This window comes from Haliotis rubra, unplaced genomic scaffold (assembly GCF_003918875.1).
Source record: "Haliotis rubra isolate DU_JTF1 unplaced genomic scaffold, ASM391887v1 Scf37, whole genome shotgun sequence".
NCBI classification, from domain to species: Eukaryota; Metazoa; Mollusca; class Gastropoda; order Lepetellida; family Haliotidae; genus Haliotis; species Haliotis rubra.
This window is the reverse complement of record NW_025767046.1, coordinates 2,635,543-2,707,631: the sequence shown is the minus strand read 5'-3', so window position 1 is coordinate 2,707,631 and position 72,089 is coordinate 2,635,543. Positions and strand designations below refer to the sequence as shown.

The 72,089-nt window shown below is 39.8% G+C and overlaps 4 protein-coding genes and 1 long non-coding RNA gene across 5 annotated transcripts; 4 read left to right on the top strand and 1 right to left on the bottom strand.

Moving 5' to 3' along the window:
* The first annotated feature begins 4,442 nt into the window (after positions 1–4,442).
* Positions 4,443–11,269, top strand: LOC124285887. Its single transcript, XR_006900898.1, has 3 exons — positions 4,443–4,519; positions 6,645–6,787; positions 11,168–11,269. It is a non-coding gene; the product is annotated as an uncharacterized LOC124285887 (long non-coding RNA).
* Positions 11,270–30,416: 19,147 nt separating this feature from the next.
* Positions 30,417–41,916, top strand: LOC124285819. The gene is made up of 5 exons (XM_046722085.1): positions 30,417–30,505; positions 34,789–34,921; positions 40,667–40,806; positions 41,184–41,340; positions 41,658–41,916. Exons 1-5 carry the CDS (start codon positions 30,417–30,419, stop codon positions 41,772–41,774), a joined length of 636 nt encoding a protein of 211 aa, XP_046578041.1. The 3' UTR covers positions 41,775–41,916.
* An 8,931-nt stretch (positions 41,917–50,847) lies between these two features.
* On the bottom strand, positions 50,848–54,459 carry LOC124285818 (shematrin-like protein 2). Its single transcript, XM_046722084.1, has 5 exons — positions 54,162–54,459; positions 53,677–53,762; positions 52,899–53,041; positions 51,682–51,895; positions 50,848–50,964 (listed from the first exon to the last, which is right to left on the bottom strand). Exons 1-5 carry the CDS (start codon positions 54,457–54,459, stop codon positions 50,848–50,850), a joined length of 858 nt encoding a protein of 285 aa, XP_046578040.1.
* Positions 54,460–60,745: 6,286 nt separating this feature from the next.
* On the top strand, positions 60,746–62,959 carry LOC124285817 (ATP-dependent RNA helicase A-like). The gene is made up of 5 exons (XM_046722083.1): positions 60,746–61,148; positions 61,370–61,458; positions 61,845–61,987; positions 62,309–62,552; positions 62,843–62,959. The coding sequence occupies exons 1-5, from the start codon at positions 60,746–60,748 to the stop codon at positions 62,957–62,959; spliced, it is 996 nt and encodes a 331-aa protein (XP_046578039.1).
* A 4,823-nt stretch (positions 62,960–67,782) lies between these two features.
* On the top strand, positions 67,783–68,250 carry LOC124285815 (glycine-rich cell wall structural protein-like). Its single transcript, XM_046722082.1, has one exon. The coding sequence runs from the start codon at positions 67,783–67,785 to the stop codon at positions 68,248–68,250; it is 468 nt and encodes a 155-aa protein (XP_046578038.1).
* The last annotated feature ends 3,839 nt before the right edge of the window (positions 68,251–72,089 follow it).

The following is a 72,089-nucleotide window of genomic DNA, read 5'->3' as shown; positions in this document are numbered from 1 at the left end:
CTTTTGATATCAGTATGAGTGTGTCTCATTAGGATCTCACACTCCCACATGACAATTTAGTTCACAACTACACACACGAACTCGAGTACGGTTGGTCTGTCTCACCAGAACCACATTATTTTCCCTACTGCTTAGCCCTCTTTGCAGCGCTAGAGCCATAAATGAGGCAAGTGTAGATTTCCCCAGGTTCAGGATCTCCCCAATCACTGGAATACTATTCCAATTAAATGTTTTGGGTTGTTTTTGTTACTATCAAAATTATATATATTCAGGGACTAACAGTTGGTTTTGACGTACAGTGTGCTAGGTACAATGTAATCACCAATCTTGACACATATGGGAGCGGTCACCACCATCCTTAATAAATTCAAAGCATTTATGAGCACCAAAGCACATGTCATTTAATACTTTTGAAAAAAGACTTTAATGTCCGACTCCGCCTTCCCGACGTAAGACGATGTTCCGTTTACGAATCATGTCACGCAAGCAACGCGATCTTGTTCCGCCATGGGCTATTCTCACATCTGGGCACCTACACGATTGACCGGGGGCGTGCTCGCATTCTAAGTGATTGGGAGCGGCGAGGACCCGGAACAGGGCTCCAGGCCAACAGTTCCCCACGGTCAAAATCGAGAACTATAGGTTGATTGATGGTCAAGTGATAGATGATTTAAGAATAATTAAAGAGATGACCTCATCAAAGATCTGAAACAAACTGAGACGTGACCTTAAACAATATTTCAAACATGGTACTTTTATGTAACGTTAGGTATTAAACTATCGTCTCGCTTTTTAACTGCAGCAGGGTCTGGAGTCATCCCATTGATGACATCCTTACCATGTCAGCTTGATGACGGGGTGAGCCTGTGGACAAGACGTCCGTTGTTGTCCGTTTTAGGTAATTGGATGATGACTGCACTTACATGATGTTTCTGCAGATGTTTGCAATGTACCTCCGATGCTTTGAACATAATACCATGGTTTGTTTTGAATGTTTGCATCCGAGTTATATTTTGGTTATAACATTTATCCGCTTCCTGTGACATGTTATTGAACTGAGTCGAGTTGAACCAACTAAGCATTGTAACAAGAAGCTAAAACATCCTGCGTTATGATGGCGCCTGAGATTGATATGGAAAAAATGAAATAACTCTGGTCAAAAATTGTTACCACCGATGATACCAGCGAGCTAAAATGCCGACATAATCAGACCGAATCAGGCATCCACGACGATATGGCTCTTGAAAACCGGAAGGAGGTGCATCTTAGACTACACCGTTTCTTCGTTCAACTGACAAATCTGGAATGTTTGAAAATATTCGCTGCAACCACAATACCAATGAACATATCAATGCGAATCTGGAATGATTGTAAATATTCGCTGCATACACAGTACCCAGCTATATGGTGGCAGTCTGTAAACAATCGAATCTGGACCATACGATCCAGTGTTCAACAGCATGAGCATCGATCTACGCAACTGGGACACAATGACATGTGTAAACCAAGTCAGCGAGTCTGACCACCCGATCCCGTTCGTCACCTCTTGCGTCAAACATGGGCTACTGAAGATCAATTCTAACCCGGGCCTTCACGGGTGTCAAAAGGGACACGCACAGTACAATAGTGTGTTTCACTCACAAACTCACTCACACTCACCCTTATGGCACACACAGCTGTGGATAGGGAAAACACAACGATTTTCGTTAAACATACAATCACCTCTCGTCTACGTTCCTTATCATATATAATCAAACTGTTATATTTAGATCAACTCAGATAAAAACCCTTTACATATCACACCAGTACACAACCTCAATGTGAAATTCCAACACAAGCAATGCGCAATAAATCACATGTTGTAATTATAGATGTTTTAACAGTTCAATAATATAATCCTAAGAAATAACAATACAGGTAGTATATGATAGTACGATGCAATGGGATACATAGATATAATCAGTTGATTAATATTCCTATCAGATAGACAAGTTCAACGATAGGTAAATAAATGAGAAAACATGCAAGTGGACAGTACAAAGCAAATTATGATAAATATGTAATGTACAAGTATCAGCCCACTTCCGGTGAAATGCATAATATTTGATTGATGTCTGAGAAATGTTTTTTTGACATCCCTTGAAGCTACATAAAAATCATGCGACGTTCGTGACGTCTCTTACAACGGCGGCAAGTCATCTCAGAAGAAGGTAAGCTGTTACCGGTCTGTGAACATAGCCGTTTGACTGGAATTAATTTTTGATGTTTTCAAATGTCGGTTTTACTTCGCACGGTTTGAGACACTGATGCATATATTCTAATCAAAAGAAGTTAAAGGTCAACTCGACTGAATTCATATTTCTATGGTTAATCTGGCACAGCAGTTCGATTCTTTTATATTACTGCAATTAGTCGGCATATTAACTAATATTGTAATATGAGTGAGTGAGTTTGGTTTTTCGCCGCTTTTAGCAAGATTCCATCAATGTCACGGCGGGGGACACCAGAAATGTGCTTCACACATTGTACCTATGTTGGGAATCGAACCCGGGCCTTCGGCGTGAAGAGCAAACGCTTTAACTACTAGGCTCTCCCACCTCCCCATGTAAATATGAAAGAATCCGATGGATCTTACTCGCTTTTAAGTAGAATATTTTATCGTTTGTAAATTTGAGAAGTATTATTTTATACTTAGCTCATGTTTTTTCGACGGGTGCTACCCATGGGACAGGATAAAAAAAACAGGTGTTGTCCCTGATCGACAGCCATTAATGAACACATGGGGTGTGTGTGTGTGTGTGTGTGTGTGTGTGTGTGTGTGTTGGGTTGGGGTAAGCCTAGTGTTTCAAAAGTCCGCTCGTCACGCCGAAGACCCGGGTTTGACCCCACATGGGTTCAAAGTGTGAAGCCTATTTCTGGTGTACCCCGCCGTGATATTGCTGGAATAGTGCTGAAAGCGGCGTAAAACCATACTCACTCACTCATATTACAATAGTAACACATGCTTATGACATCATGATAGTTGGTGTCATGCAGTGATCGCTGCTGTTGTCGAGGGATGTGTTTGCCAGGGGTTTTGCTGTCGTGTCACATTTATCGCATATTCTTCATCGATTCAAGAAAATGACTTTGGCAATTCGTTCTCTGATTCTTATAGGTGAAAAATGTCAGGGCTTAAACTGGCATTGGTTGTCTCTTTGGGGCTTTTGGTCACTTTGCAACAGACATCGGGACAATTCCAAAGACCTTTCCAACCTGGTTCAAGCGGAGGATCCGGTCCTACAGGTTGGGGAGCCAATAATGCACAAGGAGGATGGGGAGGTAACTCTGGACAACCTGGATCTGGCAATTGGGCAGACAACTCTCGACAATCTGGCCCGGTTTGGGGACGCCAAGGACCAGCTTCATTATCAGCACGAGCACTTGGCGCGGCCCGAGCTTCTGGAATAGCTGGGTTGGGGATCCGCGTCCCTAGCTTACCACCACGTTTCAACCCAGGTTTCACCCCAGGTTTTAGCCCAGGTTTTACACCTGGTTTCACCCCAGGATTGACCCCTGGTTTGACGCCTGGTTTGACGCCTGGTTTGACCCCTGGCTTGAACCGTGGTATCGGTGGAATCGGTGGAATCGGTGGAATCGGTGGAAATACTCAGTCAGGTACGTTCTTTGTGAAAAGGTCAGTGTATATTTCAAAAGGAACCATCGATATTATGTGACTGATCCAGTTTGTAAATAACTGAAAATGCATATGTTTAATATCTAGTGACACTGACAATAAATGTCAAATAGTATTTAAAATACCGTACGTGTAAGCCTCACATGTGGGTACAGACAGGCAGGTTGTCTGTGGCGCCACAGTTCGCTACAAAGAAACATCACTTGGAACTGAAAGGATCTGCGCATCCTAATTAGTATGATCCATATGTTCACCCTATCGGTTTCTCCAGAGCATCAAACATGAGTGGCTGCGGGCTCTCACCCTATCTTATACTGTCACAACATGATAGAACTTAAATAACGTTGAAAGAGTCAGATTGTTAAGACCTTTGGTAGTTGTCCAGAGTGGAGAGTACCAGAAAAGGACGTCACAGAATGTTTTCATGTACGAGCCTTCGGTGTGGTTATCGAACGCTTTAACCTCTTGCCTAAACCAAAGCCTCCAAACACTTGTCGAAATCATCAATTGTAACTTTTTAAAACTTAAATAACGTTGAATGTGCACTTACTTAATAAACTCTAAAAGAGTCAGATTGTTAAGGCCTTTGGTAGTTGTCCAGAGTGGAGAGTATCTGAAATGGACTTCACAGAATATTTTCATGTACGAGCCTTCGGTGTGATTAGCGAAGGCTTTAACCTCTTGTCTAATCCAGCGCCTCTAAACACTTGTCGAAGTCATCAATTTTAACTTTCTAAATTATATTTTGTTTCAGCATCAACTGCTGTGTGTACATCAGTCGACACTGCAGGAACGGGCGTCACATTCACTGCTACTCTTCGAAGGTCACTCACTAATGTTTTCGTAAGTTTTGAATGATACTTGACTTTTTACATTTCCCGTATTGGCATTGCCGTTAACATATTACTGATACTTAAGTTATAGCATTGCCCGTATGGCCATTGCTGTAAATATATCACAGATACTTAATTATAACATTGCCCGTATGGACATTGCCGTGAACATATTACTGATGCTTAAATTATTGCATTGCCCGTATGGACATTGCTGTAAATATATCACAGATACTTAAATTATAGCATTGTCCGTATGGACATTGCTGTAAATATATCACAGATACTTAAATTATAACATTGCCCGTATGGACATTGCCGTGAACATATTACTGATGCTTAAATTATTGCATTGCCCGTATGGACATTGCTGTAAATATATCACATATACTTAAATTATAGCACTGCCCGTATTGTCATTGCTGTAAATATATCACAGATACTTAAATTATAGCATTGCCCGTATGGACATTGCTGTAAATATATCACAGATACCTAAATTATAGCACTGCCCGTATGGACATTGCTGTAAATATATCACAGATACTTAAATTATAGCACTGCCCGTATGGACGTTGCTGTAAATATATCACAGATACTTAAATTAGAACATTGTCCGTATGGGCATTGCGGTGAATATATTACAGATACTTAAATTATAGCATTGCCCGTATGGGCATTGCGGTGAATATTTTACTGATACTTAAATTAGAACATTGTCCGTATGGGCATTGCGGTGAATATATTACTGATACTTAAATTATAACATTGCCCATATGGACATTGCCGTGAACCTATTACTGATACTTAAATTATAACATTGCCCTCATTGACAAACTGCCGTGATCATATTATTCATACTTTAGTTATTACATTGCCCGTATGGACATTGCCGTGAACATATTACTGATACTTAAATTATATCATTGCCCGTATGGACATTGCCTGTAATTATATTATGGAAGAGAGTTTCATGGATGTCAGCTTCTTTATTATGAGGAACACAACGTTTCGGAATATATCCTTACTCCATCATCGGATGAATGAATGCTTTGAGACACAAAACATATATATGTACATGTAAGAATAATAGACAAAAAAAGATGGAGTCTAAACAAGGGAAGCCAACAGTTAACTGGCGTTCATGGGTGATTGTTAAAGGACAAATGGAAACCAACACTTAACAGTTAATTAGCGCTGATGTGCATCACTTCTAAATGGCATTTAAAGACTCGTTATGACATTGCCGTGATCATATTACTGATACTTCACGTATTACATTGCCAGAATTGACATTGGTGATAGACACCCGTTGATGACCTTGTGATGTTTTTTCAAGAGACGGAAAATATCCTATTTCAGTGTTTCAAAACGTACATATTCATTGATTCATAGACGATACTAAAGACACCCAACAGGTCCGGCAAACATTTGTTTGGGGAGAAACGATCATCTTGTTACACTGTGCGCAAGAATTTCTTCTTGGTATATACCCTGGTACTCTCTTGTTTAAAAATATATTCCAAAGATCTATCCCAGCCCATAACTTGACTACCGTCTTCATCAATTCTCAAATGTATAGATAGTTCATCTCTCATTGTACAGCGGAAATTTTCATAGAGTCCCCTGTCAGAGTTAATGAGTCATGATGAGGGCTATAATTACTTGTGTTCGTAAAGATCTTCACAATCCACTCTTGTCGTATCGTATTCAAATTGCGTATATCAATGGTGTCAGTCATTCGTTTATCTGGTCCAGACTCGATAGTTACAGACAGTCGTTAGATGACTGGAATAATGCTGTGTGTGGCACTAAAGAACACAAACATTCATTTGCTTGATTGGTTGGTTGGCTGGTGGATTTATTTTTATGCTGCCCTCAACACTATTCCATCTCTATGGCGGCGGTCTGTAAATAATCGAGTCTGGACCAGACAATCCAGCGATCAACACCATGAGCATCGATTTATGCAACTAGGGATACAATGACATGTGCCAACCATGTCCGTGAGGCTGACCGCCCGATCCCGTTAGTCGCCTGCTACGACAAGCATGGGTTACTGAAAACAAGATCTTCACAGGTAAGAATGCATATAAACAATTTTTATGATTTCTAAACTGCCGTTTGCTTTTTAGCTTGGAGTCCAAACCGAACTGGTTGTGGATGTCACGACTGGCGCTGGTGCTTCTGGAACGGCCAACATCGTTCTGACAGCACTCGGGGGAGGATCTAACACGGGTGGATGCACTGCTGCTAATCTTGGGGATATTCTCATAAGGTACCGATGTCTATAAAGACGAATCGTTGTCGCATTATAATTGGAATACCTGTATGGATTCCCAGTTACAGCTTAGCCTGACACAGTTATAGCATTGCTTATGTGCAATAATGACGAAACATTGAAGGCTGACATGGGAGATATTTGAGTGCGAAAGCACAAGCAAACTGTGGTGAATGACATGACTCAAACTGTACCATTTGTTTTGTGCCACGTTATTTTCAAAACATGTCATTCACTGTTTCAGTATCTATGTTATAAATTATTATATATCACGAAGAGTACAGCGTTAAAGGTTTATGGATAACTATACAGCGGATAGCTTTGTTGGTGCCAAATTCGACTCCAGGGCCTAGATTTTCTAAGCTCTCTTAGCGCTAAGATAGTCGTAAGTGCCAACATTAACATTAACTTACGACCATCTTAGCGCTAAGAGAGCTTCGAAAATCTAGGCCCAGATTACCGTCCTTGTAATAGGTGTATCACATTCTAATGTTCAAGGTGCGGTGGGGTAACCTAGTGGTTAAAGCGTTGGCTCGTCATTCCGAAAACCCGGGTTCGAATCCCAACATGGGTACAATGTGTGAAGCCCATTTCTGGTGTCCCCCGTCGTGATGTTGCTGGAATAATGCTAAAAGCGGCGTAAAACCAAACTCAGTCAGTCAGTCTTATGTTCAACTTTTCATGATGTAGTCATACAGCATGATCTTAAACTCCTGTATCAAATATGTTTTGCCATCAATGCCATGTAGTATATAGTGTAAAAATTGTTTGACTTCACACGCATTATGACATATTTACCACCTCTCATCCTCGATAAGGGGCGGTGATGTAGCCTATAGTCCGTCAACCTAACTTTTGGAACACGGATTTTTGCAAGTTACGTTTAAACAACAAAAGGTATCCAACTTTTATTCGCTCAGTTAATAATGATATCTGACGACCTAATTGGGTCTTGAATTGCTAAAATTTTACCTCAACTATTAAAGATTTTACATAGGAAATTGTATTACTTAATAATTATCAAACATCATAATATTACAAAGGCGAGAAGGTGAAGAATTGCCATATTATGAGAACATATCAATGTTCAGATTCGGATTCAGATGTGCCAGAAGCCCCGACTTCTATGTCAGAGTCTGATTCTGAGTCCAAATCTTTGATCAATGGTGTGGCCGTTTCTGTTTGCAAACCATCATTTTGCCAATATTGTTTTTCTACTTGCAAAACGTGATCTACACAAGTTTTCCACAAATCTGCTGGGACGTTAGAAATTTCGTCAATCACAATACGTTATACGTCGGCTAACTTTAACGATTTGTTCTTCTGTGTAACTTGTTTTCTAAGGTGGCCCCATACAAGTTCTATCGGATTTAAGTCACAGTGTTAGGGTGGGAGACGTACAACTTCATGACCATGTTGTTTAAGGAGATTGTCAATTTGATAAATAGGTGATTGCTTTTTGGTAAGAATAATCTTACAACTCTACTTTCGTTGATTTTGATGGATGTTCGATGCCATGTTTGTCAAACCAAGCAATCATATCTCCCTTTCTCGAAGCCGAGGTTGGACACTTATCCTGGGGGTCAACCCAGCTGTGATAAGGTGCATTGTCCATTCCGATCACAGAATGGTCAACCAGTGATGGTGTAAAAAAGATTTGGTTCCCCCATAGTAAAAGTTCCGTTGGAACTTTTTATTCCAATATTTGTTCCTGTAATAGTGCATGCGGAACAATTATTTCGTTCCGCATACACAGAATTATTCCGGGTAAATAGGAACTTTCACACACATCCTAAAGTGTCTTAAAGAGGGTATTGTTTGTTGGGGTGGGCTTACAAATTGCGGCGTGTTTTTTAGTGGGGAGCGAAAGGAAGAAAGGATTCTCCCCTATGGTATTTGTTCCATATGGTTCCATATGGAACAAATCCTGTGGCTATCAAGAAGCAATTATCATGTGTGAAAGTTCCTTAATAAAAGACTCAATACAGTATTGTCATCAGTGGCATCATTTGTCTTTATTGTGGGCATTGGTTTCATCTTTTGTTATGGCTATACAAAATAGCGCTAAATAATGTCTATTTTAAAAAATCCAAATAAACACCATCACAATATTTGATAACATGCATTCACTTAGTGGCAGTTAGGCCCGACCTAATCACAAGCTAAACCTTAAATTTGTTTAACATCATAAATCGGTGGTTGTGTAATAGGACAACCTAAACTGGCATTAGATATGGTTCACCTTTCTTTAAAAATCTGAGCATCTATTTCAAATTATTATTTCAATGATGTATGTAAAATATCTACATGTCTGTTGATAGGGTCCTGTTCGAAATCCGGACAATACTGAAGAATTGTTCAAATATCGTTGTATTTTAATTTGATCTACAGTTTTGGTAAACCTACAGTGATCAATATGGCACATTCTGATAGTTGCTAATTTCTGGTCACTAATTATCACAAGCTTCCCTCTTTTTTGTTTTCTGTGGCATATTCCTTGCATTTGTTTTCACAAATATACTCTACTGGAGCAGTGTATTCCTCTGCCTCCATAATCGGTCTGTTGCACCTTCCTGCAGTGTGTGGCAAATGGCCACTTGTTAATTTGATTTTCACCTAGATCTAACATGATTCACGTGTATTTCGGGCTACAGAAATCATGGATGTTGACAAGTTGGACGAGTCCATTTTGCATTCAATAATGACTGGAATAGGTTAGGCCTACATTATTTGTTCCTGTTCGATGGAATATTTGCCGTATGTGCGGAATTTTTATTCGTGTCATCCATTCTCTATTTCACGGCATTTATTCCGAACCGGAACATTTACTACTCGGAACTAAATCATGTTTACACTGGAATCAGTTGTTCAGTCACATATTCAGTGAACACTGCAGAGTTCATTTCACTGTGGTAATCCCTTCCATCCTTGGATTTGGCCCTGAAAACAACATCACATCCAGGAAGAAAATCCCAAGCGAGAGCCAGCATGAAGGATTATGAGTCTGCTTTTCCAAGAGGTATTCTTATGTTGCTCTCTGCATCTGGATGCTGCCATTGGTAAGAAGAAGTATGGTTAGCATTTACCACCGTTTCATCAAGCCACACGATTTCCTTCTTCCCTCATCTGATGTATCTTCCTCAGATACCGAGCTCTAATTGCTATGATATCGCCCCTTTCACAGAATGCCAACTTTGGGTTGCTCGGTCTTTTGAAGCGGTATCCATATTTAATCAATAACTTCCATGTTGTGTACTTGGAGACGTGAATATCTTGGTCATCTTGAAGTATCTTCTTCAACTTTCTGGAAGATATAGCCGCTCGTCACGCCGAAGGCCCGGGTTCGATTCCCCACATGGGCACAATGTGTTAAGCCCATTTCTGGTGTCCCCCCGCCGTGATATTGCTTGAATATTGCTAAAAGCGGCGTAAAACTAAACTCAGTCAGTCAGTCAGTGGAAGATATAGCCTCATTCAACTTGTGTAAACGCCGAATTACATCCTCACTACTCGTCTATCAAAATCATCCAGTTTCCCTTTCTTAGGCTGTTTTGAGATGCTCCCCGACCCACTCGGGGTTTCAGTGTCAGACTCTGCATCATTGTCAAGGGATAGAATGCGATGAACCGTTGTTCTTGAAACTTGGTAGCATGAAGTGTACGTTTCGTGAAGCAATTCAGAGAAATAAATGGTTTTTTGAAAAACGCATGCACTCTCTTAACTATATCCTGTGCATCTTGAGAGAACATCTTGCCGACACCCGAAAAATAGCTGTGACGTCACAAACACTCCCCTTGAAATGCTCGTGCATGCATGTACATAACATGTTGACACACATTGCGACATTGTTGATAGCTATTCCAGTACCTGCCAGTTCTCCCTTGTGAAAATGTTGTTGTTGTCAGAAACTTTATGTGATAGTTATATTTATATGAAAGTAAAATCTTTAATAGTTGAGGTAAAGTTTAGCAATTCAACACCCGATTAGGTCTACAGATATCATTATTAACTGATTGAATAAAAGTTGGATACCTTTTGTTGTTTAAATGCAACTTGTAAAACACCGTGTTCCAAAAGTTAGGTTGACGGACTATAGTGGTTTAGGCGTTTAACTCGTCACGCCGAAAACCCGGGTTCGATTCCCAACATGGGTACAATGTGTGAAGCTCATTTCTGGTGTTCCCCGCCGTGATATTGCTGGAATATTGCTAAAAGCGGCGTAAAACTCACTCACTCTCTCACTCATCCTCGATAATCTCCAGGATATACGTTCCACTAGTACTAGTGGAGATTTATCGGACGTATACCCTGGAGATTATCGAGGATGACCACCTCTATGGTACAATGTAAACATTACCATTTATTTACCTTACACAGTAGGAACCCGTTCAGCGTTGGAAACAACAATGGTGTTTTGGAAACATTCACCATTCAACCCAGCCAAACTGTGCCGACGAAAACATTCCGAAATCTCCCCATCAGTTCCTTACAAGAGGGTTTTGGAATCTCCGTTGCCGTAAGTTTGCTACCGACATTGCTTGATTCCTTTTCGTGTCAATCGGGATAAAAATGGTACGCGTCCATTCAGGTATCTATCCATAGAGTTCCGTCCCTTAGTCACGGCTGGTTATAGGGATTTGTTTGTCATCCGTGATATAATTGAAATGCTTTTTAAAATGACGTTAGGCCCACTCACTGACCTATCCACTCCTTCGCCATTCAATTCAAAAATGAAAAAAATCTCGTCCATCCTAAATATTGTCTTTACACTCACTCACTCACTTACTGATGTTAAACCCTATTCCCTGACAACATGACTATTCATTGTTGTTCAGGGGTGATGGGGTAGCCTACTGGTTTCAGTGTTTCGTCATGCCGAAAACCCCGGTTGGATTCCCCACATGGGTACATGTGAGGTTTGCTTCTGCAGATAGATGTACTTTAATGATTGGTAGTTTAGATTAGTAACTTAGATTGTTAGTGGCTGTACCCTCAAAGGGAGTTGAAGTATTGTAAAATTATTGTCCTCTTGAGAGGGTACGTAAGTAAATTTCAACTTACCAAATTCTTTAAACGTAGTATTTTGTGATTTTAAATTATGGCTAAGTTCGACTACAATCGCCAGCGGCTGAAGGATGATATAAATCCAGCTAGGATCCATACAGGTTGCAAAAGTAATGTAACTCCCAAAGGTCCCTGGTATGGTGATCTCCGTTCAGTTGATGGCGATCAATAGCCCATTTTTACATTGTATTGTCAAAAAATAACTCTCTACCTTTAAAGATATATGCTAGCTAGTTTTGACTTATTTTGTGATAATCTAGTAATTTTACTGTCCTTCGTTGACAGGGTTTTATATATTATATGTATGTATTACGAATTTAGAACTAGTTTTAGTCACGATATGGCTGAAATATTGCCGATGTGACTTTAAATCTTAACTCACTCACATGTCGGGTTTGGCTTCTGTCACCGTTGTTGAAAGGACAAGACTCTCTGCATGCCTCGATCGGTAATTTGCTTGTTGATCCTTTTCAGCTGTGTACCGGTGTGGAACCAGACTCCTCCTCCACAAATTCTATCTGGTTAGGACTGGGTTCCTTGATGTCACAAAGCTATCGCTGCACAGGGACAGCCCAGGCCTGTTGCACCTTTGGCCGATTCAACGGTGACGCACAATAAAAGAAGACGTTAAGACAATGGATATGTGATCCCTTGCTAACATCAAATGTCACTTCGTGTAACGTCATTTCCATACAGTTCTATTCACAATTTCCAAGTTTTGTTATTTGTGTTTTGTTCGAGCCATAATTTCAAGAACTATGATCTTGAAAAATAAGAGTTTAAGTGAATCATGTTTACTAGAAGTTACCTAGGGTACCTCTTTTCCACTGAGCATATCATAAAAAGTATACATCCTTTTAGTTACGTAAATACTTTTCACAATTAGCAAATTTATAATTGTATACTTCATCCACGCATGCCTTTCAAGGTTTTGGAAACATACATGTAAATAATGTGCAAAGAAAGTCTGCTTTTCTTGACGATGTATCAAGAGTGTCAACCTCATGACTATTCAATGCAGGATTCATTGTGGGGTTTTCCATTATGTGTGCCAAAAAAGAACGATTAAATATGAGTGAGTGAGTTGAGTTTTACGCCACACGCAGCAATATTCCAGCTATATGGCGGCGGTCTGTAAATAATCGAGTCTGGACCAGACAATCCAGTGATAAACAGCATGAGCATCGATCTACGCAAATGGAAACCGATGACATGTGTCAACCAAGCCAGCGAGCCTGACCAATTGATCCCGTTAGTCGCCTCTAACGCCTCATGGGTTACTGAAGGCACATTCTAACCCGGACCTTCACGGGTATATTAAATATGAAAGAACGTAATTTATGATAGCGATTGTATCTTTTTTGTTTCATATCCTATGATATTTCATATTTGTATATTTTAAGTGTCAATCTGCCAATAATTTAACGCGAGACCCTATCACTTGTCAGCCTTTATCAAAGTTTTAAAATGAACATATGTTCTTAAAATCTAGTCGAAATTATTTACTTAACGCTATGTCACCGGTACAAATGCAATGTTAAGATCTTTATTATTTTCTGACCATCACATATGGTGAGAATACCTTTCATGAAGGACAAGGCACGATTTAGTTTGTTCATCATGAGAGGTGAGAAGTGACATGAACTAAAACAAACAAGAGATCACAGAGACGCTAACCAAAATAAACAAGAGACAAGAGAGACGTGAACAAAAATAAACAAGATATCACACAGACGTTAACTAAAATTAGTAGTAGAGCAGAGAGAGGTGAATTAAAATAAACAGGAGACCACAGATACGTGAAGTAAAATAAACGAGAGATCACAGAGACGTTAACATAAACAGGAGACCAGAGACGTTAACAAAAATACACAGGAGACAAGAGAGACGTGAACAAAAATAAACAAGAGATCACAGAGACGTTCACTAAAATTAACAGGAGACCAGAGAGAGGTGAACTAAAATAAACAGGAGACCACAGATACGTGAAGTAAAATAAACAGGAGACCACAGATACGTGAACTAAAATAAACAGGAGACCACAGATACGTGAAGTAAAATAAACAGGAGACCACAGATACGCGTTCACTAAAATAAACAGGAGACCAGGGAGACCACAGATACGTGAACTAAAATAAACAGGAGACCACAGATATGTGAAGTAAAATAAACAGGAGACCACAGATACGTGAACTAAAATAAACAGAACTAATAAAGTAAACAGGAGACCACAGATACGTGAACTAAAATTAACAGGAGACACAGATACGTGAAGAAAATAAACAAGACACCAGATACGTGAAGTAAAATAAACAGGAGATCACAGATACGTGAACTAAAATAAACAGGAGACCACAGATATGTGAAGTAAAATAAACAGGAGACCACATATACGTGAACTAAAATAAACAGGAGACCACAGATACGTGAAGTAAAATAAACAGGAGATCACAGATACGCGAAGTAAAATAAACAGGAGACCACAGATATGTGAAGTAAAATAAACAGGAGACCACAGATACGTGAAGTAAAATAAACAAGACACCAGAGAGAATGGAACTAAAATAAATAGGAGACCTGAGGGACGGGAACTAAATAAACATGAGATCACGGAGACAAGAGCTAAAATAAACAAGAAGCCACAGAAACCGACGTATCTGTTTCGACAAGAGGGACAGCTTCAAAATTCTTTCTCTATGTCGAACGTTATTCCAGCAGCTCCGGCATTTTAAGTTTACATTTCACAAGTTTTGAAGTACATTCGAGCATGCTCTTTCTGTCAAGATTTCGCGGAACGTTACAATACGAATTCACAACGCTGTTTAGAAAGGGATTACACTTTCTCAGCAGAAGCTTTCTCTTATGGACGCTGCGCCGGCTGTGTGGGTCAGAGCTTTGGCTTTGTGTGCTGGCGATAATACTCTGAGAGTGCCTGTTCGAATCTCGAAGGTTACTCAACCAAATACTAGAATCTGTACTGTACTGAAAGAGTGTAATCACAAATTTAGCGTGAGTGTTTGGCCAAGGTTACAGCATTAAAGGCCCCAGCAAAGGTTTCAAAGGCTTTATAATTGACTCGTGGAGGACATTTCTAAATTTGACGCATCAGTGACATAGCTGATGGCCCATGGAATTAAATACAGTGGAAGCTGTGTAAACCGGCACTAATCCGGACTGAAAATATTCGGTTTACACAGCGTACCGGATTGTAGAGCTGACACCGTTACCTACGACTAGAACTGAACCAGTTTTATCACTCTCAAATACATTGTTGTATATCTCATATTGAACTAAGATTAAATTATCTTTGTCGGCATACATGTAGTTTCAACGCAGGATTAATTGGTGACGGACGGGACTGATATTATATGCTGGTGTTGACAACTTGCCGAATTGGACAGCTGCCGGTTTTGACAGCTTACACTGTAGCTTGACTTGTTACATGTTCTCCGGTGGTCATTTGCCCTGCATGTAGTTGTATTGAGTCTTACATGTCCATCTCTCCAGCATGTTCTTGACCTTAGAAATGTATACTCATGCTGTTTCTGCGTTTGCTTTAATCCAATACGCGGTATGATTAAATATTCCTTACATATAAGATAAACGACTCGTGAAGATCAAGGTTACAATTGATCTTCAGTAACCCATGCTTGTCGTAAGATGCGACAAACGGGATCGGATGGCCAGGCTCGCTGACCTGGTTGACACTTGTCCTCGGTTCCCAATGCGCGTAACCGCCTCCGTGGTGTAGTGGTTAGAGCGTCCGCCCGGAGAGCAGAAGGTCGCGGGTTCGATCCCCAACCGCGTCATACCAAAAGACGTTAAAATATGGTACTTGTTGGTCACTGCCTGGCGCTCGGCATTAATGGGTAAAACAAGGACTGGTCGGCTCGGAGTCAGTATAATGTGTCTGAGTGGGGTATTCATGCTTCACTGCGGCATGGTATTTCAGTGAGCTAGCACTATAAAACCAGCTTCAGTCTAGGCTAGTACAAGCAGCCGCACATACACCATACACACGCATGCACATTGTCATATGAGCGAAATATTCTCAAGCACGACGTTAAACCCAATTTCACCTCACCTCACCTCACCTCACCCAATGTGCGTAGATCGATGCTCATGCTGTTGATCCCAGGATTGTCTGGTCCAGACTCGATTATTTACAGACCTCCGCTATATAGCTGGCATATTGCTGAATGCGGCGTAAAACTCACTCACTCCAATTCATATCAAGCTTCTTTGCATTCCTATTTAGGGGCGGTGGGGTAGCCTAATGGTTAAAGCGTTCGCTCGTTCCGTATTCTGAAATTACGATAAAAGGGTGATATCAAATATTTGCAAGCGAAAACATCATGTGTTTACCACTAGTGAGAACAATTAGTTTAAAACAACTGTGCCCAAGAATACGGTGAAAACTTTTCACCTAAGATTGTCTGTAAAGTAACTATAAATTCCACCTATTGTCTTCATTACTCCAGGGGCGATGGGGTAGCTTAGTGGTTAAAGCGTTAGCCCGTCATGCCGAAGTCCAGGGTTCGATTCTACAGATTGGTCATGTGTCAAGTCAATTTTCTGTGTCTCCCCGCCGTGATAAAAGCTAAAGTAGTGCTAAAGGTGGCATGAAATAAAACACACTCATTATCTTTATCGTGCTGTTTGGGGCCCAAGACCAAAAGGGGTGACACTTTATCATCAGGGATGACTTACTCTTACAGTAAAGCATAGAGTTCTGAAATAACTTATCACATATTTTTGTATCTAAATTGGATAGATCAAGTTATTGATTTTAACATTTTATTGCCATAAATGAAAACATGGATTGGTCAGCAGGTGTGGGGCCTATTCAGGGCCTCTTCTTCGGATTCATATACATACCATTAATCGTGCTGGAAAGAAATATAGTTTTCGTCCGCAAACAAGAGTAAACACTTTGACGATATCCTGGTGTAATGCGGGAATCCTTTTTGTACATTTGCTTTGAGTTTTTAGTGGACAGTATATACCATCCCACTACAATCACATACATATCCGTGACAATGTACTCACTTTACACCGAACCCCACGAGTGTTAAGGAGGCTCACAGTTATTTTGCCAACCAATCAACTGCTTTCCCAAAATGTAGAAAAATCGCATAATGATTTCCCACCTTTTGTCGCAGATATCTTCGTACATTAGTTGAATGATAAAATATCGTTGGAAAACTAAATCCGGCTTGTGATGGGCTAATAATGTCCATAGTTTCAGCCTAGAAAACAAATATTTTGTTTGTGATGGATGTGAACATTTTGCTGAATATACTATAGAGTGTGATACCTACATAGCTTACATTACATTATTTATGTTACATTATATTTGAACAAAGCCAGCTGATGCAGGAAACTTTTCGTTTCCTAAAATGAAATCACATGCAAGTATTAAAGATGGCACCAGCCAAGATGATGGATGCTTATTAAAACAAGAGTAGAAGTGAGCACAGCTCACATACCCCCGCTTCCCACTTTGGGACATGGAAATGACTGATATTGATATATAATACTAGGCACATAAAGAAACTGTGCATACAAAAATTTAAAATCTAAATTTATCAAACCTGTGTAGACACATAAGGATTTAAACTCAGAGATTAGTGACATGTATCCAACATGCATGCACGTGCCACGTTCCGTGACGTCAGTGGGTTCGTCCTTGAGACGTGCAATACGTTGTTCCACGTGCATTCCGGGAAAAAGAAACAGAGCAAATGAATGCCACACAATACTGTCACTTTGGAAAGCTCAACCCCTGCCCTTGCGATCGTTCAAAAAATTAAACGGCTATTGAAACGCATAGCATGCCAAGGCTCACGTCTGCACAAAGTCATGAGGCCATTGGGATGGTCCGTGGGGGAATGTCTCAACGACAAGTGGCTGCACATTTCCACTGCCGCCGGAACACCATTTCTGCACTGGTGAGACGCTACCAGAACACAAATGACGTCATCGATCGGCCACGTTCTGGACGTCCACGTGTAACAACGCCAAGACAGGACAGATGGATAAGGGTGACCCATCTTCGCCACAGGTTTCAGACTGCAGTGATGACTGCCCGAACCATCCCAGGACTTCGCCGTATCCACCCCAACACAGTTCGACAACGTTTACGTCATCACGGGATCAGACCACGACGTCCCTCCATACGGCCTATCCTGACACAACGTCATCACAAGCTCGCCGAATGTGGTGCCGAAATCATGTCCGCAGACCCTTGTTGTGGTGGAGAAATGTTGTTTTGACAGATGAGTCCAGGTTTAACATTTCCCAAAGTGATGGACGTCAACGTGCCTATAGACGCGTGGGCGAACGTTATGCACAGGCCTGTGTCTTGGAGAGGAATCGCTTTGGTGGTGGTTCCGTGATGATTTGGTGGAATAACAGCACGCCAAAGAACTCCTTTGGTGATTGTTCATGGCAACTTAACTGGTGTGGGCTACAGGGATCAGATTCTTAGACCTGTGGCAATTCCTTTTCTGCAACGTCATGGCCCTGGGTTAACATTCCAACAGGACAATGGCCGCCCTCATACGGCAAGGGTTGCTATGGATTTCATGCAACACCACAACGTTGACTTACTGCCTTGGCCTGCAAATTCACCGGATCTCTCCCCCGATAGAGCATGTTTGGGACGAGATGGATCGACGTCTACGCCGTCTTCCTCATCCACAAGATCACATCCTTGACCTTGCAACAGAACTTGAGAGAATCTGGCGTGACATCCCACAAGCCTTCTGCACTGCTGTTCTCAATGCCGATGGTGGACATACCCGTTATTGAGCTTGTGACATGGTCGTTTGACCCCTGTCCCGCTTGTGGACTCGTGACGTCATTGTGATTGACTTTTCAATTGAAATTCTCCCGACTTGTTATGGTCTCATGATCCCTCCATTAAAGGTCACATGCAACCAAAAAATCAAACATAATTAAAACACAATTATCACTTATTCATGACATGTAATTTACATTGCTGGTTATGAAAAAAACATATAAACAAAATTATAAGCGTACAATCGCAAATCAAAAGTGCAATATTGTCTACTTCGGTTTACTTCCCTAGAAACGAAGCAGCCGGGATACCGAACCCAGTCAGAGCGGGTGGGTGTGCACTCAAGTGTAACGGCTGGTTCATTTGCAGATGCCCTCACGGGTCATTGTGTGTGTATATATAGAGATGTTGGGTTTTGTAAATACATGCTCATTTTTTGTGTATAACATTTTGCAATCAACAGACATCATAACATGTCATGTGTTCAAGTATCACACCTGCCTGTCTGTGTAATTACATAATGTGACAGAGACCGAACTCGGGCCATAAATCAATGCATTTTGTTTATGGTGTATAGCCTGATTGGTGTTAAGTTCAAATTGCATGTGGTCAGTGATAGCAGCTGTGTATTGAATATTGTCATTAGCAGACAGGCAGGCAGACACACAGGTGTCAATAAAACAAGACATTGAGTTTAGTCTGTGACAACGACATATCTATATCACAGTTGGAAATTCTGTCAACGCTAAATAATGGCATTGCTTTTAAGTATCGAACTGAGAAAGTGACTCGGTAAGAAGAACGTGTGGTGAAATAGACAAATGAAATTATATAAACAGTTAATTTACTGTCATAACATATAAAAAGCTCGCGCCTGCTAGATATCAACAAAACATTAGAAAAATAGCTCACACCAAAGCCTTCACCGAGCATTCACCGGACAACCGCTTCCAAGCTGCGTGAACCTACTGCACTGCGCACGTGCTATAAGCGCAGCCCAGCTGTTGAAACCCGTTTTCCCCAGAAAAGTCGGGGGAAAATTAGTGAAACGTTTGAACTCCGATTTCGCGCGTTTTTTTTCATCGCGTTATTTTTCAACTTTATAAGTTGAATTTGCATTTTTGACGATTTGTTTCGGTAAGTCCATACCGAAAGGTATCAGAATCTGCAAAGTTGTGTTTTACGTTGCATGTGACCTTTAAAGTTTATATGTACCTTTGACATTGTTGTCGTACTTATCAACTGGGATAATATTTTGACAATGCACAGTTTCTTTATGTGGCTAGTATATAATGTGACAAGGATCAGCAGATCACAAGATCTCCTTTCTCCTTGACTCTACTAAACTTTATATACATGTTAGATAATAGTTTTGCCATGTACTGATTACAGTAATAATTTATGGAAACATGATTTTTTTGGTGTTTTCCGTGGAAACCTGACATACAATTGAACTTGTTGCACACAATGAAGTGGACGTAGATGAAGATTGTTATTTTTTAGCACATGGCATATCTGTGGGTCATGATTAACTTGTGTATTAAGTTTGGTGAACCTAGGACGTATAGTTTCGATGATATGCTGTAGCCAGGTAACCATCAAACACATTTTGCACCAAGTCATGTTTCCAAGGAAACAACAACAACAAAAATTCTGAAAAAACTTTAAAATAGCAAAAGGCACATAAATGGGTAAAGATTAACATGTGTGTGAAGTTCGGTGAACCTAGCATGCGAACTTTAAGAGATATGCTCCGGACAAAACCATCAAACACATTTGGCACTAAGTCGTGTTTCCATGGAAACAGCAAAAAAGAAAATTCTGAAAAAATATTAAAATAGCAAAAGGCACATCAATGGATAATGATTAACATGTGTGTGAAGTATGGTGAACCTAGCATGTAAACTTTAAGAGATATGCTCCGGACAAAACCATCAAAACACATTTGGCATCAAGTCGTGTTTCCATGGAAACAGCAATAAAACAAAATTCTGTAAAAAAATTAAAATAACAGAAGGGGTAACAATGGGTAATGATTAACATGTGTGTGAAGTTCGGTGAACCTAGCATGTGAACTTTAAGAGATATGCTCCGGACAAAACCATCAAAACACATTTGGCATCAAGTCGTGTTTCCATGGAAACAGCAATAAAACAAAATTCTGTAAAAAAATTAAAATAACAGAAGGGGTAACAATGGGTAATGATTAACATGTGTGTGAAGTTTGGTGAACCTAGCATGTACATTTTAAGAGATATGGCCCGGACAAAGTTTCGGGACGGAAGGACGGACGGACAGAATGGACGCTATATACCCCTGTTACTTCGTAGCGGGGGTATAATTATACGCAGTAGGGCATGTTTCGGATGAATTCCTGAATTTAATATACATTTATGCCATCTAGAATATTGCCAAGAATTTCTCAGTACTGTCATCTTTTAAGTCAGATGAGAAAGCATACTGCAAATATGAAATTTACGCTCCAGTGTTCTTAGTCGATAATCTCCAGGGTATACGTTTCGATCACTCTCCCTCTACCCTGGATGCATCCACGGCTTTCCCGATAATTATATTACCTCCTTTGCTGGCTCCGCATTCTCACAGTAGCCAGTCAACAAAGATAGCGGTCGCAGTCGCGAAGGTTTGTTCGCAGTGCCACTCACATTTTGGGGAAATAATACAGACAAATTGACAGATCTATATTGAAAAAAATATATTAAATGACTCCTTCTACCTCTTTCAGAGTACCTGTGCATCAATTGTGTTGCCAAGATTAAACGGTTAGATAATTTAAGAAGCGAAAGTGAGTTGTGATTGGTTCGCTCAACTTCCCAGCGTAGACACCTGATTGGATAAAAAGCCAGCAAAGGGAGGTAATAAAATAATCGGGCCAAGTCGTGTATGCATCCAGGGTATAGTGGAGAGTGATCGTAACGTATACCCAGGAGATTAAGCCCCCTTTACACAGGACGGCGACTTCTCTGCCTTCTCTCTGCGTTCTAAAAATTTTCAGAACGCCACTGAACGCTCAAAGGAGGCACGACGAACGCAGAGAGAAGGCAGAGCCATCGCCATGAAGGCAGAAAGAAGGCAGAGCCAACGCCAAGAACGGCTCAGAACGCCACTGTAGTGGCGACTGTATTGAACATGCTCAGAACAAACGCAGAGCGGTCGCCGACATGGTGGATTGACAACAGGACGCAGCGGGAAGGCAGATCGAAGGCAGAGCCATCGCCGAGGTCGCAGATTGAAGGCACAATGGTCGGCGAAAGGACGCTGCCTTTCCAGATTACATATAAATAGGTCTTGTACTGCCGATTTCCACGGTCTTTGAGAACTGCCGAGCTTGCGATCAGACGTCTCACCATGCCTCCAAGAAGGTATGCTACTAGACGAAAGGCCAAAACCCAAAAGAGTGCCTAAAAGATTACCGAAAACATTGATCAACAGGAAAATGTTACTGCTGACAATGTTTTTTAAAGATAAGGACAAAGTTGAAAACAAACAATATGCACACATTGATACTTTATTTGGAAATCCAGATATATATAAACTCATAAGACTAATGTACAGTAATGATAGCAATTTGAACATCATCAAACAATTCCATCCGCATAGCAATTCAGTTCCATACACAACACTTCAAATCATACGGTCCTGCCATGGAACTGATCCAGCTGCATTGTTGAAGTACAACTTCAGATACTCTCGCAACTGTTTTCCTGCTCGTGTGTCTCGGTTTGGTCCAACGACTTGTGCAACATCATGCATATTTGCTTGTTGTCTCCATCCTCCGGGTATGAGGTCGTGGTTATCGTCTTCAGTGTCAAATGCAGCATTCTGCAGCGTTTGATATCGGTCTCGCATTGTATTGTGAAGACAAATGCAAACTTCAATCACATCCTGGACTGAATTAGGCATCAGCTGCATCGTTGAAAGTAGAACTTGAAATCGCTGAGCCAATATGCCAACTACTCTTCTACCACGAGAGATACGATAGTTGAAGATACGTTACTCCTTGGTGAGTGCCCTGCTTGAATATGGCTTCATCATGTAGATTCTCAGGGCAAATGTATCATCCCCGAGTAGGAAGAATGGTATGTCACAGTCATCATTCGGCAAAGACTCAGGAGTTGGAAAGTTTATTGTGCCATCATCGAGGCAGGTCTTCAGTTCAGATTCATTGAAAATCTGGCTGTCTGACATCGTTTTAACACCACCAAAATCACACCATAAAAAGTTATAATTTGCATCCACTAATGCAAGGACAAGAGAGAAAAATCCTTTATAGTTGTGGGACTACCTGTGTTTGGTGGACAACGCACGGCTATATGTTTCCCATCAACGGTGCCACGTGCATGGGGTAAGTCTCTAAAAGTCATCTGCAACAGCTTTCTACTCTTGGGAGTTCCTTGGGCATTTGACAACTTGATTCTTATATTCATCTCTGACAGCTCTGCAAACTGCAGGCACAAAATGGAGATCGTGCTGCGTGACACACGGTACTGGTACTAGGGGCTTGGGTATTTGTCCCCAGTTGCAAGGAACCTGAGGGTTACGGCAAGTTTCAAAACCAGGCTCTAAACTCGCTCGCCAATTCGTGTTCTGTTTGGTGATTCTTGGGCCAACCCGTTGGAGGAGTTCGTCAAAAAGGACTGGCTCCATTCTCAGATAATTGTAGAATGACCCTTCATCTTCTAGACGCAGTTCTTGCATTAGTTTGTTGTAGTCCCCGAATTGCAACCGTCTGTGTTGCATCAACCATGGGCGGACCCACAGGGTTCTCAATCTTCTTCTTCTACGTCTATTCATCCTTCTATTTAAGATGGCAATGGCTATCTGGTTCAAAAACAATGCTTTTTGACCTTGCAAAAACGCTATTTGCAAACGCAGTTCATTGTACATGCTTACTGTAGTCATTATACGATGATTTCAATTATATACCTAGAGCATGTAGGTTGCCGAACAGTCGCCACAGAACGCAGAGAGAAGGCAGAGCGAACGCCAATGAATTCACAAGGCAAGCACAACGGTCGGCGAGAAGGCAGAAGCAACGCTGAACGGACGCATATGATGGTACAGAGAAAGCAGGGGGAAGGCAGAGAGGACGCCTAGGACGCTCAAAGAAAGCCACTGAAATGTCAAAAATTGGCAGCTTAGGCCGTACAAGAAAGGCACAAGGGACGCCGGAGCAGTTACACTGAAACATAGATTTGGCGACCGTTGTGCGTCCTGGTGATTTTTAGAGCGGTCGCCGTCCTGTGTAAAGGGGGCCTTATCGAGGATGAGTCTCACGTGAGCATGCATGTTACCTTTAGAGATACTTTGTGAAGCACGTGATTTACATGTGCACTCCACATACGATCGCCTGTTTAGACCTAAATTTTCACAAATAGCCTTTGGATTCAGATGGTGCTAATATGTATATTTCTGATTTTTTTGTCCTCTCATTTACTTCGAAACTACATATGTACTAATGGCTTCTGCTATATGCTCAACCCTTCGATGGCAATAATAACAGAGCTATCAAATCGTGCTGTACATATATTTAATATTTTACAGGCAGATTGTCAGAGCGTACACACATGTCAACATATATTAAGGCAACTAGTGTTAAGGCAACTATATGTTAATATAAATGACTCCTTTTCTTTTACGTGGAAAATATAAACATTCTGTTGTTACAATGTATATGCATCTAAAAAGAAACATCAGTTCCCTCTGCTCAATGTTGACATGGCCATTTGAAAACAAACATGTTTCGAAGATACCTCTTCCTGTGTGTTTTTAAACAACTTCGTTATTCTTTTGTTTCTGTCAGCATAAAAATCCATTGTGTGATGGTCAACCACACTCAACGTTGTTTTAAAGTAGTTTACAAATGGGCGGGGGGAGACAGACAAATTACCAGTCTTCTCATATATCAAATACATACAATTGTTATACTACAATGTACTAATCCTAAAATGCACACCATGACTGGAAGAATCAACCTTCAAAGTTTCCGTAAATATATCTTAAGAAATCATTTCAACGTCTGTAACATTTACATTAATATTCAATGAAATAATAATGTCCACCATTCCTTTTAAATGCATTCTTTTGAAAATCTTATATGAGACAATACCAATACAAGACTTAAACATTTCTTAATCATCTGTAATGATAAAAAATTGAACATTCAAAATAAAATCAGAAGATGAGGCTAAACATGTTCCATTTTAAACTATTATTGTTTAACAACAAATATAGCTGCAAAATAGCTTATTCATTCAACTTTTCGAATATCCCATTTATGTATAAAACAGGAAATAAAAAACAAACCAACTCCTTGCACAAAGACTGTTTGTTTGTTATAGACATAGCACACCCAGCCAATAATAACTATGGAAACGGCCGACCCTTCGATATTTTGGCGATTTACAAAAAGATAACTGTTTCAAGTGCTGAGGTAATTCGTTTGAATTTCTTGAAATGCTGACTTTTATATGTTTTTCTGACTTGCTGACTTTTTTATATTCTTTCTGAAACAAGAATACGTGACCCGCCCCACCCCTAATAAAAAAGTGTAAATAGCCTTAAGTTAAGGAAATAATTACAGAGGCATTGAAGAGGCAAGTTATAAGGCCTCCAGCCAAGGAACTGAAAGTGTGATCAATTAAAAAGGTATGACTATGTTTGATCATGAAAATGATGGTAAACCGATCAGTTTCTGGCAGACGCAGTCCGTTTATTAGTTAGAGAATATGATGCAAGAAAGTATCATATTGAGATGCTGTCTCTGCTCTATCAACCCAGCCGTAAGACGTTTACAATTCATATAAGAGTATTTTACTTGGTTTATCCTTCACACAAATTGTCAAAAGCACAGAATATATAAAACGGGAACCGTGTTTCACATTTTGCCTCCTTGCTAATATAGAACATCTAGGTCGACAAGTTTACATGAATACATTTAAAGGATGGGCTGCTAATTTATGTTCATACACTCGACGACATGAGCACCCGTTAAATACTAAACTACGATACGATTAGGCATTGTAAGTATGTAAAATGATGAGCATGCTTGTTGTAACAGACAATATGGAAACAATAGTTACTGAGCCCAAAGAAGCGTTGCTTAGGCTTTGAGTGTTGTCAAGCAGCTCTTTAGCAAGAGTGGTATAACGCTTTGATGAGGCAATAATAGAAAGAGCAAGCTCGATTGTACATAAAAATCATGATGGATTTGCAATTGTACTGCTACTGAATCAAGCCCACCTGTGACCGGGTGTAAACACCTTGGAGTCACCTTTGTGTGCAGACTCTGTCCGTGTTGTTATAGTGTACAGTACACAACCCTGTGCACTTAAAGGAACCCACGAATCCGTTGGTATATGACCAGATGGTGGTCACATGAATACGTGCAAACATCTAGTTGCGGGTACAGCAACGTGCAGTGAACTTGGACAAAGTACTGTGACTATGTGTCCCAGTCCACCCAGCTGTGAATGGGTACCTCGTTAGGATGAGAAAGCCAAAATAACTCGGTGCGCCTAGTGGCTGCAAGAGTTGTATACTCCCCCAAGGAGTGGAGACTGATCGAGGGTGGAAATACCAGCGCCTTGAGCATGCACTAGTTGCCTGGATATGTGCGCTATATAAATAGCCTGTAATAATACTGCTATTGAGTATTCCTTGATAAAAAAGGAAAAACTGAATATTGGAACGTTGCAGCCATCCCTCTTGCCAAACTGTCTTCCGGATATTATTCATCAAGTTAAGACTTTGCACAGATCGAAATGTTTAAAATTCCAGCTCAGATTGGGTAAATCGATGAAACGTATTTAGTGCCTATAGATATGTCTTCTTCTTGCATGTCTGTCCTATCACCAAACTTCACATAGACGCTGTCATGACGATATTCAACATTTCACGTATATTTATACTTTACGGATTATTTTAACAGTAAACTCTCTATCACCAAACTGGGTAATAAACTCGCTTCAAAAAGTACAAAATGTATGAAACAAGTATGGCTCTTTATAAGGTGATTTAAATTAGTGAAATATTTAATACTGCCAAACATCAAGCAAATCCGTTGTGAATTTTGTAATACTCATTACTTTCATGTGAATGCAAAGTTCATCCCTCTCTGATTGCATCATGGATGAAGGTATTCATTTTATATGCATTTGTTCTCGTAAGTTTGTCCACAAATTGCTATAGTTAACACGGGATATAAACTGTGATTTATCATCAGTGCCTTTAGCAGGTTGCACTCAGTGGCTGATCCGGGGGTAATTGCTGGGCATGTATTTGTCGTTTCTTCATAAGTATGTCACCTGCTTTCCATGTGACCGACTTGTTCAAAAAGATGGTCTGCAAACGGTATACATGTACAGTACAACCAGAAATTATTGAGAATTTAAAGATTGTAATTTTTTATATATTTTTCACTCATTACTCACGTATTAATGTGAATATTAGCAGAACATAACTCCAGATTCAAAGACAGGTGAACAATTAGTATTTTGTCAAGTCACCATGGGCAGCTATGCAGGCTTCAATGTGCGGAGGGGCATACTACTGATCAAAGAAGTTAAAAGTCGTGGTCCATGCCTTCCCAATATCGGACCACCTCTTCTTTCATTTCAGCAATATTTGTCAGATTTTTCTCATTGACACTTTCCTTCATAAGTCCCCAAACATTTTCTATTGGACTTAGGTCAGGGCTATAGCTTTGCCAATCTAATAATGTCATATTTTGGGTACGAAACCAGGCCTGTGAATGCTTTGAACGATGTTTTGGATCGTTGTCCTGCTGGAAAATCCAAAACTTTCCATAGAACACGTGAGCAAATGGAAGCAAATTTCCCTTTGAGAATATCTGTGTACCGCTTACTGTTCACATTTCCTTCAAATACACAGAGGGGCGTTGCCCTTAACACAGATATGCCACCCCACACGTTAAATTTCGGACTGTACTTTGGGCGCTGATACAAAGGTTTTTCAGTTTGTTTGGTCCAGAATTTCAGTTTATTAGGAAACAGCCACACAGAACTTTCATCTGAGAAAATCGCATTGTCCCAGTTATAATTTCTATGCTGTAAGCACCAGTTCAACCTTCGCTCCTTTTGTTCAGGTTTCATGATCGGTGATGGAATTCCTCGACTTTTCTGCCAACCCATTGCATACAGCTCAGCTCTAATTGTCTCCTTACAGACAGCCACAGTTCCTTTATCAATCATATCCAGCCTTAAGTTTTCTAAACTCCTTCGTTTGTTTTTAGAAACGAGAATACCAAGCCGCCTCCTGTCACCGACAGTCAATTTTCTGAGCCTACCTGCGCCTCCCTGGTGCTCAATGCCATATCCATTTGCAATATTTTTCAAAACACGATAAACAGTGGACAAAGGGATGCCTGTTCTACTTGAAATCACTTTAGCTGATCTGATGTCCTTGTTATAATACTCTAAAATCAACTTCCTCTTCTCTAAATCATCCATACTGAGGATCACTGAAAATGTCGTCTGCTAGCAAGTAAACAAAGCGGGATAACCCTTCACAAACTAATGAAGAAGGATTAACGGAGTTGTCTTTCTTGAATGAAACCAAGCACTTGATAGCTGGTCAATTCAAGGTTGTTTATACTAGAAATCCAATTTAACATATTCCTAACATTCTCAATAATTTCTGGTCATTCTACATGTACGTTACTTTGTTGACATAGAAACTAGTTCTAAAGGTCAATTTTATAAAGGTTTTAAAGATAAACTATGTCTTGAAAACTACTTATACTTACCAAGGGATATATATTTTCCTACATTAAAACTAAGAACCTGCAACAATAATCTACGAATTGAAACCGGCCGATGGCATTCTATTCCAAAAGATTATGTAAACTGTGTAACGCTAACGTTGTTGGAGATGAGTTTCGCTATCTCTTTAGGTGTGAAACCCTTCTCCAACAGCGAAATGCCTATCTCGCGACACATATATATGATCTCCAAATACATTCAATGTTAAAGAAATTATTATGTAATAAAACTACTATACATTTAAAGAACTTAAAGTCATTTCTGAATGTATTGTTTAAATCGCTTAATAAGTAATATTCAAATGATCATGTCCAGCAAATTCCCATGTATATAGGGAATTTACCTATGTATTTATATATTCTCATGTACCACCGTTGGTTGGTTGAGAAATAAACTTGTCTGTCTGTCTGACAATGTTTGCCTGAAAGCACTTTGTGTTCAATGCAATGGACGTACTGGATGTTTTCTCAAATTTCTTGTGTGAATGTCAAACTATTGACAAAAGTATGTCTTACGTCAAGGCTCTTTAATATTCAAGGAATATTAAGAGAATAGATGGAAAACTAACCAATCACTATCAGAAGAGGTTCAGAGACATTGGTAATAATTTCAGAAATACAGTTTTCGGAATAGCACAGTGAATGTTAGCCGCTCCACTCCTGTGAAGTTTGTGAAGAAAGAGGCAAGAAAATGAAAATGATCCTATGTTTGGTACAGAAGCTCCTAGGAAAGATAAAGACACAGGAAGGTTGATGCAAAGGTAAACGGTATCTGCAAACACGACTAAGTATGCATTTGCTGCTAATCAGGTTGAGGCAGAGGAACAAACACATAAATAATTATGACAGTGGCAGGGATGGTATTGTATATCCCTACTAATCCGGATCATTGTAGAAACACCGTTAATGTTGTGATTCTGAACAGCACAGTCCTGAGAGGTATGACAAGTTTGCAGACAGACTTTCTTTCCTGAAAAGCAAACGATTTGTGTTTCCGACGCCTGAGTGGGGTCTTAATGTTTAAGATAATATAATTACGAAGCCAATTAGAAATGATTAATGTACAAAGATATTGTAATGACAAAGCCAAGAGTGGGGACAGGGGGTATTAATGTACAAAAAGATAACCACATAAGTCGAAGCCATTGTCGCATTGGCGCGCTTGAATAATATGTTTCTATTCATCCAAATGCGACAAAGTGACACTTTTCAAGGTCAAAATATGTCGCTTTAGTTAATTTTGCCTCTTGTTGCCACCCCTAGAAACACTGATAATCTGAGACCGTTGACTGTGTTCTCAACTGGCTGTTTGGACATAACGTGACGGGTCACTCTACATGAGGGTTTTTTAAAGCTATGTCGGTGTGTTGGGTCGAACTTTTCCTGAGGTTACGGGTATTTGCTTGTGCTGGTCAAGAGTAATTCTTCACAGAATGCATGTTGTTGTTTTTCTTTAATGACCAGTTTTCTATTTGTTTAATTGCAAACTGATAAGCACACATATGGGGAATCGAACCCGGATCTTCGGCTTGGCTACCCCGCCTCCCCTACAATAGAGGGGTTGGTTGGGTAGCCTAGTGGTTTAAGCATTCGTATGTCCCGCGGTTCGATTCCCCACATGGGCACAATGTGTAAAGCCCATTTCTCGTGTCCCCCGCCGGGATGTTGCTGGAATATTTCTAAAAGCGGCGGAAATCCACACTCCCTCACTCACTCTTATAGAAGCGCTATATTCACATCGAAGATGTGGATTAATCTACTTAATCGCTTCCTGTAACTGTTGAACTAAACTCACTCACTCACTATCCGATGGGCAATTTCTCTCAAGGCGGGATCTCTCGTTGGCGACAAGTGTGAAGTTTCCAGAAGCCGTCGTAGTTCTGAAGACGACTGATCTAATATGTATGTAATGAAAGTTTTTTATGTTTTTCAAGAGCAGCCTAGGTCATAAAAGATCTAAAATGATAAACATACCTAAGAACCACGTGCACAAGCCTCATTCTATTAGACGAACATCCTCCCTCAACGAGGGCTCTGTAGCTGGCTACAAGTATGTCATTGGAGTCAGATGTGGCATGTCATATTGGGGATTACACTTTCAGGAAACGACCTGTTGTCAAACTGTGGCTCAGTTGGTCACATCTCTGCCATTGTGTGCTATCCTTTAGGGGCCTCACTCTGAGAATGTGTGTTCGAATCCTGGATGAAACTCGCACCCCAATAGTACAAGAATCTGTACATTACTGGCTGTTTGTTTGTTTGTTGTACAGCTATATGGCGGCGGTCTGTAAATAATCGTGTCTGGGCCAGACAATCAAGTGATCAACAGCTTGAGCATCGATCTACGATGACATGTGTCAACCAAGTCATAACTCCGGAAGAGTTTTGTTACAACCCCTAAATGTTGACATCCTGAGCTGCACGTTGTTCCCGACCTTGATGCTGTTCCTGCAACAGTACTGCTGTTACATTACCCTCGTAAAACTTCACACGGAAAATCAAAACAAAATTTTGATAGTTTGTTAAGTAACTTTTTAATTTGGGAGACAAACGCTATGAGACCTTTTTCCAGAATTGGTCTGATGTTAACATTACATTCTGCGTTGAAATGAATGTTTGCAGTTAGATTGTTATACATCAGTATTATTTTGACCCAACAGACTATAACTTGAGTCCCTGAAACAAAACTAACCCCGAAAATCTGTTTTAAATATGAAAGAAAACAAATGAGTGTGTATACCCAAACAGAGGAAATATAGAAAGGGTCTGTATGCCAGTCTGGTCAGATTGGGTTACCAGATAGTCATACATGCATATGTTAGTGCGCAAAATGCATATGCAAGCATATGTGGAAACCAGATGATGAAAGATGAATGCTTCTAATGATAGTTGTTAAAAATTACAGTCTTAAAATTCAAATAATTTATACATGTTTTAGGGTTAGTGTATGCATGTTACCAGTGAGCAACCGTCAGTCTTACTGAAGGTATTTGAAGAATTTGAGCCCTGTAGTTATCATGACACCTATTTGGTGATCCATCACTTTTAAATATAGTACTTTAATTAGCTGCTGGTCGACTCAACTTAAGATGCACTGGCAAGGGTAGGTGCAGACTTCAGAATCTGTTCCTATCAGAAGGGGAATATTCCAGGAATACTTCTTTACTTGTTTGTTTGTCTTTAAAACTTTTGGGCTTGCTGCACAACAGACAGGAGGGTTACCATCTCGGACCTCCTCAGCACAGATCCTCAACACCGCTTACTCATGTCCTGTACATGGATGACATCGAGCTCCTTGCCAAAGGAGATACCAATCTGGAAGAACAGGTTCTCCTTGTCGAGGCCTTTTCTAAAGATATTTGCATGGCATTTGGACTCGACAAATATAATACTCTTCATTTGAAACGTGTCAAACGTAATTAGTGATGGATCGGTCAAGTTACGGGGTGGGATGTGTGGAGAGTTACTGGGCATCTTGAGGAATATCAGGCCTACACCTATCTTGGAATGCAACTTCGTGACAAGCTCCAGAATGCTCAGATTCAAGACAGACTTCGGGTCGAGTATAAAACTCGCTTAAAGAAAATATGGAGCTTAGAGTTAAATGCTCGAGTTATTTGCACACCATGCAGACTCTTTAGGAATACAGTATCAACATGGCCACTTTGGGAATTGCTCTTGTCGCTTTCCTGGCTACCCTAACTATGGGACAAAACTTTCAAAATAATATAGGAAGATTTGGAGTTTTACCAGGAATAGGGGGTTTAGATCTGGATTTGGAAGTGGTGCTTTCTTTGGTAACGGAGCGGCTCTATTTAATGCCTTTTTCAGTAAGTATTTTCTTTTGCAGCTTCAGTGATACAATGTATCTTGATCCTTTACTAAAGCATTGAGTAATTCTTGATTCTGATGATTTAGCAACGGTATCCTTTGACCTATTGATACTTCTGTTAAATTCAGCTTTTCCATCCAGTGAGGAGGAATGTGAAAACAATTTATCTATCGCCAGCTACGCATCGATGCCTATAACAAGCCCACTAGCTTGTATGTGCACACATTCCTCTATATGCTTGTACTCATCATGTTTTTGTAGTCATCACATTGGGAACAATAAAAATAAATAAATAAAAACAAAAACAATGTCTGGTGATAACCCACTAGAATTGTTCATGTATCCGATCAACAGTTTATCAAATCTGATGACATACAGTTCAGGACACATACAATTAAAACGCAAAACGTTTTTGGACGTGGTAAAATGTAGCCCATGTTATATTTAAAAATACACTTTCCCTGTAATGTATATAGATTCTAGTACTATGTTGGGCCAAGTCCAATCAGGGTTTTGAACTCACACTCTCAGTGAGGCGCCTAATGACCAACACACAGTTGCAGAGATCCAACACACTCAGCCACTGGTGCTTTCAATAAAGGACTTTTGACAACTGGTAGTCTAGAGAAAGTGTAATCCCGATTAAAACATTTGTGACATTTCTCCACAATGACCTCGTTTACTTGCATGAACTCAGAAATCTTCGCATAGAGTTTATTGGATTGATAAGAGTATATAACGATCGCCATTGGCAGTATCTTAGAGGCACCTGTGCTGGAACCACTATTGGAGTTAGTGGTAAGGCTACCCTGAGGAGATCTCAGTCATTCTTTGGACCATGTGTTAGTGAATGCACATCTAATTATCGTTCAGAAACAAATGGATAGTTCTATCTAAGAATCTAATATTCAGGAAGTAAACGGTGTTAGGACACCACAGGCAACGTTTTTCTAGCAATATCGATTGATTGCGGTCATATGTTGTCTCATTTGTGGGAAGCAAATTTGTACTTGATACATGCAACAACGCCCCATGTTCTTCTTATGGACACCAGGAAAAATCAGATACTAATTTCAGTCAGCATGTTAATCGTGACGTACTATTTGAATAGGGGCGGTGGGGTAGCCTAGGGGTTAAAGAGTTCGCTCGTCCCGCCGAAGACCCGGGTTCGATTCCCCACATGGGTACAATATGTGAAGCCTAATTCTGGTGTCCCCCGCCGTGATATTGTTGGAATATTGCTTAAACCGGTGTAAAACCATACTCACTCACTATTTGAATACCTGGCCATGAATGTGTGTTTGATTGTTGTTCAGCTCCACACTCACAATTATTCCAGCTGTATGGAGACTGTAAATAACCCAGTGGTTGATATTGTGAGCAACGACCCATGCTGTCAGGTTGAGAATACACAGAATTAATCCCGTCACTGAACCTGGCCATCCGATCCATTTTGTCGACAAGCATGGGTTACTGTCGAATTCTAACTAGACTCTCAGGATGTGTTTGTATATGTGAGATAAGTTTTGAATATGTGAGATGTTTAAGGGTTGTGTCCTATTGCAGTGGCTCAGACGTCAAACTCTTGCTGGATCATTCGTATTCCGAACTACAGTGGCTTCTGGAACTTTTATGCTTGTAGCCAACGAGAGAGCCCGTGTTAGGGAGGATGTTCATCTGAAGGTATTGGACCTGTGATTCAAAGGTATGTTTATCATTTTAGATCATTTATGATCAACACTGCTCTTGTGAAACAAAGAGAACTTTCGTTACATATCTCAAAACATTTAATGTAATGTGGTGAAAAGCTTTACATGCTAGCAAAGATAACCACTTAATATTTAAATTCAAAATTGTCAAGATTCATATCGTGTGTTGCTTAAGCACTGATGTCGAAAGAGCTAGTGTCAGCTTTAGCAATTCTCCAGCCACTGCTGATTTTATTATCAGTTATTCTCGTTTTCGACCAAAGATTGCGTCCACGTTTCTTTGGCCCGGCAAATACCCGACCAGGGATCATTGCTGACCTAACGCTTGAACAAAACCGGGAAATTACACTTGATGTGGCTTCACTGAACATGCCGTTTGATGACCTTGAGAGTTGTGCAGGAATTGGATTGTCTGTGAGTATATTTCTCTGTACCGTCAACTGATGAAAGGACCTGTCTTCTTCCAGTATTTTCTTGAACTAATGCTTTTTAACTAACTGTCTGCGACACTGTAAAGTTTACATTTCATGGAAAATTGTATTATGTGGTAATATTCGTGAGAATACTGTGTAACAGCATATTTCGTTTGAGATGTTACGATAATGTTTAATACTAAATATATTATACGTACAGATGAATGTATAAGGAGGAAAACTGTTGCTGTTGTTTTTCTGTGGGCTAACTGTCCTAAATCATATGACACTGTGCACCTGTAATAGAGCATTTCCTGTATTTCATAAAATAAAGGCTGACTTTAACCTTAGTGTCTGATGACGCCAACTCGTGTTTCAGATCTGTTCCGGTCTTACAACAGATGCTTTTGGTCGCCAAGTGTGCCCGGACCCAGTCTTTGCTTGCTGCAAACTGGGATATGACAACAAGGAAGCTGTCCTACTTCCCATACTCTGAGAGGAAAATAGGGCCTGTAAGTCAATCGACGCGCTACTTCCGATACCAAGCTAGTTGACGGATCCCTGTGCGATATGCGAAACGGAGCCCAGCTTACTTGCGGTACCACATTTCCGGTGACAAGCATATGTTCAAGAACCAGTTCTGGTTCCAAATTGCGTGACCTCCAAATAAGACTTTATTAGACCGGACCAAGTGTACAACCATGCTTGGCTGTCACAGCTGTTGACAGTCGTAATAGATGGATAATTTGGGAACGGTCAGATCGGAATTTTTTTATTCCTGTATTTTATTTAAAGGATTATCGGTTCCTTACTGTCAACTGACAGCAATAAGACCATTCGAAAAAATATGAAACCTTGTTTGTCACCGGAAATACTGAGGTCTCGAATTGCTGTGACTTACGGGCCCAATTATTCCCAGTCTGGCCAACCCGTAAATTAAATGCATTTGGTACATAAATTATTATTATAATAATGTTTTGCTTTTGGTTTCACAGGTATATTCACTGATATACATTACTTTCTAAACATTAGAAAATTGTGCGCTAATTCTTAAGAAAAACAGCTTGTTGCCTGTATTTGTGGGATTTTTTCTATCAAATATGGAATAACAGCTAACTCACCCATGGTTACAAATCCCTCTACAAAATCAGCTGGTTCTGCTTTACCACGAGGTAAATTCTCACAAGAAAGCATTTTGATTCCGAGTCACCTACCCAGTGTACTGAAACTTGTTCCGTACCCTGTTTGTTAGTCAGGAAACCCATGAAGACCCGAAGTCAATCCAGTCATCTGCAGCATGAGCATCGATCTATGAGATTGGGATACAATGACAAGTCAGAGAGCCTCACCACCCGGTCCCTTTAGTCGTCTTTCGACAAGCATGGCTTGCTGAAAACAAATTCTAACCAGTATTTTCACGGGTTGCACTGCTGTGTTGATCAACACATGGTGTGCATGAGCATCGATCAACACATGAAGATTAGGGGTCCATCCCATCCCATTAGTCATCTCTTACGACTAACATGGGTTGCTGAAGACCAGTTCTAACCGGGATCATCACGGATCGTCAGGCTCCAGAAATTATGCGATTGGAAAGTAATGATAGTGTTATGCCCCATTTGCTTCACTGTGACGGTTTCTTATGAAAGAAAAAAGTGAGTCTGTATAAAGTGACAGGGGACATACAGTCAAGGTATGTATCACAGTCTGGGCAGATCGGGTTACTGGTTAGTGAGGCATGTTTTATGCAAAAAACTGATACATGCATATGTGAAAACCAGGTGATGAATGATGAATGTTACTATGATAATTGCTAAAAACAAAAGTGTTAATAATCAAAAAACATTGTTACGATCAATTACATTTGTGTTAGTAATTGGTAACATCCTTGTTTGTTTGCATGGAAGAAATTGAAATTTCAGCTCATGGTATTGTTCATCAAACCGACGACCTTAGGTTGGATGAGAGAATGGTTTTGGAATAGTGACAGGCCTCATGTTATGTTCGAACCCCCTGAACCCCCCATTGGCTCCGCCAACGCAAAAAATAAATCTTCAATGTGATCTTAAGTCATTTTCAAAGGGGGGTGGGGGGTGGGGGTGTCGAACCCCCTGAACCCCCCCTCTGGATCCACCACTGTGTGCATGATCTCTGCTGAAACATTCTTTCTAGAAACGTTAGCTGTGATATCCAATATTCACATTCAATTTGATATCAGCTTTTGTTATGTACTTAACTGCAAAAGCACTATCCATTTTTGAGCCGTTACCAAGCTTTACCCATTCCTTATTTTGGATGATATGTTCACCGTTAAAATTACGTTATTGCATGAGAAATGGGCTGCACAACTTCCAACAGTTTTACCGTATTACATCAAGTAGATGCTCTAAGAAATCAGAACGGCAAATTTGAACTCGGTATCAAACACACTATATGCGCAGAACGTCAGAGCTCTGCACTTTTCTCAGATTTCTGAGAGTTACGAGCAAAGCATCAAACCCCGGTCTATAATCTGACCAAGGAAAGCTGACAAACAGGTATAGCGGTATGCGATTTTGCTTGATTGCTAATGTCAATCAATCAAGCTACGAGAGGAGCGTGATAACATTGTTCGCTGGCACGAGGTCTTGTGAAAAAAAGGATAAAAATCTACTGCTACTGCCACTGACTTATGGAACAATCTATTGTCAGATTTGCCAAATTGTGGGTTTTATGGGATCATTTTAAGGAATTACTGACGACATCAATTATCCACAACATTTTAACTTTTGCAGCCGGTCACGAATATATCCATACAAGTGCGATAGAAATATCCCCGAGGACCCTTCTTTTTAATCTTGTTCAATATGTTGGTTAATGCTAATTATTTCTTTTTATGTCCAAAGGGGCGGTGGGGTAGTCTAGTGGTGAAAACATTCGCTCGTCACACCGAAGACCCGGGTTTAATGCATCACATGGGCACAATGTGTGAAGCCTTCTGGTGCCCCCCGCAGTGATATTCCTGAAATATTGCTAAAAGCGACGTAAACTTAAACTCACACACTCATTAACACTCATGTCCAAAATAATGTATCATAAGATCAAATTAATACTTCCATACGATGTGATACAATGTCAATTCTATACTTTAGAGAAATACTTTAGAACCCGTAGACAATGTTGACATTTATTCATTATAAGATCACACAGATCAAAAAGACTTAAAACTGATCACTTGAAATATTTATGTAGCTTATTACGTACATCCGATAAACTCCATCTTACTGACTGGTATGGTATTCGCTGTTTATTTCCAACTTGACTGTATTTATATATGTGATTTGATTTATCAGTCCCAAGATTTGTTTATCAATCCAGTTCGTGTACAAATCACGGAAACACATACGTTGAAACCAAAACGTTCAGACCAATTTGGATCAAAAACCCACTTTGATGTCCATGGGTGCTAAAGAAAAATCAGGACCAAAAGTCATTTCTATCTTGGAATGAGTACTGAAACTCACTCCAAGTGTAACGATACGATAAAGGACGTCAAAGTATATATAGAGCGGCCATTGGTGATTTTACAGTGGACGAGCTGTCACCACAGGCAAAATAAGGTAATGTATTACACACTGGTTAAGGTCTCTATTTCTAGTGCAGTTTTCTCTCACTGGGTGATTTCCTCCCTTCTATAAATATTCTATAAAGCTGCCTCTTTTACCACACCATGCAGACCCTTCCAAGCGTACAGTATCAACATGGCCACTTTGGGAATTGCTGTTGTCGCTTTCCTGGCTTCCCTAACTATGGGACAAAATTTTCAAAATAATATAGGAGGATTTGGAGTTTTTCCAGGAATAGGGGGTTTTGGATCTGGATTTGGAAGTGGTGCTTTCTTTGGTAATGGAGCAGCTCAATTTGGTAGCTTTTTCAGTAAGTATTTGCTTTTGTAGTTACAGTGATGCCATTTCATCATGACCCATTACCAAGGCATTGAGTAATTCTTGATTCTAACTAATGAGTTAACAACGGTATCCTTTGATCTGTTGATTCTTCTGTTGAATTCAGTCTTCCCATCCAGTGAGAAGGCATATGTAAACAATTATCTATCGCCAGCTACGCATCCATGCTTGTGAAAATGTCTGCTGATAATCCAGCAGAATTGTTCATGTATTCGAACAACAGTTTATCAAACCTGATGAAATTTAGTTCAGGAAACACATATAATTACAATATAAAGCCATTTGGACGTCTTCAAATGTAACCATGTTATATTTGACAATAAGCTTTTATGTAATATACATATCGAAGAACTATTTTGGGTCGAGTTCCATCTGGGGTTTGAACCCACACTCTCAGAGTGAGGCGCCTAATCACCAACACACCCAGCCACCGGTGCTTTCACAAAACCGAAGTATGGCAACTGGTAGTCTAGAGAAAGTGTATTCCCATTTAAAACATATGTGACATTTCTCTACAATGACCTCGTTTATGCATATTTAAAAAACTTCGTATAGATTGGATTAATAAGAGAATATAACGATCGCCATGGGCAATACCTTACAGACACTACAATCACTTGCGCTGGAACCGTTCCTGGATTTACTGGAGCTACCACCCTGAGAAGATCCCAATCATTCTTCGGACCATGGGTAAGTGATTGCATATCCAAATATCGTTCAGTTGCAAATAGTCAATTCTCCCAGAATCTAATATTCAGGAAGTACAAGGTGTTGGGGCACCACTGTATGCATTTTTCTAGCTATATCGACTAGTTGCAGGTATATGCTGCCATTTTTTTAAAAAGACAAATATGTAGTTGATACAACCAATAACGCTCCATGCTCTTGGCACGAACACAAGGAAACGATCTTATCCTCACTTTAGTCAGCATGTAATCGTGACGTACCTGGCCAAATGGAGACATGAAAGTGTGTTTGGTTGTTGTTCAGCGTTACACTCAGATTTATTCCAGCTGTATGGAGACAGCCCGTAAATAACCCAGTGATTGATATAGTGAGCAACGACCCATGCTGTCGGGTTGAGAATACACAGAATCAATCCCGTCATCGAACCTGACCATCCGATCCATTTTGTCGACAAGCATGGGGTACTGTCGAATTCTAACTATAGTCTGTTTGAAGTGAAAACGTACCGATGAATTTCACTTTAAACAAAAAGGTAAATAAAATATAGTGAAGTTATGACTGCAAATCCTCTTTATTTTACCTTGACAATTGAACATTTAAATCTCATATGTTTATTCATCATAGGATAAAAGTTGTTTAACAAACGATCATAGTTTAAAATTGCTATTATTTGTTTGTATTACAAAGGGGTATGCACATTAAATGAAACACCGAAAACAATAGGGTTGGTTTCTACGGTAGTCTAAGTTAACGCTCATCACGCACCGCACGTGCATTTGTTTCACTGTTCCAACTACTACGCTTACCCCCTTGTAATGCAAACCAATAATAGCGATTTGAAACTATGATCGTTTGATAAACAACTTTTAGCCTAAGTTGAATAAAATTCTGAGATTTAAATGTTCAGTTGGCAAGGTAAAACTATGAGGATTCGCAATCTTAATTTCACTTTATTTGATTTACTTTTTGTTTAAAGTTAAATTCATCGGTACGTTTTCATTGCAAACAGACTATAGTGGTGGTGGTGGAATTGGGTTTAACGTCGTGCTTGAGAATATTTCGCTCATGTGACGACGTGCATGCGTGTGTATGTGTATATGCGGCTGCTTGTACTAGCCCAGACTGAAGCTGGTTTTATAGTGCTAGCCCACTGAGATACCATGCCGCAGTGAAGCATGAATACCCCACTCAGACACATTATACTGACTCCGAGCCGACCAGTCTTTGTTGTACCCATTAATGCCGAGCGCCAGGCAGGGACCAACAAGTACCATATTTTAACGTATTTTGGTATGACGCGGTCGGGGAGCGAACACGCGACCTTCCGCTCTCCGGGCGGACTCTCTAACCACTACACCACGGCAGACTATAGTGAGTGAGTGAGTTTGGTTTTACGCCGCTTATACAAAGAATCCAGCAATATCAAGGCAGGGGACACCAGAAATAGGCTTCACACATTGTACCCATGTCGGGAAACGGACCCTGCATGTCTTTGGTGTGAAAAGCGAACGCTGAACCACCAAGCTACCCCATCTCCCCAATTCTAACAAGACCCCGAGGATATGTTTGTATACGTAAGATAAGTATTAAATGTGTGTGATATTTAAGGGTTGTGTCCTTTTGCAGTGGCTCAGACGTCAAACTCTTGGTGGAATGTTCGTTTTCCGAACAACAACGGCTTCTGGAACCTTTTTACTTGTAGCCAACGAGAGAGCCCGCGTTGAAGGAGGATGTACATCTGATGGATTGGGGCCTGTGATTCAAAGGTATGTTTATCATTTTAGATCATTTATGATAAACGCTGCTCTTGTGAAACAAAGAGAACTTTCGTTACATATCTCTAAACATTTCAGACAGTTTGGTGACTTTACATGCGAAAAAGATAACCACTTATTATTTACATTCAAAATTGCCGTCAATATTCATATCGTGTTTTGCTTAAGCACTGATGAGCTAGTGTCAGCTTTAGCAGTTCTCCAACCACTGCTGAGGAAGATGGTTTCTGTACAAGACGCACGATGAAAACATTTGCTGGTATATTTTTCTCTAGAGTTTCAGTTATCTTGGTAAATAGACGTATCATTTATTGTTCATAGAAGCACATCCTAGCTTTATTATGTCTTGTTCTCGTTTTCCACCAAAGACCTCGTCAACGTTTCAACTTCTTTGCCCCGGCAAATACCCGACCAGGAGTCATTGCTGAGGTAACGCTGCAACAAAACAGGGAAATTACGATTGACGTGGCTTCAGTGAACATGCCGTTTGATGACCTTGAGAGATATTCTGGAATAGGACTTGCTGTGAGTAGATTTCACTGTACATTCAACTGATATAATCGAACTGCCATTTAATTTTTTCCAGTATTTTCCTGAAAATATCCTTTTATACAAACCGTCTGAGACACCGTGCTAATATCCGTCAGAATACAGTATGTATGTTTTGTAAGAGGTCTTACGATAATGTTTAATACAAAATTTACTATATATACAAATGAATATCAAAGGAGGAAAACAGTGGTAGTTTTGTGCGTTGTTTGTCCTAAATAATATTGTCTATCGTTTTTAAAATATATAATGCCCTAAACTTAAGTGTCTGATGTCGTCAAATCTTGTTGCAGTTGTGTACTGGTTTTACAACAGATGCTTTTGGTCGCCAAGTGTGTACGGACCCAGTCTTTGCTTGCTGCAAAGTGGGTTATGACAACCAGGATGCCGTCCTACTTCCCATACCCTAAGAGGAAAAATATTCCCAGTCTGGCCTCCTCGATATGCATTTTGAACATATAGTAATTCAGTCTTTTTCTATTCAGGCAAGGCAATGTGTTCATTTTGGTTACACAGACACATATTTTAAAATCTCTGATATACATTATTCAACTCAACCATGCACATTAGAAAAATGTGCACTCATCTTCAAAAACAAACGCTGAGACATTATTTGTATTTGTGGGATGTATTTCTATCAAATAAGAAATAAAGAATTGGAGAAGTTTTTTATGGCAGTCTGTGAATAATCGAGTTTGGACCAGACAATCTAGTAATCAAATTCATGAGCATCGATCTTCGCAAATGAGATACTATGACATGTGTCTACCAAGTCAGCGAGCCTGTCCACCCGATCCCGTTATTCGCTCTTAAGACTGGCATGGGTTGCTGAAGACCAAATCTAACCAGGATCTTCTGTGACTAGTATGGGATGACATTGTTATGAACCAATTGCTTCACAGAGATGGTCTCGTGGAACAGAGAATTTGCTTTGCTTTGGTTTAACAAAGTTATCTTTGGCACCTATCTCACACTCGAACACACTAGTGATGACATCAAGGATCTCGATGACGTAAGAGATTTGGCTCAGGACATTACACTTCCACACTTTGCTATATTCTTCAGTACCTCTGCTGAAATATTATCTCATGGAGCTTAACATCTTCATTGTATTTTGAAATACATTCCCACTTCATTCAAAATATACAATTATGCATATTTCACATATTTTCATTAGTTGAGACAACATGCATTGCTTAATCATTACAAACTACATAAAGAAACATTATGAAAATTTATATTCTGATCAATGGAATATATATATACTTACATATTAGATGCATTTTAATATATTTACCTTTAAGATCTTAGCAGTACATTGGCGAGACAAAGTTTGGGCTCTTTTCACTTGTCTTACAGCTGTTTAATACAATTACACCATAAAGGTTTGGGAAAGTAGTTAACTTGGGTAGGGAGAGGGAAGGGGGAGCTGTTACCGACAGAATGTAATGCAGGAAGTATACAGGGAGTGATTCTATCCCATAGGATCAGTTAAAATAATTTTCTATGGAGTGACCTGATCCTCCTAAATGTAATTTATGATGCTCGAATAATGCAAATCTGACTTTTGCTTTTTATTACATATTTTGCAGGAAAGTTATCTTGTTTGTGCATGTGTGAACAAACCAATTAATATGCACATTTAAAGCAGTAAGTAATTACTGTCAACACACACACTACCAACACCACACCACACCTAACCAAATATTAAATGATAGCTTCTTAATTTTAGCTACGAATCCCTCTACAAAATCAGCTGGTTCTGCTTTACCACGAGGTAAATTCTCACAAGAGATGATGAACCCAGTGTGAGAGAATGAGTTTAGTTTTCCGTCGAACTCAGCAATATTCCAGCTATATGGCGGCGGTCTGTAAATAATCGAGTCCGGACAAGACAATCCAGTGATCAACAGCATGAGCATCGATCTAGGCCATTAGGAACCGATGACATGTGTCAACCAAGTCAGCAAGCCTGACCACCCGATCCCGTTAGTCGCCTCTTACGACAAGCATGGGTTACTGAAGATCAATATTCTAACCCGGACCTTCACGGGTAGCTTCTTAATTTTTATTGATAGTGACATGAGTGGGTGAGCGAGTGTTGTTTTCGCCGCTTTCAGCAATATTCCAGCAATATCACGGCGGTGGACACCGGAAATGGGCTTCACACATTGTACCCATGTGGAGAATCGAACCCGGGCCTTCGGCGTTACGAGCCAACACTTTAACCCCTAGGCTACCCCACCGCCCCGATAGTGACATGAATAAAAAATAGGTACTTTTGACCCAGTTCGTGATTTCTCCTATTTACCGTCCCTTTGAAAATGCAAGTTATAAATCAAGAAACACTGGCCCAAAGGCCTCAAGTCAGGACAAAATGTGTCACAATATGGTGTGATTGAGTGTATGTCCAAAAGCCATCCAACATCAATCAGAAATTAAAGCTGTTGAAATAGATTATTTAAACTTATCAGCCTCTATTGAACACAATAAAGAGGTTACTTTGAAATATATTTTGATTTTAATTCTTGAAGAAAGGAAAGTCCGAAATCTACATCTTTTTGTACACCTTTTTTACATCTCATCACAAGCAGGAAGCGCGTAGTGAACGCATGAAAGCATCACACTCTCATGGGTCCTTGATCTTCCACACAAAACAAGGAAGAATTATATCCCTTAAACAATAAGGCAGTTAACTTTTCCCTTGTCTGTCCCAACACAAATTACATCCGAGGGCGGTGGGGTAGCCTAGTGGTTAAAGCGTTGGCTCGTCACGCCGAAGACCCGGGTTCGAATCCGCACATGGGTAAAATGTGTGAAGTCCATTTCTGGTGTACCCTGCCGTGATGTTGCTGGAATATTGCTAAAAGCGGCGTAAAACCAAACTCAGTCAGTCAGTCAGACAAATTACATCCAATTCCAATTCATATCAAGAGAGACAGTGGCTCCGAGAAGATGTCAGAGTCCAAAGAAACCTTCAAAATACATTGATCATTTTCTTGCGCGAGTACAAATTCACCATATGAAACGATGATACTTCATTAGTGCTCCGCGTGAACTTGCCCTTGAATGGCATATGATCGCGATAGACTTTGACAGCAGATCAATTTACATATAAATGCCTGTGGGGTAGGGAGTGGACGGATAGTAACATCCCGAATCAAAGCTGCTGTACACTAAGCACCAAACCACACTTTACAAATCTTCCGTTATTTCTTCCAATTTCATGTTGGATGTGATGGGTTAATCAAAAGGGTTCGAATCCTTACACGTTGGCAAACATTTTGCTAATAACACTCAGTTGGACACCATTTTGACCAAGTTTTGCATCACGTTTCTTTTCAAACCTTGCTTAATGAAATGGTGTTCGTACATCAAAATATGTCCGTTCAAGGTTCCTGAAATGGGTTTTGGGGACATGTTGTCTGATAATGTAAATTTACTTAAGTTTGAAGCATCACTTATCATATTTCCTTTTTTAAAATGTAGGAACATGCACCCTTTTTCTTATTTAATGAAGTCTGTTTCTAGCTTTGCCAAACGTTTCAAAATAAATATCACACACCAGGGATTTTAATGTGAAGAGCACACGGTCATCTTTGGTGTTCAGAAGAAACAGACTCTTTTGTTTAACGCTGAACAAAACACGTTCTACTGAAAATCAACTTCATCGAACCGTGGGAATTATGCAAATGAAGTTAATCAAATGTTCATCAAAAAACATCTTTTGAGGAGGTTATTTACAACAGGTAAACCCTCGTGAAAAGCAATTCACTGATCATTCACGTGTGAATCTTCACATGCCCGTGTACATCTACGGAATCAATACCTCTCTGCTGCATTCACTGCTTAGAGAAATCCACCAATGAGTGGCAATGAGAGAGAGTCCACCAATTAGTGTCAAAGTACTTAACCCGTTAAGGAACTACATGTACCACATTAGGTCCCGACGTCGCAGATTTTACTTCCACTTCGACCTCACTATAGTCCCCTGTATTATAATCAGGTGCATCTAACGTGACGTAAACAACGTGTGAGAATCTGAGGACGAGACTGAAACATTGTTCAAAGACGAGTTCAGAGTTGATCTAGAACTTTCTGATGGTCCAACAGTTGGACGTTTTAGCAAAACTGGCATCGTCTTGGGTGAAGTGTAAATGCATGGGGTGGTATACCAACTCATTTAAAACACAACTTTAATGACATTTTGAATGGCTACTGGGGCATATATAAGCAAACCCATCAAACTTACGTGTTACCCACCTTAAATATTTTATGGCTTCACAATTGAAGGGCTACTAAAGACCAAATCTAATCTGAGTCGTCACGGGTCTGTTCTTATAAAGATGTTCTTGCAAAGCAAGTAATATATTTCATCTGCGCTTTGCATTTCTTACTACGCTGTGCATACACAAATTATTTTATCTCAAGGATATAACTAATAACCTTCTAAATGCATCAGTCTTTCCCACAACGTAAATGTACTGGTGTTGACATGCCCCTGAGCACAATATGAACATTTGCTTCAAAAGCGACTGTACATATGTGTATTTTCCTAAATATTGTGGAAAGGTAGGGGTAGATAGCCTAGAGGTTAAAGCGTTCGCTCGTAAGACCGAAGGCCCGGGTTCGAATCCCCTGCAAAATGTGTGAAGCCCATTTCTGGTGTCCCCCGCCGTGATATTGCTGGAATATTGCTGAAAAAGCGGCGTAAAACCAAAGTCACTCATATTTGGAGGTACACTTTAATGCTCGGCGTGTTTTAGTTCAGTAAATATGTTTCCCGTATCCCTTCATCAGGCTGGAGGGGCGGTTGGGTAGCCTGGTGGTTAAAGTGTTCGCTCGTCATGCCGAAGACCCGGGTTCCATTGCCTGCATGGGTACAATATATAAAGCCCATTTCTGGTGTCACCCGCCGTGATATTGCTGGAATATTGCTAAAGGGGCATGAAACAAGACTCACTCACTCATCAGGTTGGATATTGTACATTGTACTGTTGAAATAACATTTCCTACTTTTACTCTATAAACTATGCGATGCTGCAAGATTATCCGTGTTGCGGAATCAGGCCATGAGGATCATTGTGCTACCTCCTCAACCCTGGACACGCAATGAACAAATAAGACGGTATTGGATATCTCAATAATAATATGGGTAAACACAAAGTGCATGCTCAAAGCGCTGAAATTACGCCCGGCTCAATGGATCAGTGCGCCACCGATTGCCATTCTCAGCTCCCTGAGGCGAATACAACTCAAGCCCCCTCGGGTGCTGCATGGTTAACAGACACAATACCCTTTCCATCCGGCTGGATGAAGAGAGGCACATTTCGAACAATGTCACATGCATAAAGATGACATGTGCTAATGGTGCTTCAGTGTGGGACAGGACCAAAGCCCCAGAAACTCTCAGGAATCAAGATTCCCTGTGTGCGGCATTATTTTATCCGTACCCCAAGACCGATGTTGCATAACTTCCCGTGATATGAAACTTGTGCCCTGTGCGTAACAGATGGTGGCGCTTTCTTTGAAACAAACAACTCAACTTGCTGCAATAAAGTCACCACAGTGCCTTTATAAGGAACTCCATTGCAAACACATTCAAGTGTACTTTTACACTGACTTTAAGTGGATTACTTGTTCCAGCTGTGATGTTTTTCAGTTTGTCGTGAAACTTCCAAAACGGATTAGTTATCTAAACTGTGACTCACCCTGGCCCAGTCTCTCCAACTGCCAAACGTGGGAGATGAAAGAGTAAGTGTTTGTTTTATTCTGAGTTTAAGTGGATTTATTTAAGTCGACTTTGATTAGTGTTGTCAGCGGCTGGGAGGATGGGATGATCGGGAGTGGTGTCTGAGAGATTGATGGCGGCATGGGGGAAGGTGGTAAGGGCAGAGCCATGAGGCCACTTGCATGAAACGTTACGGCCATCTTTAGGTAGACTAACGCTTATAGTCTGTTTGCGGTGAAAACGTACCAATGAATTTCACTTTAAACAAAAAGGTAAATAAAATATAGTGAAGTTATGACTGCAAATCCTCTTTATTTTACCTTGCCAATTGAACATTTAAATCTCATAAGTTTATTCATCATAGGATAAAAGTTGTTTAACAAACGATCATAGTTTAAAATTGCTATTATTTGTTTGTATTACAAAGGGGTATGCACATTAAATGAAACACCGAAAACAATAGGGTTGGTTTCTACGGTAGTCTAAGTTAACGCTCATCACGCACCGCACGTGCATTTGTTTCACTGTTCCAACTACTACGCTTACCCCCTTGTAATGCAAACCAATAATAGCGATTTGAAACTATGATCGTTTGTTAAACAACTTTTAGCCTAAGTTGAATAAAATTCTGAGATTTAAATGTTCAGTTGGCAAGGTAAAACTATGAGGATTCGCAATCTTAATTTCACTTTATTTGATTTACTTTTTGTTTAAAGTGAAATTCATCGGTACGTTTTCATTGCAAACAGACTATAGTGGTGGTGGTGGAATTGGGTTTAACGTCGTGCTTGAGAATATTTCGCTCATATGACGACGTGCATGCGTGTGTATGTGTAGGTGCGACTGCTTGTACTTGCCCAGACTGAAGCTGGTTTTATAGTGCTAGCCCACTGAGATACCATGCCGCAGTGAAGCATGAATACCCCACTCAGACACATTATACTAACTCCGAGCCGACCAGTCCTTGTTCTACCCATTAATGCCGAGCGCCAGGCAGGAACCAACAAGTACCATATTTTAACGTATTTTGGTATGACGCGGTCGGGGATCGAACTCGCGACCTTCCGCTCTCCGGGCGGGCGCTCTAACCACTACACCACGGAGGCGGTCTCCAAGTCCCCGAAACGCATTATTTCCCTTTCCATTTAGCAATGCTACAGCCTAAATCAAGTCTAGATTTGCTCAGGTTCTGAATCCCCAATTGTTCGTTTCCATCACAATTACACATATTCAGAGGTTATAGTCTGTTTGCAGTGAAAACGTACCGGTGAACTGCACTTTAAACAAAAATGTAAATCGAATAAAGTGAAATTAAGATTGCGAATCCTCATAATTCTACCTTGCCAATTGAACATTTAAATCTTAGATTTGTATTCAAGTTATGAAAAATGTTGTTTAACAAACGATCATAGTTTCAAATCGCTTATATTGGTTTGTATTACAAGGGGGTAAGCGCAGTAGTTGGAACAGTGAAACAAATGCACGTGCGGTGTGATGAGCGTTAACTTAGACCAACCCTACTTGATTTAGGTGTTTCATTTTATGTGCATACCCCTTGTAATACAAAACCAATAATACGGATTTGAAACTATGATCGTTTGTTAAACAACTTTTATCCTATGATGAATAAACTTATGAGATTTAAATGTCCAATTGGCAAGGTAAAATAAAGAGGATTTGCAATCATAACTTCACTATATTTTATTTACTTTTTTGTCGCCATATAGCTGGAATATTGGTGCGCCTTGCAAACTATATTTCCAAAATAATCACCGAGAATAGCTATACTACTGTCTGTGTTTTTTTGTGTGTATTATTAAAGAAAGCCCGAAATGTTGACTTGCCCCTTGTTTGTGTGTCATCAGCGTTTGACACAAGGACTGACCCTGTTTTAATGTACTTGTCCGTTTCAGAAATATGGCTGGAACATCTCTTCTAATAAAAAGAATATGTATTTCCCTGTTATATAATTTAGAGTGAATGAGTTCGTTTGGCGCTGCTTTTAGCAATATTACCTTAATGCCATGGCGGGGACACCAGAGATCACACATTGTACCCATGTGGGGAATCGAACTTGGGCCTTCGGCATGACGAGCGATCGCGTTAATCAGAAGGCTACCCCGCTGTCCATCAACTTCAGCAATGATAGGCATAACCTGCTGAATGACCGCTAATGACACTTGTAACTGAAACGGATCACACACACACATGAAAGACTCTGGTCCTCCGAAAGAGTTTTCCTCGGTTTAATCTTAATAGAGAGAGAGAGAGAGAGAGAGAGAGAGAGAGAGAGAGAGAGAGAGAGAGAGAGAGAGAGAGAGAGAGAGAGAGAGAGAGAGAGAGAGAGAGAGAGAGAGAGGAGCTTAGAGAGAGGTAAGCTGATCAATTTGATCCTTACCTTTGCCTTGGGTGACGATTAGGCTTATATATCAAATACGTAAATTACTCTGTCTTCATGTTGTTGCAGATTTTAAAAAGAGATCTGGCGACAGTGCATTCATTGAAGTCCTTGAACAACAGTGGAGGTAACATATAGAACTAACGTTCTAAGTCCTGTGTCAGCTTCGCGAGTGAAAAAATAAACGTACTATATTGAGTTGAGTTTTAACATTTATTTGCAACCCATTGTAAATGTCTCTAGCTCAACTTGTACAAGTATATATAGCACTGATGAAAAACATATATAAACAGCACTTTAGTTCACTTTACTAAATGTCATAACATATGTCAGTATAAAAGTGACGTGCATGGTACTTAATACCTGTGTCACAAATTCAGCTTCACAAAGAGATCCACACTGCAATACGAACAGACCACGAACAGAAAAACTAAAACAAACAATAAATATATTTTGAGACAGCCTATTTGAGTTGTCACAACGATATAAGTGTCTCAATGATGTATTAAAGCCTATACAGATGTTGATTCATAATCAAAGAGATCATAATCGAGATGATTTTTCATTATAAATAACAGACTGTTTCATTAGGTTGGAGGAAAACATCTTGAATGTGATATGACTTAAATATTAGTAAAGAAGAGATGAACTGCAATACGAGAAGCAATGTATTATGTCATACATGTGTTCATTATGCATCAAGGGAAAAGCTAATGATTTTATCCTAAGGTCAGGAGTAGTTGAGATTATTAGTTTTGACACGACGAAAGAGGAAACACTATCTTCTGAGCATTTGTCTTTTCGGCTTAAGTCCCTAATATTTATTGAAAATTCACTCAAAGGGTACATTAGTTGTTTTCCATTTCTTTTGGATCTAACATCATGACAGAATGTTTTTGCAAACATTGAATTTTTATTACTCAGTGGATTTCTTTTCTTCTGTTCGTGTCATTTAGGATACTTCTTACCGCTTCTATTTGTTATGACCACAAAATCGCAATCAATCTATGAGTGAGTGCGATTAGCTTTACGCCGCTTTTAGCAATATTCCAGCAATATCACAGCGGGGAACACCAGAAATGGACTTCACACATTGTACCCATGTGGGGAATCGAACTCGCGTCTTCGGCGTAACGAGCGAAGACTTTCACCACTAGGCTACCCCCACTGCCCCCGATCAATCTATGAACTGTAATTGTGGCTATGTAACAAAACAGTAGAAGAATTACATTTGTCTCTATGACATAAATAAACTACGTTTCGAGGAACACAATACAGTTCAAGTAGAAGATAAATATGTACATGGCTGCCTATTGGCATGAATTAAGTTACAAGTAATGTTCCATTAATGTCCTCAGAGCGGAGTAGGTACAACGGCGTCCTGGTTGTTGTATCCCAGTTTGCAGCATGCCAAAATAGGCCCCATACACACCTGGCGACCATCAACACCTGTAGTCAGGCTGGGACAGAACTGAAACATTCCATCAGTGAAAGGTCATATAACAGTTTTCATTTCATGCTCAAAATCGATATAGTGAGCCTTGGACAGAATTGAAACATTCCATCAGTGACAGGTCATATAACAGTTTTCATTTCATGCTCAAAATCGATATAGTGAGCCTTGGACAGAATTGAACCATTCCATCGGTGACAGGTCATATAACAGTTTTCATTTCATGCTCAAAATCTATATAGTGAGCCGTTTCAGTTACACCAAGAAGTGTCGGGTAATGTTGGAGTCATTACCTGAAATGTGATTCAGGGCCTAGATTTCTCTTAGCGCTAAGAGTCCATTACCTGAAATGTGATTCAGGGCCTAGATTTTCGAAGTTCTGGGTTAGCGCTAAGATAGTAGTAAGGGCCATACATTAACATTAACTTACGACTATCTTAGCGCTAAGAGAGCTTCGAAAATCTAGGTTCAGGTCTTTAACGTGTACAACTTTGGTGACGTAAGGAGTTAACAAACCATGGGTAATTAGTTTGAATCTCCAAATTTGCAGTTTTGCATAAAACATTAAACGATTGCAAGAATTGTAATGTTTTCATACGTCTTATTCGTACAGGGCTTACTACATCTGTTTCAATCATTGCCTTTCATTATGTCACAGGTAAAACAATTGACTTACACATTGTCGTTGATACTGTCAAATGTTAGTTTTGGATACGGTTTGGGAAAGTCACTTACAGCAAAGGCACGTCCTGCATATCTCTCGAGGTCTCTGAACGGCAGATTGAGTGAGGCCACGTCAAGGGTCCTGCCTCCGTTGGCAATGGTCACATCGGCAACGACTCCAGGCCGGGTGACTCTGCCAGTACCAAATATCTGACCCCATGGTTTTCCAAAACCCCGACCCCACTGTTGCCCAAACACTTGACCGAGTCCAAGGCCCAGAGCGTTACTACGGAAAAAAGGATTGCTGAGTTTAGGAATGAAGAACAGCGAAAGTTCAAGTTTGTATTACATCCTAAACGACTAAAATTAATTAGTGAACTATGCAAAACGTCTGTGCTTAGTAATGCATTTGATGACCAGGTGGGTGCAACAAAAAAAACGATTGATGCATCCGTAACACAAGTGTCGGAAAGATAAGTGTCATGCTGCGCAAGTTAAAAAGAGTCCACCATTCAGGAAAAAGGTTCACGTATGTGATTTTGTTTGTTTGTTGTTTAAACGTTTGTCGCACTCAGCAGTATTCCAGCTATATGGCGGCAGACAATCCAGTGATCCACATAACGAGCCTCGAAGTGAGTTTAGTTTTACGCCGCACTCAGCAGTATTCCAGCTATATGGCGGCAGACAATCCAGTGATCCACATAACGAGCCTCGAAGTGAGTGAGTTTAGTTTTACGCCGCACCCAGTAGTATCCCAGCTATATGGCGGCATACAATCCAGTGATCCACATAACGAGCTTCGAAGTGAGTGAGTTTAGTTTTACGCCGCACCCAGCAGTATCCCAGCTATATGGCGGCAGACAATCCAGTGATCCACATAACGAGCTTCGAAGTGAGTGAGTTTAGTTTTACGCCGCACTCAGCAACATTCCAGCTATATGGCGGCGGTCTGTAAATAATCAAATCTGAACCAGAAAAGCCAGTGATCAACAGCATGAGCATCGATCTAAGCAATTGGGATTCGATGTCGCCTCTTACGACAAGCATGAGTTGTTTAGGACCAATTCTAACCCGAATTGCTATGACGATATGTGAGGTTGATAGAAACACCTTCGAACGCCCGTCGGCTGCTTGAGTTATACTCTCCAGGGAGTTGAGAATGATAGCTGTAATGCATTCCGATCAACAGAGCTAGGAGCAATGAACCATATTTGAACAAGATTCACGTGAACATCAATTCACGAGGAGCTTATGTACATTTGACATGATGTATCATTTTAACGGCATACCTGCCAAAGACATTCCCCAGGCCATCTGGAGTACATCCTCCTTCAGTACGGGCTCGCTCAGTGAGAACAAATTGGAAGTTCCCTGTAGCAGATGTAGTTCTGAGCACAACGCTTCCACTCAGTCCACCTTGCCTTTGAGCCCACTGTGAAAAAATGGAAACACATACATTTGGACATAAATCCACTGGATCCGTAACAATCAAGAATTCATTGACGAAAGTTTGTTGTTTTACGCTGCACCTGGCAACTGTCCAGCTGTATAGCGGCGGTTTGTATATACTCGAGTCTGGATCAGACAGTCTAGTGATCGACATCATGAGCATGGATCTACGCAGTTGGGATACGATGACATGCATCAGCCTAGTCCATGTACCTGACAACCCAATCTCTATAGTCGTCAAGCAAGACCAATGCTATACCACTTCCTCATAGGTCAGTTTGTGTGCACGTTTGAAATTATTTTTAATACCACTTTAATGACGTCACGGTATTGTTTGTTGCAGTAATTCAGGAACTCACTGACCATTCTAAACAAGTAAATCGACGCAATTATACATACAATTATAGATAGATAATGATATGTCAACACTCGAATATGAAGACTGCGAACACTAGAGTTCACTTGAAACCTCAACCTTGAAGTTTGAACCTGACATTAAACGCGAACTTTTTGACATTAATGAAGTTGCGTGAAGCGGCAAGAGGTTGTCACAAGAGACCACTTGTTAGAATATGATTGTCTTAACGTGTAGAACGTCTTGAATATACATTTACTCACCCACGCTCCAAATACTGGTGGTGCTCTTTTCAGGGTAACAGCGAAGGCGAATCCAGGCACCGTGCCAGAACAGGTGATTGTTGTGTCTGTAAAAATATTGATATTGTCTATAGTAAAGAAGTAAGGCAAGAGGCAAAGAGGACGTCTAGAACTGACCTTGAGACGAAGCCTGGATAAGGAACTAATGGAAACCGGCTTAACCTGGGAGACTGCCAAGAGCATAGCCATTGAACGGCAAGCGTGGAGGACAACTGTTGAGGCCCTATGCTCCTCAAGGAGTAAAGAGAACTACGTCAAGTAAGTCAATGAAGTAAGGGTGACACGTGCACTGTATGGACATGGATATACAATACCCTTGAAACTTATGGTTCTTAAGATACTATAATGACTGGTGTGACAGAAACCACTGAAACCTGCCTTTCTGTTTCTGTCATCAACGATAATAATATACTGATCTTTTGAAAATCGACAAGAAACATACGTACTGTAGTAAGGGTTGATGAGACCAAACAATGATGCTCCCAGACCAAAGGAAGAGGTTCTACCAATTCCAAGTCCAGCACTCCCGATTCCTGTCCCAACACCCCCGAAACCAGACACAGTACCCCCAAAACCTGATCCAGCGCCTCCTATTCCAGGTCCAACACCTCCGATTCCAAGACCAGCACCCCCGATTCCAGGTGCAACAGCCCCCCTTCCAGGTGAAAGACGTCCTGCTCCCCAACCCTGTCCTGAGGTTAGGTGAGCAAGAGCAGCCACAAGAACAAGATGCAGCATGGCCATGGTGGAACTGGTCTACAGGATCAACTGACGTTCTGCTTCTCGTGACACCTTTATAACGCCAACGTTAGGCTTTCCTCCAAAGAATCTCTTGAAACTTGGAAACAGGAAATTTGTGCCCACTCCTTGTGAAATACAACTGCCGTAGAGGACAGGTCAAAGAAGTGAAGCTGGCGCACCTTAGGGGTGCTCTTAGGGAACACTTTAAATAATCTGCGTCATTCGGGTTCGTCTAATTCGTGATAGGCAAAAGGTACAAAGATAGTCCATCCCATTTCATCCTTTTTTTACTCATTCAAGCGGCACTAATACCCCTTGCTGGTCATACAGACCTTCCTTAACCTGCAGTACATTTTTGTGACGGAAATTGGTGTTGCCTTGGGTGACAACTACGCTCATTGTCCCGCTGAAACTTTTGATGCCTGGCTGAACCACATGAATGTACATTTTCTAATTTGTATTTCAAATATATATGTCACATCCTAGCACTGATATATTATCAACGTTCCTTAATTCATTAATTCATTCACATATTCTGTGATACAAGTCACCTATGAAGACAGCATCTCCTAACACTCGTTTGATATAATTAGAAAGATCTACTGGACACCAAAATACGATGGTACCAAACGTAAGTAGATACTTTGAAACAATCTCACATGTTCTGCTATACACGTGCATCATATTCATAGACGGAACACTCGTAGTCTAGATTTACCAATGTATTAAATGCCTTCTGTAGTTAAAAGGCATATATGCATTTTATAATCTTTATTTCTATTTCATTTTTATTTTATTTCAGTTCGTAATTCAAGTTGTATCTAGTTGTTTACCAGAAACGAAACATAGAGTGAATCTGTTTCCTTTGATAATCAATAATTTGATGAGGAAAAATGTCTTGGTTCCGGGTGAGTGTTACTTTCGGATTGTACTCATGAAATTGTACATGGGTTTTTTATTGAACAAGGTAAGAATCCAAATCAATGTTAACAATCATGACTTACAGTGATGATGCTCTCATTTATATGTGTTATTTGTTAAGGTTCTTCAGTGAGGATTTAAAGAGAATTGGAGTTTAGATGGTTGAGGTAACGTCATCTTCTCAAGCGCTAAAGCGGCTATAACCAAACTATCAAGATCTAAGCGATGTTTGAAGCAGTTACAAAGTACAGTACGTCCGAGTTATTTAAACAAATATGAGACATCAACAGATAATTTTTACCAGATGGGTTTTATCAGTTATTGAGTGCCTTTTTGTTATTTCGAAAACAATATAGATAAGTAATGGACAGAGGCATCTAATGGTATGCCACATGAATATATTAGTCTGTAACAAATGATGATTCATTTGCAATACAGTATGTTTCATTTTCCTATTATTGAGAACAAGGAATAATCAAAATAAGGAATCTAGTGTACTTTATTATAATCGTTTTGACAATGAACACAGGATGTTTTCTAAAGTTTTAGTAACAGTTACGATGGTTTCTAACTTTTCTTGCCTTCTTTCACAGGTTACGGTGACATGACCCTATATTCTTCAATAGGGACTGACTATTTCTATATTCTGTGAAACAATATATTTCTCGAAAATGGTGAAAATAATAGACTAATTTTGGTGCAAGTTTTTGCAATAAAATAGTAGGATGTCCTGAAAAACCTCTGATGCGGCCCAGCAAAATCTGATTGGCGCCTGTTGATATGTTTCATATGTCTTTTAATTATAGGTCACAAAGTAAACTGTCAGGTGAAAGAATGTATATACTTGAAAAAACTGCATTCAACAAAATAAAATAAAACCAAAAAGCTCCATCAAAACGTTACCGGGCTAAATACAGTCCCCATAGCAGTTTACATCAACCGCCATCAAGCATGGATGTCAACATTCTTTTAACCAGAAATTTAATTTAATCTGTCACAACATTCTTCTCTTCCTCATCCCAGATGCTCCCTCAGAAGTGTCCAGGGATTTGAAATATTTTGCTTTTGTGCCATAATCAAATTAAAAATAGCTAACCTGTCTTGACAAGTCGTTTGACGTGCAAACAACATAGTCCATATTTTCATAATTATGAATGATATGATTTCATTAACATTTGGCTGAGTATCCTAGCTATACTGTAACAGGATTAAAAGATTACTTTAAAATGAATTAATATGACGTCAGTAAGTTCATATAATTAGTGAAAAACATGCTGATGACCGATAATGACGTACACATGCCCCGGGAAAGAGGTGTGGACGCCTGGGGTCATCATCCCACTGCTAATTATCAACATGAAGCACAGGTACGGGTGTGCATCGTTGGATCTATCCCTTCGATACAGTGTCTGGTAGTACACCAACTGATGACCCCTCGGGCATTTTGTCTTGCCGATATTGTACATATTGACACCTACTACACATTTCCACCTGCTCGGTTACTATGATGAAGTGGAGGGGTTAGGCGCGTGGGCAAAGGGGAGGGGAGTGGTAGGGGTGGAGGAGGAGGAATGTCACGCTTAGGAAGTCATTTGTTCTTGCTCATGTAAACAAATCGGTTCGACATTAACGCATTTTGGTGTGTGCTGAAGGTAAAACATGCTAAAAATGCCATTCATCTTCGTGGACCACAGTAAATTACAGTAAGCACGTACCATACTGTAAATGCATTTAAAGAGGTAACTGGCATGGAACAAAATCATAAGATAGATTATTAATCATATTAATGTTTGAAAACAGACACTCATTTATTTCTCACATCGATTGTATGAAGCTCTAAAAATGTGTAAAACTCCTTCATTGGTACAGTAGCCCTCCTCATACTATGACATACTTGTGGCGAATATACCAGTCCCTGGTCTTGTTTCAACTACAATATTAATTGAGGTATCGGTAGGCCTTCAAGAATTCGTAAAACAATATGCTTATGGGCTAAGAAAACGCCAGATTCCCCAGCTGTAGTGAATGAGTGAGTGAGTGAGTTAGGTTTTACGCCGCTTTAAGCAATATTCCACGGCGGGGAACACTAGAAATGGGCTTCACACATTGTACCCATGCTGGAAATCGAACCTGGGCTTTCTGCATGACGAGCGAACGCTTAATCCACTAGGCTACCCCACCGCCTGTCCCCACCTGTAAAGTAAAGCCGAGGCACAGAAACGATGACTAAGTTAAAACAAGTGAAGACCTGTTTGTGTCGCGTAGTTAGCTGAGCTTCCTGGTCCCACCCTCTTACGATTAATGGGTGATGGGGTAGCTTAGTGGTTAAAGCGTTTGCTCGTCACGCCGAAGACCCGGGTTTGATTCCCCATATGGGTACAATGTATTAAAGACCATTTCTGGTGTTCCCCGCCATGACATTGCTGGAATATTGCTAAAAGCGGCGTAAAATCTCACTAAGTCTTACGATTACATGGCAATGTCAAATTTGTTGTCAATATATTTCGCTACTCTCAACGCCTGCTATAACCTACATGCTATTTATGAAGTTTACTTTAATATTTATATATTAGATACGATCTACGATCACTGCTGCACCCAGATTAATGAGTTTCTATTATAGACAGCTCGTCCAATACATAAAGTGTGTGTTTTAAATATTAACAGACTCAATATGTTTGGTGAAAATGTCGTTTTCCAATTTTTCATGCTAATGTACTTTGACCTTGTTAAGAATCTAATCTTTGTTAAGACTGGAATAATTTTTGTATCTGATAATCATATCGTATACGATCCAAAAACAGAAACGCATATGTGTGGTGTACGTGGTGGGCACAACATGTATTGACATTTCATTGAAAGTTTTGACGAAACCTGTGAATAATTTATCTAAAATTATCCACTTGTTTGTATAGACATTTCCTTCTTCAAAACTGATGTTAAACTTTATGTATAAAAGTTTATTTTTGGACGAGTTATACATGTTTGAAAATACAACATTTTCGCAACAGCTTTCTTGGTTATGCTTTTCTTTTTTTGAATAGTATATTTCAAAGTCTCGATGAAATATTCTTACAGGGGCAGTTAGGGTTGTTGTGTGAATATGTAGTTTTAGCAACAGGTGCTCTGTTTCCTGATGGCGCTGATATGAAATATCAAATTCTGTCCGGCTGTATTATCGCTATCCTTGGCCTCAACGACATTTGTTTGTTGGCGGAATCGTTATCATATCGGCGGAAAACGTATGCAAATAGGAGATTCGAAGGTTGCGTATTCGATACGCGTATAGTAACTGCGTTTTGGAACTTAAGTTGTCAGTGTTTCGCCGACTGTTTCGAACCAAGTAACATTTGGAAAATGTATGGTTTTGTTCAAATCCCATTTTCAAAAGTATATTTTATTTTGCCTGCTAGTTTCTGTTAATACACCGTGGAAGATTTCATGATACGATTTCAGTCTTTACTATTAACTCATACATGCCAAGGTTTATTAAGGCATCTGTTGAAGGAAACGTTTACGTTGATTTTCATTATGCATGAAAATTGGAACAATCTTGCAGCCACTACTTTTGAAAATGCCCACAAACAGTACTGACAAAAGCACTAACTGTAACATGACATTATGTAAATTTTAGATTTCATTTGATATCGCCTCAGTGTTAAAATGTGCTTTGTATGAGTCTTTACTTTTCAAATTTTTCACTCATTATTCATTGTTTGATAGGCATTCTAGAAGTAGGTGAGTCAAAAGTGGATAATTCATTCATTCATTCTTTCATTCATTCATTCATTCATTCATTCATTCATTCAGATTCTTCGTACCGATAATTTTACAACAAAGAAGTAACACACGTAGTAGCACATATATCACGGTAGTTCATTCTCAAACTGAAGATTCAACGTTCAAAACAACATCTTTTCATTTGTAAACACATATGTATAAACGTTCAAGATTAAATGTTCTTGAATATACACCTGACCACTTGAATATACATCCAAGGAGATGTGAATGTAAACATGGCCTTATTTCATTTCCTCCACACTGGTGCAATAGGTGCCAGTATGTACATGAACTATATGGTCCGATATGATTCAATGTTCGAAATTAATATCCACGGAGACAACTTAAAACTCATTCAGGAAAATATTGTTCAGATGTTAAAACGTAGCAAACGCGTATGTTCGAAGTCTGACCTGATGAAACAGAATGCAAAGAACGAATAAGACAAAATGATAGTGAATTATATTATGGGTCACTGAAACCCATGATTACACCAGATATTTAAGAAAAAGGGTAAGAATATCCAAACGTCAGATACACACGTTAAAGCTAAGAACCACTCCTTTCTGAATTGTATGTGCCTTTTATGTCCATACAAATATTTACATGTGATATTAATATATTTCGAATGTTCTTCACTGCAAAAATACCTGTAGAAAATTAAAAGAAGTTCCTAGGATAGTCGAAAAGCTTCCCCCGGGAAGATCCGGGTTAGATTAAGTCTTCAGCAACCCGTTCTTTTTCGCAAGAGGCGACTAACGGATTCGCTGATGCCATCGTATCCCAATTGGGTAGGTCAATGCTCATGATGTCAATCACTAGAATTCCTGATTCATACTGAGTATACGTATTGTTTACAGAATGACAGCCGTCCCAAAGATGGAATACAACTCAACAGAATAAACAATGGAAAAGCCATTTCAATGGTGCGATGTAATGATCCGACTAAACGATTGAAGAGATAAATTATGTTCCACAATAAATTGTCAGATTTTATGCTTCGTATTTCACAATGCAACAACGGGAACAAAACCAAATTCGTTTCATCAGAAAGGTATCACACTGCGCGATAGTTTTATACAATGTCCAAACGTACTTTATATGGAATTACACATGGAAGGAGGAGGTTGTGCTTAACGTTTAATGTAATTTCTTTTCGCAATCCCTTTGTTGTAGTTCAGTACAGAACAGTTTTGAAACACGAATTCAATTTTTCAAAAGTGATACAAATCAGTAAAAAGCACTGCTAAAGACACACTTACCAAATAAATCTTCTTATTTGATTATTTGTCAGACACAAGCTATCGAGCTTCATGGTGACTGTCCAACTAGTTATCTATGTGAACATCTTCGTTGTCATCAAACCATGGTCATTTGATATATGACTTGTCAGGTATTTTTAAATTCATACGCCGTATCTAATTGGTCAGGCCTTGATTATGTAGGGAACCAGGGATGGGACTTCCGTATTCCTACATTTCTGTGACATAATAATGTGCAATAACATTACACCCCTGGTGTATATAGACTCGGTCAGGTCAAGTCAGCAATATCGACATATTCAGTCCTTCTCGAGCACACGTACACCATGGCTTTCCTCACTGTAGCTCTTCTATCTGTCATTGCTCACCTGGCCTTTGGTCAAGGTATGGGTCAAATGGGCTTTGGTAATACTGGATCATCTTGGGGTCAAGCTGGAGCCACCTTCGGTCAAGCAGGGGGAGGTTTTGGTCAAGCAGGTGGAGCCTTTGGTCAAGCAGGAGCCGGATTTGGTCAAGAAGGAGCAGGTGTGGGGCAAGCTGGGGCAGGATTTGGTCAAGCAGGAGCAGGGTTAGGTCAGGCAGGGTTTGGGTTTGGTCAAGCTGGAGCCGGAGCAGGTTTAGGTCAGGGAGGATTCGGGCTTGGTCTACCCAGACTTGGCTTTGGTCGACTTGGAGCAGGGTGGGGACAAATGGGAGGACTTGGACAGAACATCGTCAACCCTATCTTGAGTGAGTCATAGCTTCTTATAGTTTCTTATTACATTCATTTTAATGTAAGATAATCTCAAACAAATTTCAAACTTATAGATGGTAATTGGAACACAAATTTAAACTGATGTAAAGCAATGTAAGACGCCGGTAGAGCAATGATCAAAGCTGTGTTAATATGATGTTTTGGAACATTAAGTTAATGGTACAGCACGATTTAATTAGCTTTGCCTTGTTTTCAGACACAACCATCACCTGTACTTTCACAGCTACAGGGATCACAGGATCCTTGACCCTGAGGAGGAGACAACCAAGCTGGGGAGGATGGGGTGTAAGTTTTTTTTTCAGTTCACTTATCAGAATGTGTCACTTATTCAGTGTGATAGACTAACATATCACCACAGAGAGGGGCGCTTTTGTTACCTGTTTATGTCAAACTGAAAATCGTTTGTATATATCAGCTAGTTTGTATGACCCCTTTTTCAAAAAAACCCAATGTGCGTGGATTTCACCACATGGTAAATGATTTGGAACAACTGAACAATGCTAAAACAAAACGGAACTTTCCTCGTTCTTTCATTAGGTTAGTACTGCCGTGAAATGAAGGTAGATTATGTAAACCTGGAAGATGTCTTATGTCCTTATTACTTCAAAAGCATGTCTCAGAATAACTAACTATAAAAAACATTCACGTATCTTCTTTCTTACATATTATAGTGGGGTCAATCCCGTGGAGGTTTGACTGGATCTGCTGTTCTGAGAACATCCACTGTGTCAGGAACTTACAACCTCGTCATCACTGAGAGATCTCGTGTGGAGGCTGGATGTACCTCTGATGGACTCGGACCTGTCATTGGAAGGTAAGGATCTTTTTGTTTCCAAAGGAGGAGGGGTGTACTGAATATACTAGTATATAATCCAATGTGATTGCGTCTCGGACCTATCTTGAAATGCAATGATCTGACCATATCTCGTGTTGTAAATCCTGCTTCTACAATAATCCCCTTCCATCCATGACATAGTATATTCAAAAGATATTTATCTGGGAAACATTATGTTAAAGATTCCTACTTTATCAAACCGAGCTGATTCAGGCAAGTTTTTGTTTCACCGATTCATAAAATAACATCTGAGATAAGATAATCAGATTTGACTAAAATAGTTTTTCTTCACACTTTCAGCAACGTGTGGGGCCAACGATGGGGTCAAGGTCTTGGTCAAGGATGGGGTCATGGTCTTGGTCAACAGTGGGGTCAGCCATGGGGACAGCAGTGGGGACAAGGTTCATGGGGCACTGGAACGACCACCACTCCCGGAGTTGTCACCTCTGTCACCCTCAGCACCAACCAGGAGACTGTTGTTGACTTGGCTTCTGCCAACCTGCCATTCAGGGAGCTCGAGAGATACGGAGGACGCGGAATGGCTGTAAGTGCTCGATAATTTTGTCACATGCAGCACCATTTCAGAATATCCATCTGCTCCGACAGGTTTTACATCTTTAGGAATGTCTTTATTGACAAATTTGAGCTTCAATCAATTCTCATAATATACCATTTAAACCTTAAAACACATTTTGCGTTATAACAGTGTACAGTGTATTTGCAAATATATAGCCTTGCAAATTTGATATTTGAAAATGAATAATTGTTTGTTTCCTGAGCCACGTGTATCCTTGCCAAAACAATGACATGTCATTATCTTCAAACTGTTTCCAGCTATGTTCATCCTTGACCACTGGTACAGATGGACGTCAAGTGTGTATGGAACCTATCCTGGCCTGCTGCAAGTTGGGATTTGACAACACGGACGCTGTCACCCCGGCAGCCCCCTGAGCATACTGAGAAGATATTAAATATTCATCACTCTTAAACCCCCGCTTTATATTCCTTTGAAATGAATTGTTTAAGTTAACAAACGCAGATGCACTCTTTGGGTGTGACGTTATGTGTGAAAGAATGCATATTGTCTATTTGTCAAAATGTCATTAATTTGTTGTATTGCAAGTAGTCTTAATATGATAACAAAGAAGATCTGCCTGTCCTCTTCTTACTTATGCAGAGATGAGCCTCTGGGGGCTTTATGAGTATTGCTGTACATGTATTTAATCTTGAATTATTCATTGTCTGACTCTTAAAATGTTGAAAATGTACGAAGCTGAAAAACCAATTCAAATTCAAAGCATTTACGATTGAATAGAAATCGTTTGTATTACAAAAAAAAGTATTTATTTGGAAACATTTTCACATCATTGCATTCCAATCAGAAAATCTTATTTATGCTGTATTTATATTAGGAAATGTCAAATGCAATTCGGATGTGTAAGTTTTTAGAAACAATAAAAGGAAGTGAAAAAAACTATATTGTTTTGAGTTCTTATGGTTCATAAAAGCCAATTTGACAAACCATTTTTATCTACGACTGCTAAGATAATTGTTTTCGCTGAAAGAGATGCCGAAGAAACATTAACACATATTTAGGGTTATGTTTATGTCGTTGGGTCACATGGAATAAACACACAAGCACGCACGCACGCGCACACACACACACACACAAATACAAAATGATCGATTTTCGAAACAGATGGCTCAAGATACTTGATGTTGAACCAGCTACAAGAAGCCGTATCGCTGTAAACCGAGGCCAAAACAGAAACATGGGCATAGAAACCAGTCGGGAATAGAACATAGAAACATCACATTATTTTGTATTTATACACACGCTTACTGTTTATGCAAACTGTGTGAGTGGCTCCAGGTACCGGTAAAGCAGGACATGCTTGACTTGGCACCCAGTGTCATTATACATTTCATTTATCTTTGCATATATTTTTCACTTCTGTTTTGCCTCTCGCGCTCATGGAATCGTTGTCGTTCATGTTAAACTGACTGATTCGAAGTCTCGGAGCTATTCCCCTATTCATTGTACACGCAATGTACATAACTGTAGGTTCTAATCTCTGTTTGCCCGTATAATATTTTTAGGTATGTCCGTTCTGGCGGATTTACAGAAAGTGATATCTATCTCAGACCTGCATCACTTCGAGATTTCCATCACAACAAACTGACGTGACGTAACATAAGTGACGTGACGTTACGTTACGTGAGTGAAATAGTTTAGTTTTACGCCGCTTTTAGCAATATTCCGGCAATATCACAGCGGGGGACACCAGAAATGGGCTTCACACATTGTACCCATGTTAGGAATCGAACTCAGGCCTTCGGCGTGACGAGCGAACGCTTTAACCACTAGGCTACCCACCGCCCTGACGTGGCATAAAAGGGCGTTACGTCAACTCAGTCATTTGTGTGCTGTTGAAAAGAGAATATATATTTCAGAGTTGGTGCTGGTATTGTGTTGATTGTACATTTAAGTATTCATTCAAACATGGGAGGTATGCACACATTTTAATATGACAATTAAAGATAGTCAGCTATTTATGACTGATAGAAGTTTATAAAGACTATGATTATGATTATGAAAATGTTTCTTATTTGTTGGTGATGATATGAGATCTCTTAAAAGCAAAATCCATTGTACGATCCATTCCAGAACTTGAGCATGCTTTCATGAATCATTATCAAATAGTGATGACACGTTATAAGTGGCCAACATGTCAAAGATCGCGTTCTTTCTCCACACTTAATGTTAGCAAAATCTTGGTTAAACGCATTAATACATATTGTCCATACCATAGTGAAATCTCACACATACATCAAGATCTTGATTAAACGTAACATGATATATTTGGGATTACAGTTATCAGTAAAGTTTATATTCTAGTACTTTCAACCTAACAAAAGTACTAGAATCTGTCCGCCGTGATGTTGCTGGAACAAAAGTAAAACTCAGAATCAGTATACTAGAATCAGTACTTTACTTAGAAAGTGTAATCCCAAATATACACACTAGTATGTCAGGTTTGATAACTTTCTAAAGGACATTGTGTACTCATTAATTAAACGTTTCAATGAAGATGTGTTGACACAAAGTTACTTGCTTGAGATTGTTATATAGAGACGGATAGACTCACAGATGGATACTCATATAATATACTACAAACAGAAAGTATGGGAACACCCTAAAATTTGATAGTCAAATATAAATTTAAACGTGGTGAGGTCATTTATATTCTAAGGTAAATGCAACTTTTTGTGTACTTAATGGCCACTTTAAACGACATGTTAGAACATGCAGTGAAGCAACTGATTCAATATTCGTTAAGTTTGAGCGAAATGAAACATTGTAAAAAAAACAGCGAAACATGACTATCAAATTTTAGGGTGTTCCCATACATTTTGTTTGTAGTATATATTGACATTAACAAAATGCAGGTTTAAAAGTGTACGACTGTAACAAAATACATATAAAACATCATTATTATCGACATCCATCAACCATTCATGCTCCCCAGGGAGTTGAGATTGACAATACGATGTGCCGTTGAGATTGACATCCAGTGAACGAAGGAAAAAACAAAGCGCCTTTGAGCAGCTGAGCTGGATATCGGCGCTATACAAATGTTAGTATGTATGTATGTGTATTCATCATCCACCATTCAATCTATCCATCAATCTCTCCCTCCATAAAAACTCCCATCCATCCATCCATCCATCCATGTACGAACAAACAAATATTCGGACTTACTTTGATATATTTTTCACCATCAGTATATGTAAATGATCGACGAAGTTTTGTATATGTTCAAGTTAGTTTATGAGTACAGTTTGAAACCTTATGATGACGACACACTAGTTTTGCTTTGAACAAGGAATTCACTTATCCTTCTGAGCGTGCATCTAAACCTGACGCAACGTCAGGTCATTATGCAACATCAAAGAGACATTATACATCAGCCACAATAAGTCGGGGAAATCAACTCTTGATTCCGGAAGTAGAATAATATCTCCCCTACGGGGCTCGTTCATTCTGCTCCCGGTATCAGCAGAGTCTCATTGTTTTCCATTAGTCATATACCAAACAATGCATAATTAACAGATCAGTAATGATCAAATCAATCGTTTGACTGTGCCAGCGTGGAGACATTTTAGCCATATACTAGTATATTTCGATAATGGCGTAGTGGTGCTATGTACCGTAAACAACCGTCGACCTTGACGAGTGAGTGAGTGAGAGAGAAGCCGTTAGACTCACTCGTCTTGTAAGCAGCATTAAGAATATGATATTTTCCAGAAATATATGACAGAAGATTAATTTGGCTGATCAAATGAATGAACATACCTTACTTATACTCGACGAAGATAAGGATATAAAATATCAAATCATCACATTTACTCGAACATATAGTTTGAATGAATCTACAGTGGATTTATTAATGGCTTCATGATTAAAATAGTTCCGCATGCTGTTTAACATACTACACACAGTGATATGTTGGTGGACTATCTGTGACACGTTGTTGCGCTACGACGTCGTAACAACATGACGTTCTAACGTTGCGGTCATATATTTATGTTTAAGCGAAATTATTGAAAGTTATTGGACATGTGCCTTACTGTACTGTATCTATTATTCCGTGTGTTCCAGTATGTTTCAAGTTCATTCTTGTCAAAATGTAAACTTCAAAAAAAAATTCAGGAAGCATTTGTCCGTTACTTGTGGCTTATCCACACTGAAATTATAACGAAATGTGGTATTAACGGTGCAAACATAGTTTTACAATATATATTATGCGATGTAGATATTCTCACGATTTCTATGGTTCTCTTTTCACTTACCATGCCTCTCTATCATAGAAAGTCCATCATGACAGTCATATGAACTTATGCAGTTATTAAAGTATCAATGCTTTTAAAATTTGTTTCCATAAGAATTAAATCTAAAGATGACCCTTCCCATACTTAGGCCTATATTTGCAAATAATATTTTTTTTATTCCTGGACAAAGTACATTTGCTGATTGTGACACCTTGTGTTTACATAACCAGGGAGAAAAAAGAGAAATGAATTTTTTTTAAATAAAATAATATATAATGTGTGTATGGATGAGTATGAGTGATATATATATATATATGTGTGTATGTATGTATGTATGTATGTATGTATGTATGTATGTATGTATGTATGTATGTATGTATGTATGTATGTATGTATGTATGTATGTATGTATGTATCACTCATACTCATCCATACACATATTCACACCCACTGGAAGCTTTTAATGTGCATGTTGGATACTGCAAAAATTAAATCTAAAGATGACCCTTCTCATACTTAGGCCTTTATTTGCAAAAGAAATGGTTATCACTTACGACACAATAACGCCACCTAGTTTGTCGACATTATTGCAATAACGTTTAATTGCAGTAACTTAGAACTGCTCTGTAAGCTATTTCGTTAGTACTACTAACTGTAACTGTGTATGCATATTTTCATCAAATTAGAGCACGTGGATCAATTACTTATGGGATTGGTAATTACTTTATTGCACACTGGGATCGTTCCGATGTAATAAGTAACTAATCTACCACCCCTTAATTATATAAGAAGGTGGGAACAGTGTTGTGACCAGAGGCGCTTCTCTTTATTTCAGTGACATAACAAATAGTCTGGCTAATTATTCCCCTGGTGTATATAGACCCCGTCAGGTCAAGTCAGCAATATCGACATCTTCAGTCCTTCACGAGCACACGTACACCATGGCTTTCCTCACTGTAGCTCTTCTATCTGTCATTGCTCACCTGGCCTTTGGTCAAGGTATGGGTCAAATGGGCTTTGGTAATACTGGATCATCTTGGGGTCAAGCTGGAGCCGCCTTTGGTCAAGCAGGGGGAGGTTTTGGTCAAGCAGGTGGAGCCTTTGGTCAAGCAGGAGCCGGATTTGGTCAAGCAGGAGCAGGTGTGGGTCAAGCTGGGGCAGGATTTGGTCAAGCTGGTGCAGGAGCAGGTTTAGGTCAAGCTGCTGGAGCAGGATTTGGTCAAGCTGGTGCAGGATTTGGTCAAGCTGGAGCAGGATTTGGTCAAGCTGGAGCCGGAGCAGGTTTAGGTCAGGCAGGATTCGGGCTTGGTCTACCCAGACTTGGCTTTGGTCGACTTGGAGCAGGATGGGGACAAATAGGAGGACTTGGACAGAACATCATCAATCCTATCTTGAGTGAGAACATTTAAGTTTCTTATGTCATATATTTAATGTAAGATAATCTTAAATGATTTATACAACGTATATCCACTTTCAAACTTGAAAGTAACATGAAACTTGAAACATATGTTTCAAATTATGAACTGACAACGTAGACAAGGGCTAAGCTTCAATATGATGTTTTTTTACTTTGAGTATATGGTATAACACTGTTTTCATTTGACATTTGTCTTGGTTTCAGACACAACCATCACCTGTACTTTCACAGCTACAGGGATCACAGGATCCTTGACCCTGAGGAGGAGACAACCAAGCTGGGGAGGATGGGGCGTAAGTTGTTTCTGTTCATTCATCAGCATCTGTATCGTATTCAGTGATTAAGTCGTGAATCATTTCCTTGTTTGCTAGCACCATAATCGGTTGTGGGGATGTCAGAGTGGGAAACGTTTCTAACATGCTTCACTTTCGACTAATGTGTACGCAGGTTATGTAGAACTATCAGAATATGTCAGATCGTGTAAACATTCATTTTTCGTGAAAACTATGCACTTGGGCAACATCACAGAATGACCAACAAGAACACATTCCCGTATCTTCTTTCTTACATATTATAGTGGGGTCAATCCCGTGGAGGTTTGACTGGATCTGCTGTTCTGAGAACATCCACTGTGTCAGGAACTTACAACCTCGTCATCACTGAGAGATCTCGTGTGGAGGCTGGATGTACCTCTGATGGACTCGGACCTGTCATTGGAAGGTAAGGATCATTTTGATCCCGAAATAGGCGAAGGATTACTGAAATCATATAGTCAAAGTGTGCGATGTGATGGCTCATTGTGTCTCGGACCTGTCCTTGAAAGATCTGACTATCATTCGCGAGTCTCGGGAAGCTTCCTTTAAGAACAACCAATTAGTCAGATTGTTGGATGGTAACAAAACAACGTATGATATGAATTTACAATTTCTTTATTATTTTCAACACGACGATTCTGGGCTACTTCTTTCCACTTCATCAGGTGACTAAGTGATTGTTATTTTTAACGCCGCACACAGCAATTTTCCAGTTATATGGCGGTGGTCTGTAAATAATCGCGTCTGGACTAGACAATCCAGTGATCAACAGCATGAGCATCGATCTAGGCAATAGGGATACGATGACATGTATCAACCAGGTCAGCGAGCCTGACCACCCGATCCCGTTAGTCACCTCTTACTGAAGACCAATTCTAACCCGGATCTTCACGGGCATTCATCAGGTGATGATGTTTCACTTGATGAAGGGGCAAGTAGTAGCTCAGAAACGTCGTGTCGTAAATAAAGACGTTGTCAATCCATACCATAAGTTGTTATGTAACCAATTAGTAAACCACTTAGAAAATGTTTCTAACGGTAAAACATTAGCGTAATGCACTAATTCACCCACTTTTTCCATGCCAACAATTCACGTCAAATATTTTAGATCTGAACGAAAATAATAGTTCCTTCGAACTTTCAGCAACGTGTGGGGCCAAAGGTTTGGTCAAGGTCTTGGTCAACAGTGGGGTCAGCCATGGGGACATCAGTGGGGACAAGGTCTTGGTCAACAGTGGGGTCAGTCTTGGGGCACTGGAACGACCACCACTCCCGGAGTTGTCACCTCTGTCACCCTCAGCACCAACCAGGAGACTGTCCTTGACTTGAGCTCCGCCAACCTGCCATTCAGAGAGATCGAGAGATACGGAGGACGCGGAATGGCTGTAAGTGCTCGACACATTTTGACAGGCGTTATCATTTTAGAATACATATCTGTTCCGATAGGTTTCACCTCTTTATGAAGGTCTTTATTCACATATTTCATCCTTTAATAAAAGTGTATTATACGTTAAGGCTATATAGTTTTGTTAACGTGTAAGCTTACAAATTATTGGATTTAAATCATTGTATTTTGTCCTGAGCCACTCGTATCCTTGTTAAAACGATCTAAGCACTCAAAAACAAAGACATGACATTATCTTCTACTGTTTTCAGCTATGTTCATCTTTGACCACTGGAACTGATGGACGTCAAGTGTGTATGGATCCAATCCTGGCCTGCTGCAAGTTGGGATTCGACAACATTGACGCTGTCACCCCGGCAGCACCTTAAATAAGGAAGCTGTTTCTTCTCATCGTTCTCAGTTTTACAAAGAAAACTTGTTTTGAAAACATAAATGTAAGCACACAAGAAATGATGACGACCAACGAATCAGTAGATGGAACAAACGATTAGTGATTGATTGCACTGTACAGTCGAGATGCCGTATACGATATTTCTATTGCAAAGTAAATCATGTCGATGTTAGGGTGATATGGAATCAACAATGAAAATGTTCTGTATGTAAATGTGTTTTGGGTATCATTCAACATGGTTGGGTATAATAGCGTTGATATGAGCATCGCTATCTGTTTCATGTGATGTATATATTTCATGTTCGTAGTAATTTATTTTAGAAATAAAAAAACGAATTAAGAATATTCTTTGTTGTCGCTTGTCTAAAATGTGTACTCTGTACAAGAACGTGAATGATGGGACACTTACACTCTCACCTCTTCCTCGAACACCTGGTGTCCACACTTATTTTCAGTGATCCATTCGTATAATGAACATTTCTTAAATGACACTGTTAATTCACTGACGTGTTTTTATATGGTAGTATACTACTATCGTTTCATGACGGTCGGGCTTCAAGTTTCATTTTATAACACGTGTTTGAAAACAGATTGAAAACACCCTTTCTACTGGATTCAAATGCATGAGATGAAACTGATGCAAGGGTTAAATTCTTTTCGTTATCAGTTACAACCTGGTACGTAAACTGAAGAACAAACGGAAGTGTACATTTCACTTGATTTTGGCATTAGTTTGATTTTCTTACGGCTGAAATGTTTCATTAGTTAGCGAAAACCAATCTAAAAGCGTTAATTATGGTAACGCTTAGTCTGCCCTCAAAGAATAATTCTATATGGGTTTATTTTATTTCATTTTTTCGCTTATGACACACAACTGTTGATGGATATCTTAGCAATCGTAACTTAGAAATTAATTAGCTTGTTATTTTTTCGGCACAAATTTTCCGACACTCCAAACATTATAAAAGTCAAGTGGTTGCACTTTCGCACCACTAAATTAAATATCCACTGAATCTAACACACTGTTGTGGGATTGAATTATAGCTAAATAGGCATGGTGGTATTTGACAACATTTTCTATAAAAAAATAACTTTCTATTGCCCAATAGAAAACTCGGTATCGAGGATCGAACCCGCGACCTTCGGGCGGACGCTCTAACCACTAACACCACTGAGGTGGTCACAACACAGTGAGGACATGATGACATTCATCAACCAAGTCAGCGAGCGTGATCATCCGATCCCGTTAGTCGCCTCTTACAACAAGCATGAATTGCAAAAGACCGAATCTCCACACTACCTGATGTATCAATATATATTTAATTTACCTAAATCACCTTTACTGTTCATAGTTAATCACAATCCCCTTAAACTTGCTCAACGCCATAACAGCGATTTATATTTTTTAAATTGCTTACTTGTCATAGAATTGCTGGTGTCCAGTACCGACCTTAAATGTTTTCTTTTTGGTGTATCCGAGTTGAAGAGTTCATAACAACTTCACCTGGGTTAAAGGAAATATGACTTTTGAAAAGTTATGTCATTGTCATTCCGAAAAAAGACTTGGTTTTAAGCCTAAACCGTTTGGGGTGAAATATTCCTGGTTCAGGGCCGAGGTATATACCACTACGAACCCTGAACATGTATTGTCATTGCATGCGACGTGATCATTTTACACGTGCAGTAACTGTTTCCCGTAAAAAGCTTAGCGGGTGTGAGAC

What these genes read in the sequence shown, in the direction of transcription:
- LOC124285818 (XM_046722084.1), bottom strand. Translation starts at nt 54,459, where the DNA reads ATGGCCATGCTGCATCTTGTTCTTGTGGCTGCTCTTGCTCACCTAACC. An exon ending in CACCAGTATTTGGAGCGTGG is followed by an intron (nt 53,042 to 53,676) that starts GTGAGTAAATGT and finishes ATTTTTTCACAG; the next exon opens with TGGGCTCAAAGGCAAGGTGG. An exon ending in CTGGGGAATGTCTTTGGCAG is followed by an intron (nt 51,896 to 52,898) that starts GTATGCCGTTAA and finishes TTTTTTCCGTAG; the next exon opens with TAACGCTCTGGGCCTTGGAC.
- LOC124285819 (XM_046722085.1), top strand. Translation starts at nt 30,417, where the DNA reads ATGATAAACATACCTAAGAACCACGTGCACAAGCCTCATTCTATTAGA. An exon ending in TTGGGGCCTGTGATTCAAAG is followed by an intron (nt 40,807 to 41,183) that starts GTATGTTTATCA and finishes TTTCCACCAAAG; the next exon opens with ACCTCGTCAACGTTTCAACT. An exon ending in ATTCTGGAATAGGACTTGCT is followed by an intron (nt 41,341 to 41,657) that starts GTGAGTAGATTT and finishes ATCTTGTTGCAG; the next exon opens with TTGTGTACTGGTTTTACAAC.
- LOC124285815 (XM_046722082.1), top strand. Translation starts at nt 67,783, where the DNA reads ATGGCTTTCCTCACTGTAGCTCTTCTATCTGTCATTGCTCACCTGGCC.
- LOC124285817 (XM_046722083.1), top strand. Translation starts at nt 60,746, where the DNA reads ATGGCTTTCCTCACTGTAGCTCTTCTATCTGTCATTGCTCACCTGGCC. An exon ending in CATCGTCAACCCTATCTTGA is followed by an intron (nt 61,149 to 61,369) that starts GTGAGTCATAGC and finishes CCTTGTTTTCAG; the next exon opens with ACACAACCATCACCTGTACT. An exon ending in ACGGAGGACGCGGAATGGCT is followed by an intron (nt 62,553 to 62,842) that starts GTAAGTGCTCGA and finishes AACTGTTTCCAG; the next exon opens with CTATGTTCATCCTTGACCAC.